Source organism: Bidens hawaiensis, unplaced genomic scaffold (assembly GCF_021521415.1).
Source record: "Bidens hawaiensis isolate Kalapana, Puna unplaced genomic scaffold, B.hawaiensis_p1.1 tig00002525_1, whole genome shotgun sequence".
In the NCBI taxonomy this organism is placed as follows: Eukaryota; Viridiplantae; Streptophyta; class Magnoliopsida; order Asterales; family Asteraceae; genus Bidens; species Bidens hawaiensis.
The window spans coordinates 3,087,290-3,158,965 of NW_027491138.1; the positions used below are offsets into that span (position 1 = coordinate 3,087,290).

Consider the following 71,676-nt stretch of genomic DNA (forward strand, 5'->3'; position numbering starts at 1 on the left):
TGGGATTTGCACATGAACTCAAAGTGAGTCATGCGCACAAGTCCAAACGGATGGACTTGGGATATATGAATCCCATAAAACTGAAGCAGTGCACCCACAAACCTTGTCATCGGGAGACGAAGGTTGCAGTGGGTGAAAAAATGGCTATATAGGGATATATAGCCGGTAGGCGGGTCCGCCGCCGTTTGCCCGGCTGCAGGCAACATGCAGCCAAACAGGGTGGGATAACCCTGAGAGGCGATAAGGCTGTCAAGATCAGCCTGCCTCAATTTGCAGGGGATTTCATTCCACCTCTTCACCGCCTTGGTCCTCCCTACCTCCTCCGATGAGCCCTCAGCAGCCTTCTTCCCCTTGCCGGTCTTCTTCAATGTAGACATTACTAACGATTTTCTACGGCAATGGATGGGGGAGATTGTATTGTCTGAACTATCAGACATACAACTGTAAAATCAAACAAGGGAAACTTCTGAAGAACAGATAGATGGAAGCAGAACAAGGGTAATCGGAATACAAGGAAAGAAAGAAAACAGCTATGAATATTAAACAAGAAGATGAAGGATAAAAAAAAATCAAAGGGCTGGCTTTTATAGGCCCAGGAGAGAGAAATTTTGGTCCTGAACGGACTTCACGCGCCCCCACTCGCATGTATAAGCCACTACGAGCGCGACACATGTCCCTGACACTGTGTGAGGGGACATGAAAAGAAACTATACGGCTGCTGCCAGAGTTCACGCGCCACCACTCGCAGGAACGGACCAACGCGAGCGCGACACGTGTCCCTGACAGCATGTGAGGGGACACGAAAGGCAACTGTAGCACCTCGAGCACACGAAAGGCCTGACACGTCTCCATCACTGGCACACGTCAGCAACAACCAACCACGTATACGGACGATTCGTTTTCAACTAGAAGGATAGAACTTCGCGCAACGGTGAATAATAAGAAGAAAAAGACAAAACACATATTAAAAGAGCAAACTATTTAGTCTAACATCTATCTTACCTCGATCGCGCGAGACAAGACACACATTAGACTGGGGGGGCTTGAAGAGGTATGTACCCGTCTCAACACGGAGCAAGGCGGGTCAACCCACAAAGATACAGACAAGTGACTTGAAATCAAGACATTATGAAGGCACAAAGCCAAAACCTATGCGCATGGCGCATATCACATATGCTCAGGCATCATATGCCCAGGCACCACACATGCTCAGGCATCATATGCCCAGGCACACATATGCTCGCGCATCACATATGCTCACGCATATTACATATGCGCGCGACGCATCAGCGCGCGGCGCATATCACATGCTCGTGCATATCACATCTGCGCATGAAACATCTGCGCGTGAGAATAAAGAGAAGACCTCGCGCATCCTCAGGATTGGCGCATATCACACATGCACATAATCAACCTCGTCCTTATCCAAATCAGGATTAGGGCAACCTTGATTGTGCACGTCAGACAACCTTCCAGAAGATATCTTTTTAAGGAATAAGAATATGCTGATGTTGACAGCTGCCAGATGAAAGGTGGACAACTCAGCATAACACATGTGCTACCACGTGATTACAACCAATGAGAAAGCACCAGGTGTCCCAGAAGACACGTGGCGCAGAGCAATTGGAGGAGGCCAACAAGGCTGAGTCCAATCAGTGGAAACCCTAGCACTATAAATACAGCATCAACTCCACAAGGAAAAGATCATCCAACAACTGACAGTTACAGCCAGTAACATACTCATTCATTCACATTCAATCATATTCAATCACATTCACTCACAGACAGTTATAGTCAGTTACACTCTCAATCACAGAAATCTACAGAGTATTCAGCTATTAAGCAATACTCTCCAGATTTCCTTACTCTCGTAACATTATCTTCTCCTACAGATACTTATTCTCACACCGGAGGGTTACCCCAAAGAGGACCCCTCTGTCCCTTTCTGAGGGGTAAGTTAACGGTGCTGTTCATTTTGTAGGTGGAAGAACACAGATCCAAGAAAACCATCGGTGAAAGAGTATAATCACACCCGAGGAAAGTAGATCGTCTACCAGTGAGTCGATCCACGTTTCTTCACCTCCCTTCCTCATATGTTAAGACATTCATCCTCATCCTAGGGTATGTTCTCTTTTTCTCGAGCTTCGTCGTTTTATCAAACGATGGCACTTCAGCACACCATGTAGAGATTGCCGTTGGCATCTTTCCTGTCTTATGTAGATGGTGATTCTGTTAACATCTTTTCTACCTTTTTAGACAAAGTATTAGTTACAAGAGAACGAGGAAAGTGTTTTTTATTAGTTCGGTTGAAGTTACAAGAGAATGAGCAAATTTATATAAAAGTTATATTTACTAGTTCGGTTGATATTTGTCCTTTAAAATATAAAGATATATGAAAATACATGACTTGATGAGACAACTAAAAACATAAATGTAAATAAAAAGACAAATGTAAGGACGTGAGATCTTGATTTTGATTACACTTTCTAGGGGTGTTCATGGTTCGGTTCGAAACTGTCCAAACCGATCATCGATTTGGTTTCGTGGTTGGTTTTTTTTCTTTACTCTCTGTCGGTTGGTTTGAAAATTTTCAAACCGTAGTGAACAGTTTGGTTTACAGTTTGAACCGAAAACCAACCGCATACAACCGGACCGGACCATATGATTTATTTATTTATATGTATTATATTTCATAATATATATGTGTATATAAATTTATAACTAGACACATAGTATTTTGTATTATATATATGTGTGTATATACACATATACACTACTAACTATTGACAAAGGATGGGAAGACACGGGGAGACCCGGGTTCGATCCTTGAAGCCGACCGGATTTTCCCTGATGCATAAAACCTGTCGTGCCTTCGGGCGGGGTGAGCGGGGGTTTTACCGGGAATGCCAAATGATCCTTAGGTTCCAGCGTGGGTCCCGATAATGTCAACATAGTTTGGACCAAGGGTGATGGGGCCGTGAATGCGGTCGCGTTATCACTTAACTGAGAAAGTCGCCGTTCAAAAAAAAATATTGATAATAAAAAAAAAGTGGGTTAAGCACAAATCGAAAATGCAAGAAACATTAATTGGCTTTTTATTTTGTTAAATGAGATCTTAAAAAGGTAAAAATTAATTGTTTGTTAAATTACATAAATCATTGTGAGTTGTGTAATATTTACATATTATGAATTATTTTGAACATATCGTATAAAGACCGAACAAGACCAAACCGCGAAACCAAACCGGAACCAAACCGTTATTAACGGTTCGGTTTGGTTCGGTTTAAGAGTTCAACGGCTTGGTTTTAGTTTACGAAAATCAAAACCGTTACTAATGGTTCGGTTCATGATTTGACTTAAAAACCACGAAAACCGGACCGTAAACACCCCTAACACTTTCTATATTTATTTGATGTCACGTGCCAATTTTTTCACCACAAGTTAAGGATAAATGGATAATGCTTGCAGTTTAAACAGCTTTTGCACCACAATAGTTATCAATATGGGCTAGCCCAATTTGGCCCAGTTAGAGTTGATAGTATACTAGTATGGGGTCATTTGGAGCCTTTGAAGGGATGATAATTGATTTGGCTATGAGACATTGATACCGATCGAGTGGAGCAGTAGGCAAGATTAGATTACTTGTCATCTGCTCAAAATTGAGTTAGTATTTATTAGTTTACACTTGTGTCAACATGGTGAAACCGACAAATATATAAAAACTTTTGATTTTAGAGAGAAAATAAAAAACCTTATAATTTGATCTCGAAAGTGTCCATATCCGGTACCCTGATCATCAAAGCGGTTATTTATCGATTTAATTGGATGAATCAAACTTCTCTGGATAAATTAAGGTGTGTACAGATCTAGCATATCTTAAAATAGGGTGGTTTAACAAATAAGCTGAAAGAAGCCACTTAAACGAGCTAGGTTGGCCAACTCATTTTCTCTTAACTAGCTGCAATTTGAGCTTGACCTCAGGCCTCGACTCCCAAAAAGTTCAAGTCAACTCATTTAAATTAAAACTGATACTTGATGATAGTTTTAATTAAGTTAAAAGTGATATGCTCATATTAGGGGGTATGCTTTTGAACCATTTTTGTGCTTACTCAAATAGAATTGACATTACAATTACAGCTTAACTTAAGCAAGTCAAACAAGCAATCGGACGAGCATATGGCACAATTCTAGGACTCCAACTCTGATTTTTCCGGCTTTTTTGTTATAGCTATTTATTTATCAATAATAATAATAGTAATCAATAATCAATTATATAAAGATATTTCATAGAAGGGGAACGATGTTAAAGGAACTCAGGTAACTGTAATCAAGTCCTAGCTATTCACTAGTAACTACTAACTATATAATATTCCGTTTATACAACCCATGTAACACACAAGTTTCTAATATAGTATATATAGATAAAAATAATTAGATAGTAGAAAATTAATAAACGGGCTGAAACTGAACGAATAAAAACAACATAAACACTTGTAAAGAGTCGTGATTAATTCATTCATATATACATCACACCTCATAAAAAAATGCTCTTAAATTCATACTTGAAAACAACATTACCTTAGACACAACAGCATCACTCACAGGCAAAGCTTTGTCCCAAAACTAGTAAGGCAAACCGCAAACGCGTGAAAAGCAGACAACGGCTGCCTATAATCCATGGTGAACACGTCATCACCGACTTTCCCAAACTGAAGTAAGACCGTCTCACCGTCACCTTTGCCACCGGGCTGGCTTTGATCCAATGTAGCCACCAACTGAAAGTTCTTAACCGATGCAACTGTAACCTGGCCATGAAAATTCAAGCACCAGCATTGCAAGTGTTCATGCCATCTTGGAGCTTTGTTTCTCAAAAGGGTTTGACTTTGACATGATGCAACCGACTTTGACCTGGTCAACACACACTCATCTTCAGGTTTATTGGGTTCTGGTGGAGATGGTGTGCATTTTAGTGAGCATATCATTCTTCTTGGACCCCTTGATTTTAAGAGGTTGAATTTGTATGATACTTCACCGATTTCAAAGTTGCCTGCGGGAACTTGCGGGCTTATTTGTTTGCTTGTGAACCGCCGCCCCGATCTGCTGCTTGACGGTTTTGCGCCGTTGTGTGGCGGTTGTGTGTCGTATATTGTGAATTTTGTTCCAAGAAAATCTGAGCTGTGTATTTATATTATGCAAATAAACTAGAATCATAAAAAAGAGATGCAGGAAGGGGTGGTGCCTGTAAACGAACCAAATGTTCAGTGAACCGTTCGGCGGGAAGTTCATTCATGTTCATTTATTTAATAAACAAACAAACATGAACAAAATTTTAATTTCATTTAGTTAAACAAATAGAAGATGAACACGTCTTGTTCGTTCATTTATATTCGTTTCCATTTATTTATGTTCAGTTTATGTTTGTTAAAATTTGTTCATATAAATTCGTTAATATGCTCATTTAGATTTTTTATGCCCTTTAAAATTTAGTCTAGTTTTAAAAACATTTCAGGCCCAACACATTTTTCACATTCACTTTTAACTAGCTCAGTTATGTTCGTTCATCTATGTTTAGTTATGATCACTCGATTACATTCGTGAACCGTTCGTTTATATTGTTAAAAAACGACATAAACGAGCACATTCATATTCTTAATGTACGAACACGAACAAGAAGATCCCATTTGTTCAATTGTTTGTGTTCGATCGTTTGTTCCCTTAAAGTTAACGAATACGCACATACTCCGTTCGTATTCGTTCGGTTCATTTACATGCCTGGGAGGGGCATGCATCTTTGCACCATAAGAGAGAATTATACATCATTATATCCCTCTAGATTTTATATTTACAGAAAACTGAAAAGTAATGACTACATCGAAAATGACTAACCGCAATTTACCAACATAGGCATTGCTTCCTTGAGCTGAATCATCAGGATCGAGTGACATTATGTACTATGTGTGAGCACCGTTTCTATATCTCCGTGCTGCCAACAAAAACTTACCCTTGTTTGTAAATGCTGCCAAAAATAGAATTCAAGTTAATAAGAGAGTTACTATAAATAGCACTATTCAACAGCATTTTAGAACAGGAACAAGAAAGTATAACCGACAATGGAAGCTCAAATTCCCAACTTTAAAAGTTAAACTTTCATAATATCATATTTAACCTCTCAAAATTATCATATTTACCCATGGTAAATAAAACAAATAACTTACTTTAACAACTTGTTTTACTGAATAAACAAAGAGGACCTTACGCATTGAGATGATTCTTGGTAACTACATTGTTTTACCACTTGTTTATTAAAAGAACCAGACTGCAACGACATGCATACTTACATGGGCTAGCGGCAAGATAAAGGTAAAACACTGAATTCTTCTTGTTTCTTTTAATTAAGCACTGAATTGGAGAATCACGAGGACCAGGCTGCAACGACATTAAAGTTATTCATCCATTGAAAACAAACTTCAAAAATGACACTCAATAACCTACTGTTCTGGAAACATAAAAGGTTAAGCGTTTGCTAAAAAAAACAATAGTCACAACATGCACAAACATTAACTAACCGCAAGTTTGACATCTTGTTTTGAAAGTAATTATGTGAAATGGAAGAATCAGAATAATCAGATAATCAACGTAACAAAATGAGATGCAAGTCATAGAATTTGGATGCACTTATGCTGTTTAAAGTTTCAAAATCATATAATCAGATGATTTCATGATTCAAAATAACCAGATTAACATAAGCATTCCATTCCAAAAATGGAAACCATATAAGCATATTATCTGCATCAGTTTTATTACAGCTACTATATATATTCAATGCTGTTTACAGTTTGGCTTTTTGGAATTTGACTTCTGTTTACAGCTGCCTTCCATTCTATAACCACTAACTAACCTTTAAAGTAATTAACAAATCTAAATCATTCTCACACTAATCCAATTAACCAATTCAAGTCAGACACATCAAATCAATCAGAAAACCTAGGCTAACCTAACCTAAGCTAACCTAATCATACCTACCTGCTTAAGACACGAAGGAAACGTGATCTTCCCGGCGTGAAGTGGAGGCTTAACGACCTCTCGACTAACCTCTCTCCACCGTTTACACACACATCCACACGCCACCACGTTTCGCCGTAGTGGCCACCGCTCATCGCTCGCTTCCACTCGCTTAATAATCTCTCCTAACAGCTCCGGCAACATATTCGCCCAATAACCTCCTCCGCCGTCCGGTTCGCAGCCACCGGCAATGCCACTTTCCGGCGAGTTTGAAACGGTTCGTGATTCGTTGACCGAATTGGACCGGCTGGTGGTTCGCCTTGATAGGAACAACCTTCGTAACGACATCGTTTAGAGAGAGAAAGAGAGACGGTGATGAGAGAGAAGAAATGGCGAATGAAATGAGGGGGTGTGGTGAAGCATGTGCTTACGTGTCCGTCAGTAGATGGAGTTTGACGGACGGATGGATTTGAATGGACTTTATTTTTACTTACTAATTATATCGTCACGTTACATTACAACGTGTCCAAAAAAGAAAGTGGAAAGAGTGGTGTGGATGGTTGCGTATCTTAAAAAGTACGACTGTTTAATAATTGATATCGTTGTATAAATAAATTATGGTCTTCTTTTAATAATGTTTATTACCTTTTGAGACGGGTGTCGATCATGCATACTTATTTTGACGTTTCAGGTTTGACGTATTCGGGAATATCATCAAGGATGAAACACACCAGACCACCACCATAAGAAATCCTTTTGAGTCAGGATTCAAATATGAGACCTTGAGATCTTAAATATTAACCATCACCCACGTGTCATATAGCAGAAGATGAGTGGCCTATGTTGTGGTTAGTTTTTGGAAATGAGTTGTTGATGAATAACAAATAATGTTAGTTACTTTAAGTTTTGTTTTAAAAAAGATTCGGTTTATAGTTTTTTGAACAAAGTCGAAATGAATGTTCGAAGAATGGTAGTTTGGAAAGGCATGTGCATATATGGCAAGGCTTATTGTGAGAGGTATGGTAGTACAGACAATTAACCGGTGTATACTGTATAGTTTTTTAGATGAGCACATGTAAGCATTGTTGGAGCCTCATGCTACATTGTAAAATCAAAATATCACCTAAGTAGCCGATTGAAAATTGAGGCTGTGAATATTGCTGGGTTTTCTTGCATTGTTTTAAAAAAAAATTTTAGGCAGCAAAGTGTATATATGAACCGATCTTGATCAGATCACTAGGAGTCTAGTTACAAGATAATGAAAACATAATGCAAATCACATTGTGTTCCAAAAGTTTACCTTAAACTTGGTGATTAAAGTGGATGCGATAATTGTAGGTGTGATCTACAACTTAGCAATGATTGGATGCTACCACTGGTTAGACCATATTTATTAACCGAATGATTTTATATAGATTCCGAAGTTAAAATAGACTTAACGAGCTATGTGCATATTTTACGTTTTATTTTTTTCGACGTCTATGTATTAAAATTATACCGCACAATCGAGCTTTTGCTTGTTTAAGTGTTTTCTTAAAATAAATAAAAATGTATCTATCTACATCTACCTATATTCTAATAAAGTAAAATAAATGTGGACACTTGTCATGTTTTGGTTAATTCTCATAATTTTTTCCCTCCAAAACTAATATGCCTTAATATATGTAATAAATCAATAATTATTCACTTTTCTTTTACACTATATTTATATAATATCTATATATTTTTATAAATATAATTATTAACATATTATTTTACTATATATTCAAAATACTTGGTGAATTCCAAAAATCAATAACAAATCATGTTTCTCAAATGAAAAATTATTTCTGGTTTTTTTTGTGGAACTTGAATTTGATTTTATGGGTCAAAAGTTGGTAAATAGATTGTTTGGTACAAGTTAACTACATAATGGTCAAAATTTGTTAGGGTCAAAAATAAAAATTTTGAGTATTTTGAAAAGTTTGAGAATGCAAAATAGATTTATCGTCAAATTTGTTATTGGTTCAAAGTGTTGACTTTAAAATGTCAAAAGTATGAAAGTTAAAATTTTAAACATGATTCGGGTTTCAAATTTATTTTTAAGGGCATTTTTTGAAATAATCAAAAGATTCGGGATTTGACAAACTGACTATTTTCCCCTCAACTATTAAAATTTAAGAAAACATTGCGAACACTTTCGACATGTCACCCCAATGCCTATCAATGCTTAACTTTTATCAAATTTGAAATATTTATGTCAAAATTAATTTTTCTTTCAATGGTGATCAGAACATCGTATGGGAAACATGACATGCTAAACTATGCTCAAATGAAACAAAATATTCACAAAATTGAATGGCTTAACATGTTGTTTTTTATGTTGTCATTATGACAACGTCGAGAAGCCCTCTTAAACTTATCAAAATATTTTTCATGGTGTAGCTCAGAAAAACATAGTGCTTAAAGAACATCCATTGTTACAATTTAATATTCTACTTTCCTTTGATGGGTGGTAAATTGATAAATATATCAATAAAGGTAACGCTCCTTTTGTATTTAGGCTAAATGGTTATAACTACTATCGTATGAGAAATCTTATTTCCGAAATTAGTTCATAACCAAAATTCTTTCATACATATATGACACCGATAATGAATTTTTCAATAGAAATAAGCATTAACGGGTACGTTTTTGCATGAGCATTTTTTTATTAAGTTCATTTAAAAATATCATTTTGTGATATAAAATCAATTTATGTACACATTTTATAGATACAAGCATAGATGTAATACATTTTTTTTCATATACGCTATGTAATTATTTGTTTTACTTTTAATTTTATAATTTGAATTATTCCGTGTGTGACACAGGCTCTAAAACTAGTATTCTAATAAAAGAAAATAAATATGACATATGTCACTTTAAGATTCATTCATAGCCTAACTTTCCTACTCAAACTATTTTCTATTTTTAATAAAAATGTATTTATGTCAGTGTAATCAAAACATATTAATCTATCATTTAATCAAATAATAATTACCTAAATTTAGTAATTAAGAATATTTGGGTGTTTAGTTCAATATAATCAAAATATTTATGTCTTTTATGAGATCAAATCTACCTTTTTTTTTACTAAATCACTTTAGATACACTTTTGAGTGTAGAAGACGAATGCGGTAAATTCAATTAACAATATTTATGGGTCTAAGATGATAAAAAAGAAATTATGAATGAATAATAATTTTATTCTCATGTCCTTCGTGAATCCATAGAGTTTTCATCTATTTTTATTAAACTGTAATACAAAATTGTGTTTTATTCCTACTAATTTTATATATTATGTTATTTTTTATATCATCATGTAACGTCCTCGTTTCTATAATAAGTGAATAACATATTGCGAGTTTATTTTAGTTATCGTGTCGTTCGACATCGTTTCAAATTAATTAAATAACATGTAGGACATGGATAAGATTAAAAGAAATTGAACTTAAGAGTGATTATAGGCTTGAAAGCCTTTGGACTTGCCCATTTAAACCTTAAAAACCCTAAACATCCTTATCATAATCATTCTTCCAATCATTGTCATACACACACAAACCTCCTGTGCACAATCAAATCCAAAAGGTAAACATTATATTCATTTCATTTTCTCGTTAAGAATGATAACAAAATGAACCGAGTCTAACCGACATAAACGAACTCGTTAGGGACGAGATTCAATTAAATCAAATGAATGAAAATGGTAATAAAAATTTGACAAAAACAATAATAATACAATTAATAATAGCAGCAAGGTGTTAAGAAAACTAAATCCGGTGACCGACTGAACCCGGATCCCCGAAAGCTTGGCCAAAATCATGAAACTTGAACCACCGGACCCGTAAATGTTCCTTGTTCTCCACACTGAACACCAACAGCCCAAGATGTGAACTAGATCTGAGTTACGATGAGAGTGAAACTCGTCTCTGGTGAACAGAAGACTTGCACGAAACCCGAGGTGGGGTAATCAAACCAGAAACAGCCCATTTAAACCCTATGCGATCCAAGTTAGGAATCCTGGTATGCGACTCATCTGTGAGGAACCCTTCGCACGAACTCTGACGCGAATAGATCATACCATTCGCGCGACCCGAACCCGTGCGAATCCTTTCCGATCACCCATCCGCGCGAATTGATTCATCATGCGAATCGTTTGTACAAATTGATTCGCATCCTGTGCGAATCGTTTTACGAGCGAATGGATTTGGTGCGAACCGAATTCATGCGAAATAAATTTGATGCGAGTTAACCCAGGCGAACTCAATTCCGTCCCCATGATTCTGTGCCGGCGAGGTGGTGGCCGGAATTACTAGGCGGCGGTGGCTAGGTTGGGTGAGAAGGAAGATGAAGAAATAGGAGGAGGGGTCACTGGTTTTTATATGTGGTTAGGGTGGGGGGCATTATAGTAAATTCTCTTGAAATAATAATAATAATAATAATAATAATAATAATAATAATAAGAGTTAGGTTCAAATAAGAAATTTAATTTTCCTAAACAGGATAGAAAGGAATGTGTTTTAGTTTAACGCTTTAATATCAAAACCCACTTACTTTAATCTTAAAATCCACTTCAATTAATTTCCAAAACCCACTTACATAAAACTCACTTACATCATCACTTATCTCCTACAACCACCACCAGTCCACCGCCCACCGCCACCACAGCTGTCACCCACCGCCACCATATCGCAGGAAAAGTCCGAAAAAACACAATGGAAAACGCTATAAAAAACACAATGTGAAAAACACAATGAAAAAAAAAACACTATGAAAAAAAAGACAATGATAAAAAAACCCAATAAAAAACACAATTGTATGGCATAATGTAAAAAACACAATGATAAATACAATTGTATAACACAATTTTGTAAAACACAATTTTGGTAAAACACAATACGTAAAAAACCCACTATTTTTTTTTAATTTTTATATAACAATATGGTACTCATATAAAAGATAAAAAGGCACTCGTTATTATGGTGAATTTTTTTTCAATAAAAACGTCGTAAAAAAAGTTATGGACGTTTTAAAATAATGGGGGAATTTGGCATATGTCTTGCATGTGGAGAGAGAACGTCAGCAAATGTGTTATTCCTTTTATGTCATTCCCCTTATTTTCACACATGATTTCCACCTAAACTAATCTCAACCCTCCATCTTAAAAATCAATGAACAAAATTACTTTCTATCATTCCTACAAAAATTATACTTCCTATTATAACCTAACCCATAATAATAATAATAATAATAATAATAATAATAATATGAATATGATGGCATGACAATAAAAGAGAATACATGGATGCTAGACTTGAATGAAACCCGAACCCCATACCCGACTTGTTTAGAGCCCGCAACCCGCCTTATGCTAAACCAATGGCTTATAGGACCCGTTTCGAAACACTTAAACATAAAAGCTCGTATATAAGTGGAGGAATTGTAAGGAATGTACAAACGAAAGATAACTTGTAAAATATATACATATATAATATAATAATAATAATGTGTGAAAGTGAGAACTTAAGACAAGTTAGGAATGTCAATAAATAACAGGGAAACAAGTATAATATATGTATATAAATACTAATAAATAAGGTTAAGTAGATTAAATTAATAAGATCGGTTTAAGAAGGTTCCATGTCGGATCAGTTAACTTAAAAGTTAACCCCGCTAACTTAAGAGAATAAATAACAAACAAATAAAGGGAATTAATACGTGTACGTTATTAACAGTTAGTCGGGCACAGTTGAAGAAATTCATTACTATTAATTCGGAGAAGAATCGTCTACCATGTAAGTTCTAGCCCCTTTCTCTGTGATGTTTTTCGGGGCTGTGTGCATATTCCTATGTGATAGTTAAAATACTTATCCTAAGTGATAAGTATAAGTTACGTGTATGATTGTGCATTGGATGTTATTATTATATGATGATTATATATATATATATATATATATATATATATATATATATTATATTCGTAAGACATGTAAAGTATGCACGTATGATAATGAAAGTATGAAATGGATGAGTATGGATAATTGACAGGACATGTATGGTTGTATGGTTAAACGAGACGAAGGGACCAGACCCTAATAATATATGAGATGACAGGGACCAGACCCTAATAATATCTGAGATGATAGGGACCAGACCCTAATAATATATGAGATTGAGGCAGGAGGGACTAGACCCTAATGATATCTGAGATAGTAGGGACCAGACCCTGATAAATCTGAGATAGAGGGACCAGACCCTAAGAATATCTGATATAGAAGAAGCATGATAGTTTACGGTATACCATAGGAAGAGCATGAAAGAAAGTATGTAAGTACGTACGCATGTACGTAATGAATGTATGAATGAGTAACAGTAAGTAATGTATGTAATACATACCTTCAGACACGTATAAGTATGACTATGAATGTATGTATGTTAATTGATTATCTAGAACTCACTTAGTGTAGCTGACTTTTAGTATGCATGCATGCAAATAGGATGAGACAGGTTGCATGAGGGAGACACGTGGCAAATAAAAGAAGACTGGCATCGAAGAAAAGAAGAGTCACGTGTTATTTATACTTAATGTTTAAGACTTATGCTATTTCCGTTTAAGACAAAGTATTTATGTTATGTAAGAATGGTTGACTTTTATTCCGCGTTTTGTTTAAATTAACTATGATTCTTCGAATTATGTGAATGAGTAAATCCAACCAGTGTGAAAGTAGGGCACCCGGGTCGGGGGCCTTACACATCATAATAAAATATCTTATCATCCGTTGTAGAATCATCATTCCATTAAACATATAATTACAACTTACAAAATCACTGTGTACATATTTTTCGTGATTACGAAGAAATTGCGTGAGGATACATCAGCAGTCGTATGTATATTCCATTAGAAAATATAATTTGAATTTATAAAACCATTTAATTTTTATAGCTTAACTGTAATAATTTTTTTAAATATCTCGTGCATCACATGGGTTATAAAACTAGTTTTTTTAATAAAGCAATAAACAACCCAAGAGTAAAAGTAATATGAAAAGGAAAAAAGCAGTTTTAATTAAAAAGTAATTAAAGTTTATGGGTTGCTAAGAAGGGAATGAATAATCACCAACAAGAGTAAAGCGTAAATCCACACCATTCTTGTATTTGCTAAGAGTAACAGTTACAGCAGCCATGGAGAAAAAAGACGGCCCCAAGAAGAACATCGCCATCATTCATCCTGATCTCGGAATCGGTATAATAATATTAATAATAATAATACTCTTTTTCTTTAATTCTTTCAATTTCAATTTCAACCTGTCATTCGATCCAATTGCTATTTGCAATTTCCATACGAATTGCTCAGTTCCTTTTGCATAATCGACTCAAAATCGTAGATTGATTTGCTCTAAAACTTTAATAACATCACTCCTGCTATAAATCAATGCACAAATTTCAGTTTACATGATCTACATCTGTTCAAACTTCAATTCAATTTAGGTTTTTTTTTTTTCATACTTTTCGGAGATTATCATCATATCTATAATGTGTTATTTATTAATAATATTATCTGTCAGGAGGAGCTGAGAGGTTAATAGTTGATGCAGCAGTAGAGCTTGCATCTCATGGTCATAATGTTCGCATCTTCACATCTCACCACAACACAAACCGTTGCTTCGAGGAGACACTTGCAGGTTACCAGACTGGTTTTCTCATATTTAAACACCTTCAGTAACTTACATTTGTGTGTTTATCTCAATATCCAGGTTCATTTGCAGTTACAGTATACGGATCTTTCCTTCCCAGACACGTATTTTACCGTTTTCACGCAGTATGCGCGTATATACGTTGCATATTCGTTGCTCTCTGTGTGTTGTTTTATCATCCCTCATTTGATGTTGTAATTGCTGATCAAGTCTCGGTTGTTATTCCAATTTTAAAGCTTAAAAAATCTTCTAAGGTATTTTGAATATAATGAAAACATTATAAGTCTTATTTAGGGTTTATTAATTGAATTTTTGTTTTTCTAATTTAGGTTATATTCTATTGTCATTTCCCTGATTTGTTACTTGCAAAACACACAACACTTCTTAGAAGAATTTACCGGGCGCCCATAAACTATTTGGAACAAATAACAACCGGGATGGCGGATTTAATACTTGTTAACAGCAAATTTACAGCATCCACTTTTGCTGCAACGTTTAAGCGTCTTGATTCTCGAGGGATTAAACCGGCTGTGTTGTACCCTGCGGTCAATGTTGACCAGTTCAGTCAACCGAATGGTTATACGTAAGCATGCACGCACTCTCTTTTATTCTCTTGATATCCTGTTAGTTTGAGGTTGACCATAAGGCTGGCTTTTTAAGGGTCTTAGTTTAGATTTTTGTTTTTGCAGGTTGAATTTTCTTTCAATCAACCGTTTTGAAAGGAAAAAGAATATTGACTTAGCAATATCAGCATTCGCAATGCTTGACTCTCGTGACATGACATTAACGATTGCAGGCAAGTTTATTTGAATCTTTAAGTTAAAAAGTTGCACCCGTTATATGTATAAATATAAATAATTCCACCTTGCAAAATATATGCTGTAGTGTTATGTGTTCCAATTTTCTTTAACATGAAGGTAAAAAATTAACATCAGTGACTGTATCTTCCTGGTGCTATTTATTTTAGTTATAGGCTGGCTATTCTTATGTATATATTTGAGTTAAATACATAAATTAGTTTCCCAAAGGTTAAAAAGACAAAATAACCTCATGTTCAGTGCATATGACTAGACTTAACAGTAACAGGAGAAATTAACGTATGTTGGTGGAAAGGACGTCAACTGTGACAAAATGTAAACATAAAGAATGATTGCTGTTATTTCCTTAGGTGGATTTGATCAGCGATTGAGGGAAAATGTTGATTATTTGGAGCAATTAAAATTATTGGCAGAAATTAAAGGCGTGTCTAAACAAGTTAATTTCATCACATCTTGTTCAACTGCTGAAAGAAACGCGCTTTTGTCTGAGTGCCTATGCGTTATATATACACCAAAGGTAGGTACCTTACAAAGTACAAACATCTATAATTTCAAATTTATGAAATGAATATTTTATTTTCTGTTCTAATTTTGTATGTAACTAAGGATTGGTGTGAATATAATTATCAGGATGAACATTTTGGGATAGTTCCACTTGAGGCAATGGCGGCCCATAAGCCTGTGATAGCATGCAATAGTGGTGGCCCGGTGGAGACTGTGAAAGATGGAGAGACTGGGTTTTTGTGTGAGCCGACCCCACAAAGCTTCTCAGTGGCTATGGCCAAGTTGTTGAAGGACCCCTCGCTGGCAGAAGAATTGGGCTCGAAAGCCCGAGCCCATGTTGCCACGTCATTTTCTACCAACACTTTTGGTAACCAATTGAATCAATATGTTTTGGATGTAGTGGGGCAACATAGTTGGTTGAAAGCGGAATGAAGAAAGGTGATATTATTAGGTTGTGGATTGAGTATACGGTTGACTGTTTTGAGTTTGGTTGTGACATAACTTTAGAAGCTTTCTGATCCATCTAATTTGTAACTTTTTAAAACATTACTCAAAGTAATTATCAGAAACTTTATTACAACATTTAGTTTTGCAGGTGCAATATTTTGTTGTGTGTAACTAGTTATTTGTGGGATTTTTGGTGGTTGTCAACTGGTTATGTGGTTTTTAGCTTCCTGGTTATGGCAACCCCATTATGATCACATTTGGAGGACAAGTATCACCCATTTTGTACCAACAATAAGTTCCAAACACAAATGCTTTAGAAATCAAAGAACTAGCAATCTAAACATTATTTTGAATAATGATTATCAGGATTGCTTTGACAACAGTGAAAACAAGTCTGGTATTGTGAGACAATTTTTGTTTCTTTTTAACAATTTAATAAATAAATGACTACAATACACATTCCTCTAAATATATAAATAACTTAACATCAAATACCTTGGCGACCTTCATCCTCAAGGGCCAATGTCAACATTTCTGTGCAGAACTGGTCATCCGGATTAATCCATAACGCCTGCTCATACAAAACCAGTTAGTTGTAATTGCAAATACTAAACTAACAATACGATTACACGTGTTCTTACTAATTAAGTAATTAAGTTGGGCCAAATTACCTTGTGATAGTATGTGATCGCATCGGTATAATTATCCTGTTAAAAAAATGAAAACCATAAACAAAATGGAACATCAATATCTTATTGCATTTCGGTTATCAAAACTGATAATATTTTCAAAATTGATATTAATCAATTTTATACATCCAAATGATCAATTTAAAATGTTTAAAACTCTTAAAAGTATTATATTTTTAAAATTTTGGAAGGGCACAATGTAGAAAAGCAATGTTACCTGCAGGTGATATGTGTAAGCTAAACCAGCATATGTGCTTAAGCTTCTTGTTGAAAGTGCAAGGGCCTTTTCATAATATATAATTGCTTCGCTGTACCTCCTGATACAGAGATACAAAAATTGAAACAATAGTAGGTGTTATAACAGTCATAAACCATCAAATCCTGAGTTTAGAAAAAATAAAAGAGTAGACATACTTCAACTTTCTTAACGCATGAGCAAGATTAACCACTGTTGATTCCCACATCTCACTTAATGGTGACGGTATGTGAACCAAAGTCTTTTCAAACCACCATACTGCTTTACTATACCTAAATTTCTTACACGTTACTTTATTAAAAGTTCCATACCAGACTTACCAGTATTATATATTAAAACAAGAAAATAAAAAAACAACACTTACTCTTTCATGTTATAAGCAACAACTCCAAGTTCATTGTATACAAGTGGATCTGAAGGGCATATGGCCTTCGCCTGCATGAAAAACTGTAACAGATACAACATAAAAAATGAAATCAGCCTCAAAATATCAAGGTAAAGCCGTTGAAGAAGACAAAATAGCCATTAAGCACCTGATCAGCAAGTTTGAAGCTGTGGGTCCTCATGTACTCCATCCCAATATATAGAGTAGGTAAGTGACACCTGTCTCCAAAAAACATCAAGATTAAGTCTTTAACATAAAGTGCATCATTTACACGTGATAACACAATCTAAAATTTAGGGTTTCACATTAACGCTTTCTTCAACACATGATATCGCTTGAAACCTAACAAAGTTCCCTGTGTCGCATGGCTTTAAAGTTAACAAAAACACAAACAAATATATTAAAAAAGAAAGTAGCATTACCCAGAAAATAAACGAGCGGCAGTACGGTAAGCTGACATAGCTTGATCACCTTCTTCTTTGGCTGCATAAGCATTACCGAACCCTATCCAACCAGGAGCAAATGTTCCATCTAAACTAGTTGCCTTGCTGTCAAATAAAAAGATAACATGTGTCAGTAACTCTATAAAATATAACAAATAATACAACAGCTGTATAGTGTATATTACCTGAAATAACGACGTGACTGATCATACTTCTTGATAGAATAGTAGTAGCAACCAACAGCAAACCATGATATCGCCCTTAAAGAAAGCATATAATAAAATTAACAGCATTTAAGACAAAAAAGCAAAAAAATGTCAACTTTTATAAAAATATTTCTTACTTTTGAGGATAGTCCTTGACTAAGTTGCAAGCCATAAGATAAAGCTCATTTGAGTGTCCAAGTTCCATAGCTGATGCTATGTGAACTATGGTACTTTTAAGATGGAATGGATCCTTCTCGAGCAATCTGAATATTAATAAACAGTTTTATTAAAATATCAAGTAAAACTGATTCTACACTTTTATGTCAGATGGTGATTGACTTACAGTGAAGTCAATTCAAAGCATTTTTGATATTCACCACATTGATGGTAGTATTCAGCTTTGCAAGCCAAAAGATCTGTGTTGTTTTTCAGTGTACAAATCATAGACTCGCTTGATGGTTTTGAGCTGATATCTTCATTCTCAAGTTTATTAAATTTCTCTTCTACAACATTTGCTTTTTCGTACTGAACAGAAATAAAAACAAGTGAAATAGCGAAAGAAGATGTCGCTAGAATATGACACAAGTGTTCTGATATGTCTTTACCTTTTTTATTAAACACGAATAGAATGAAGAAAGCCAGCTATCTTCTTGTGCAAACTGCAGAGATGAAAGAAGACTTTTCTCTGAAATTGAATAACAAATCAAACAATGACATGGTGATCTCTGTGGTATAAGCAAAATATTAATGCAAAACAATATAATGAATGTACATATAAAACAATATCTTTTATACTTGAGTGAAGATGAGCTACCTTCTTCGCATGTTAGCATGTGGTTCTCAATAAGACATTCTAGGGCCTGAAACAAAAGAAGATGTTAAATTATTAGTGATGATGAGGAATTCAAATTGTAAAACAAGAAAGATGATGCAGAACAGGTGCAAACAGTTACACATGGTTGCAACTGCACATGATTGTGTTTACCTCATAGCATAACGGGTCAGCTCTAATTGCAGCTGTATACCTAAGAAATCATAAGTAGAGAATTATATTCTAGATGAGACTGTTACAATCCAACAAGATAAAGGGCACCATATGGAGACAAGATGCTGATACGCCATTGGTTTAAAAATGCACGCAGCAGGAGCGCATAATGCGCAATGCACTGATGAGACTGCATCAGGTGTAGCGATGCGATTCCCTGATGTGGGAATGCTGCGCTCTAAATTTCACAATGTGTGATCGCCCAATGCAGCCTGATGCGCGCATTTTCCGAGTTAAAGTGAGTTCCTGCATAGATTGCATGTACCTTATGCATAGACTACTTGTACCTTATATAATGCTTTTTTGGGGGTGCCACAGCTTTCTTTTGAATTTATTTATTTTAGTCTTTTATTTTTTATTGCTTAAAAGTTAAGAAACTAGCATTGCTATCTATAAATATTTTTTGAGTAGCACGCATCGACTTTTTGGATCTAAATGCATCGTAGAGTATCGGGCGTTTTAAAACCAATGGTACACCAAAACTTTGAATTTCAGCATTTTGCAACTTTATGTATGGCTGTGGTGCAAAATCCAGTCCTCTCAGATATTATGTAGGGTTAGAAATATAAGAAAATCTTATAATCATAGAAGGCGTTAAAGTGGAACTAATAAAGAGAAGCAAGCGCATGAATTTCTCTACATTTAATTCTCATGAAGTGAATTATTGAACTATAACTAAATCCATGTCAAAATAGAATTGTTATATTTTGTACTAAACACGCATCCACATCGCTAAATCTTTTAAGACTAACCACTTTCGCGCCTGAGAACGATTCTCTAGAGCTTCATATGCCTTGCCTCTAAGAAAACATATTGCTGATGATATCTGTAATAGATAAAAGGATTTGTAAGTACCAGATATTTAAACTTTAGAGTTTGTTTTGTTGATAGAAAGATTGTAAAAAGGAAATACAACCAATTTGCGCTAAAAAGGAATTAGAATACAAAAAATCACTCTCACGCCACAAATCATCGACTGTGTCCCCTTTACACTCTCATACCAACAAAAGCATGTAAAATGTAATACATATCCTTCATCGTGTATCAGCAACAAATCACTTACCAAAACAGAATAATATGACCTTACAAACTAAGTAAACAGCAAAAGGGAAACTCACATTAATTTCACGATCTTCCGTATCTTTATCCAAGTACATGACATCAGAATCCTTAGTATCCCTAAAATTCCCATGTTCGTCCGCATTCGCTTCTCCAAGCATTTGCAAACACTGATCCCACTCCTTTAATTCTTCCTAAACAGCCAGAGTACAAGTTACCATCAACTCTCACTCAAACACTATCTCATCACAAACATCTAAATAATTAAAACACTAGCATCCAATTTAACAACTTAACAATAAAAAACACATCACACCTTCAAATTTTAACTCCAAAAACAACAAATAAAGCAAAACAAATAGATATTATCCAAAAATAATTAGAAACTACTCCTAATCATAAAATATTGGCATAAAATTTTGCAACCTAGCAACTAACTAGATAATAATAATAATAATAATAAATTACAGCTTCAATTTAAAGTTCCAAAAACAACAACTAAAGCAAAACAACTTGATATCAACTAATTGTAGTGAAGTGCAGAAAACATAATTATAATTAGTAACTGAATATCAAATTAGGGCAGGAAAAGGAGACTAACGAGGCATTTAGCGGCGAGATAACGAAAGCGAAGGTCACGGAGGACAATCTGAGAAGCATTAAGGAGGTGGAAAGCACGGCGGTAATGGCGGCCGAGAAATAGGGCTTGTGCTTGCATGTAGATATCGGCGGGATCGGAAGTGAAGGCGGCAACCTTATCGGCGAAGAAGATTGCGGACGAGTACAGGTGCTTGCTCACGCAGTCTCTAACGACTCCTCTCAGCTTCTCGATCTCTTCTTCCATCATTTTCATTTGAATGCTTGAGCGGGAGCTGTGTGATGTGATTGATGATTTTTTTTCAGGTGATGATGGAGTTGGTATGTAGGTCTTTTATGTAATTGGGCCTCTTGGGAGAAAAATTAGCTATTGGGCTTTTGGGTCCAACAAATAGCTATTGGGCTTTTAACTAGTTGGCATTAAAGGTGCCCAAATCAGGGTATTAAAAAAACCCAGGTTCGGGAATGGAATTAGGGTATGATCGGGTATTGGTAATACCTGGGTCGAGTTTGAGTCCGGGTGTTGGCTTGAAAAATCATACCCTATATACCGGGTCCGGGTCAGGTATTTGAATACCATATTTCCAGGTATTGAAAAAACCCGTTTTCCGGGTATTTGAATACCTTATTTCCGGTTATTAAAAAAACCATTTTTCTGCAGCGTTCTTCTGTTAATGAGCCTGCTTCATTTTTTTTTATTCTAACTCCATTTTTTTGCATACAAACTTCAAAGTTCATTCAAACATATGCAATCTACTAAACAATGATATAAAAAACATATATTTTTGTGTTTTAAATTGTTTTTTGGTATATCAAAAGGAGCTGCACTAAATAAGTATTTACATCAAATATGTGCTTCAAAAAAGATCCGTTGGAGAACGGCTATAGATCTATGGGTAGCCACACAACCACTGCCAAGTGCCACACAGACACATTGCACAAACAATAATATCCGGGTATGTAAAAAATCCAGTTCGGGTATGCAAAAAACCCGGTTCGGGTATGCAAAAAACCCGGGTTTCAGGTATAACTATAACCGGGTTTTGGGTATTATCGGGTTTATATCGAGTGCGGGTTCAGGTTCGGGTTTCAGCATTGAAAGTCATACCCTATCCGTACCCTACGGGTAGGGTCGGGTATTAAAAATCCGGGTTTAAAAAAACCGGTTCTGGGTTTTTTTCGGGTCCGGTTCCGGGTTCGGGCTTTTTGTGCACCTCCAGTTGGCATCCAGCTTACTTATTTGTATAGTTGTATAAGTAGTGTGAGTTAGAGGTATAAAAAAAATCGGTTTGGGACCGGTTTTAGGCAACCGAATCGAACCGGTTTGGGTTTAAAACCGGTTTCTCCCAAACCGATTCCCAACCCGACCCAAATCGCCAGTTTTAGGACCGGTTCCTCTTAAGATCTACAAAACCGGTTTTAAAACCGAACCGAATTGAGGAAAACTGGTTTATAAACCGGACCGAACCGGCGTGACCAGGCCAGCCTATCTTACTTCTAAACCGGTTTATAAACCGAACCGGTTTGAGTCAAACCGGTTTTGACCAGCCATTGACCAAACCAGTTCGGTTTGGATTTAAAACTGGTTTTGTACACCTCTAGTGTGAGTAGTTTATCAAAGATACCATGATTAGTTGTTGTGTGTTGTGATTTTGATGAATGTGATAAAAGAAGATTGGAGATTGAACTCCCAACCTACATTGATAATTTAAAGAAGGATACAAGATTTTGATGGTTGAAATAAATAAACGCCTTTTATTTACATTGGTGTGCACTTTTTTGAAGTTAGGTATCGTTTTATCCCTCAAGAGAGAGTGTTTTACTGAGTTTTTCATAAGTGAAACATATTATGTCCAATTTTTACGTTTGACTTAAAACTAATTTCAATTAATATATATAATAACATGGGGTGAAATAAAATGTGACCAACTTTGATGTGATATTGTGATAGTAAAGTGGTTAAGATGTCAAATAGGAGGTTATAGGTTCAAACGTTATAGAGTTAAAAAAAGAAAATTAGTTCAAAAAAAAAAAGAAAATCTCCTTGCAACGAAGAAGTGCAAGTTTATGTGTTATTTAAATAAAAGAAATTAGAAGAAGAGTTTTCCGGATATGTAATTTGATTTCATACAACCTATAAACAGAATTAATTTACAATTTAATAAATAGTAATAATAATAACAATTCAAAGAAACTATCCATGACTCAATATAAAAAATCTCCGGCATAAACAGCATTGCATTTGTTTATATTTATGATGAATATATAAAAAAAAGTTAGTACGTACTTTTACTTAAATATTCGTGAAGGACTGGAGTCCTGAGGTTATCTCAAATTAATACAAGCCGACCATTATAAATTTCTTATAACAAATTAACAAGTAACTAAACTTATTTAAATGGTTGACTAATATTATCTCCTTGCCTACTTTTGTCTACTTAGTTTGTCGTGTATCATTAAACCTCTATAACACTACAAAAAGATTATTCCTTTTAATAGCCTCCAATTCCATCAGCATTAGTGAGGTCAACTTTTATATTATTCTTATTTATCCTCATCACACTAATTATCATATATATTCAAATTTCTATATACCCTAATCCGGCTACGAACTCAATAATTATTTATCGGTTTCACATTGTTAAGTGTCCAGTTAGCATCACTTGACCGTAGAATATGTACGTAAATAGAGATCAATATCTTGGCCACTCTTTAAAAATCCAAACTCATATTAATTAGGTTATTATGAGCAAAAATAATAAAAGAGTTTGGTAATATTCAATCTTGTTACAGAAAAGAAAAGAGTTCATATCACCAAGACATAACCTTTTTAGGTTGCATTTCATCATAATTGGTGCCACTTAAAGACTTCCACAATCCCCACCTCATGTAGTGTTCGACATTACCTAAACACTAACAATTAAGTCTACATTGTTTTTCGTATACAACAAGTCAACTACTTAAGTAACCACTGTAGATGATTTAACTTTGGCAGTTTGTTTCGTCCATTCATCTTAATTTACCCATGCATTGGCATCCAACACTTGTACGCCATGCATGTATTTACTTTTATGGCACTAGTTCCTGAAGTGTTGGAAACAAAAGTAGGAAGAAAGAGTAAACTATTTCTATTTACAAATTACAACCACCCACTTTGTATATACATAGTATATATATCTAAGCATGCAATGTATTTATAACTCCATTCAAACAAGCCAATAACTCATAAGCCAAGTTCTTTAAATTTATCATTTTAGTCGATTATAATTCCGTCATTACATGGCTCGTTTAACGCTTGTTATAGTCTTGATCTTGGTATGTGGTGCTCAGTGTTTAGATGCAAGGAAGGCGTTGACTGAGAAGAAGGGAACCGTAGTGGAGGTCAGTAGTGCCCTTAAGGAGGGCACCACTGCGCCCCCGTATGCACATGCTTTAAGCGAAAAGCTCTTTGTTCTTCATCTTGCTCATCTTGATCGGATATTAATGCAGTCTACACCTAGTCCTGGTGTTGGCCATTAATTAGAGACTCGTACCTCTATTATATGATTATTAGTTTATTACATATATGTTTATTAAGTTACTAGCTTTTATCCTCCGTATTACGGGATTGCTTTACATTATGCGTTTCTAATATATATATATATATATATATATATATATATATATATATATATATATATATTGGATTTTAATTTTATTTATTGTAAGAAAGTTAATTATATACTTATGGTTATGATTTGATGATGAATAAGTTTCGAAAATAAACGAGATGTTATAACTCGGTTTAAAATCTATCTGGGTTTGGTGAGACCCGTGACCCACTTATCTTTTTAACTATAAGCATGTTTCTTAATTATAAACAATATTTTTTTAAAAAACAATACCCAACATTCTTGTGATCAATTGTTTGAAATAAACACCACTTTTAAAATATATTCCGCAATTTTTAAATGTTTCTTATAGTTATGGTCTACACTAATGCTTGTTGATGTTGATACACCGGTTTGTATGAAATAAGTAACGGATAAACTTCAAATGTTGTATACAAAGAGTTCTTAGATATTTATGAATTGTACATGTATAATTTCTTTTATTTGATTAAAGGTAATACATGTTTTTTCAAATGTAATATGTATATAAATATATAAGAACTGCATTTAGACGTATTTTGATGGTGGGGATCCAATTCTTAAGAATGGACAGCTATATATTACACTAGGTTAGTGACCCGTGTAATACACGGGTAAGAAAAAATAAATTTGAATAATAGTTAAGAAAATGAGATAAAATGATAAAAACATTACATAAATAGTATAGATTTATAATAGGTGAGATTGCTGATATAATAAAAAGAAAAGTTTTAAATTTCCTAACAATAAATTAATAGTTATCATACAAGATAAACATCACGAATAAAAAAAACATTAGCATAACTTCTATAATATTTTAAATCGAAATAAAAAATAAATTGCTTTACGGCTGTGAGGATGAGGACGGATACTTGGTGGAAACCCGATAACTATAGTTTGACTTCTTGGTTGGTGTGTTATTATAAGGGCAAATATGTTTGAAAAAACCTTTGGATGCGTTTGAACAAATGGATGGATACGGTTGGGTTGACTCGTATGTTTTTGACGATATTGATCGTCTCCATTGACTAAAGCGAATGAGATGAGTGAAGCAGTCGTGTGGATCGACAAAATGGGCACGTTGAAAAGTTTAATTGAGAAAAATTTTTATGGTTTGATTCATTGATACACATTTTACTAATTAGTCACTTTGTTACATGTGTAGGCTACAACACAATTATCATTTACATATTTATTTAATGCGACCCCAACACTTATAAGCATTTTTTCCCATGTTCATTTAGCAATTGAAAAGTGAGCCGTTACGATATGCAACTGAACTCCAATTTTATGCATACATTTGGCAATTAAACCTAGGCCTTTTAATATTATTCAGCAAGGGCATTCTGGTCATTTTAATGTTTAAAGCCCAAGTACTTGTATATGTAGAATTAAGGCCCGGGCCATTTTGATTCATAATAGCCCAAGCCAATTTGGTCATTCGAATCATCAAATGTAAGGGATGCACTAATTTGACTTTTAGAGCTCAAACCAAATTATTATGATTTAGTTTCTGAATACAAAAGGAGCTACTATTCAGAATATAATTTTTTATGTAATGAAAATTAAAATTGAAAATCTCTAAATTTGACATCCAAATTGCATTAAAACTGATTTCAGCCATGTGCTTGAAAAAGTGCCCAATTATGCAGCCAAACGCTTTTGGCACTTTGTCATCTGAACCGTAAGCAGCTGCGATTTAGGCTTACTCTTTGGATAGCGCACTTCACAAAACAGATGGTTTGACTTGCTGAACAACTGCAAACAAAAGTAGATTAAAAAGGTTTAGAGTTGTACTCCCATTTAAAACTGTTGTTTGGGAGTTGATAGAATCTAACCACACCCTGTGGTTGTCTCAATGCATGATACCGGTGTTATATTATCACTGGTGAATGACATAGAATTCTTGGATAAAAAAACAGTAAAGGAAATTGTTAATTCTAAGCAATTAACAGATTAGAAATTATTAAAGCTCGCTGGTATACTGAGCATGAGTAAGTGTTTCTGTCATTTTCTATCCCGCAAAATGCAAACACATCAAAAACATCAAATCATATGATAAAATCTAAATTAAAACAGCATACATCAAACAAATTAACAGCAAAAGCATGTATCCTATAAATAACCATTAAAGGTTTAATAATTTGGTCGAGGCATTAAAGTGGTGCAACATGCAATATTTTGTCTTGGTTGAAACTATAGATTTGACTTTTTTTTTTCATATTGTTTGACTCTAATTAACAATACTGTATAAAATTTAAACCTATCCAAAATGTAAAAAAATGGAAACCAAAACTAACCTCACTTCCCCAGTCTGTTTTATCTTCATACCCACAACCTGTAGCACCAATGACTCTTTAAATGTTAAAGTAAAATGGAAGCCATAACTACACAACAATAACCTGTATATGAAAAATAAACAGCGAAATCAAAGTTAATATATATACAAATGAACATGAACCGATTAAAACCTTACCGAATGTATGGATGAAAAACCTGTTGTTTTTAAAATGAATTCTTTCAATTTCGTGTTAAGCACCTCCCTTAGTGTGTTACCATTATCCAAGTGAATGTACTCAGGTGGTCCATCTTTGATGAAGGTCAGGGATTGCGGGAATCACCAGTTCATAAACACCAAGAGCCTTAATAAAAAAAAGTATAGATCATTAGTTTTCACAAAATGTATTTTATATCTTGTTGCTCGTTCAACTATTAGAATTGGAACGTAAAAAAGACAATGTGAATGCTTTTAAGACCACCTCCCTGTTGAGTTTAAAAAATCACTAAAATATACATAGAAACTATTTCAAGCTAAGACAGAAAGCAATCTTAATATGGCAACCTACTATACAATATAAAACGCATCATAGGTAATGATAACATTGAGTAATTTGTTTAAAATTAATGTTGATAGAAGCATGTTCTGAAATATTACCTACCTGGTAGAAAGGGGAATTTTTGCTGTGACATCTTACTACTGCTGGTGATCCTGAAAAACAAAATGAAGCGAAGAAAAATCATATTATATTACCAAGAGGTGTTCTAGGTCAACACCTCTTGGACCAAAACGCCCACGTTAACGGGCACATGAAGGCAATTTTAACGCCCACGCTATATACACAATATTTAAATGTGTAAGCTTAAATATGATACCATTATAACAACCGCAGTGTTCCATAAAATAAATTGCAAACCATAGTCAATACTGGAATCAAATTACATTAAGCAAAAGCAATTTTAACTTTATTCACAACTCTCGAAATACCTCCTTGTATACCACATTTTTAGTTGTATTGGTAACATTACCGTCCTTGTCAAAGATTAATAGTTTAAGTCCATCTCTACTTTTCACTCGAGATAATACTACGTATAGCTGCCCATGTGAAAAAACTGGCTCCTTCAAAAACAAACCCACTCTGGATAGTGACTGTCCTTGACTCTTATTTATAGTCATTGCAAAACATAAGGCCAGTGGAAATTGTATTCGTTGAAACTTAAAAGGAATTTTTTTGTCAGTAGGTGTGAGTGACGTCCTATGTATAAAAACTGGCTCCCCAATGTTAGTTCCAGATATAATTTGAGCTTTTATAACAAGATTTCCTAGTGACGTTACTTGAAGTCTAGTTCCATTGCATAACCCACCTTTCTGATCAAGATTTCTTAAAAGCATAACCGGAACCCCAACCTTTAACACCAATTTATGATTCAACAAACCGGATATTTTTAGGCCGTTTAGAATATCTGGTGAGTACAATGATTCATCAAAATTTTCATTAAGATACTCCTCCTGGCATATACTATCTGAACTTAAATATTCCTTTTTATCACCTGGAAACATTGATAGCAACCGAACATTGATCTCTTGAACAAGTTCATTAGTAGGTGCAAGTAGTGCTCTCTCTTCAAAGAAATTTGGTTGCATATAGTTTGATAGAATAGAAGGGTAAACAAAGTTAATTAGTTCAGAAACAGGATCCAACGAATCATTAATGAGAAGATCATCAGGTATTTCAATAATTGCTTCCCCATCATTGGTTCCACCAACTTTTCCTTCACCTAAATCCAGCAACCATTGAGCAAACAACTTGGTTTGTTCCATATTAGTGGAATCACCAACTACATTCAACCTCATATTTTTTGTTAGTCTTAAAACTTTGCATTCTGACCATAAGTAAGATGAACTTATGGAAGAATTAACTATGTCTTGTCTACTTCCGTTTTGAACAACTGGTAAAATTTGCCTGAAATCACCTCCAAAAACAAAATTCGGTATGTCTTTCAAAGTCCTATCTAGTGCTTCAAATGCATGTTTATGAATCATTGGTGCCTCATCCCATATTATTAATCTGGCTTCACTTACAAGTTGGGCATCATCGGTGCCTGGCTTTATAGTACAAGTGGAGTCTTCATTCGAAATTTGAAATCTGGAGTGTGCCGTCCTACCTCCTGTCAATAACAAAGATGCAATTCCGCTAGAAGCAACATTTAACACAATCTGATCTTTGGATCTTATGCTTGCAGATAAGGTCTTCCATAGAAATGTTTTACCAGTTCCACCATAACCATAAACAAAAAAAACACCTCCTTTATTTATCTCAACTGCTTTCGTGATTTCAAGGAAAATACATCTTTGTTCTTCAGTCAATGAAACAAAAAGATTATCATACTCGTTTTGAAGATCTTGCGGTTCATAATTAAGCTCTTCATTGATCAAAAGATTGTTAGATGTAGATACGGAATGCTCATCAGGGAAAGGCATGGTTTCTAAGTTTCGTAGCGTTGAAGCATTTCGTAGTAATAACTTTTCAATCTCATACAATGTCAAGTTCTTTATTTGTTCTTCGGTAAGTGATAAATCTGTAGAAGAAAACCACAAAATTCTATCTTTAGTATTAAATATATCTATAAATTCTATTATATAAAAATGCAAATAAATTATTTTGTTTAACAAACTAACTAACCTGTAGACTTTAAAGCACGTTGCTGATTGTAAAGAATACCATCAGACAAAATTTCCCAACTTTTTTCCCAAACAAAATCGGGTCTGGATAGACAGTGAGACGTTAACATCGTGGCAAACAAATTTCTTAGAACCACCGGAACCGGAATTACTTGCTTCTTTAATTGCTTCAGTATACTCCATGTCATCATCTAATAGGCCACATTCATAGCAAGCATCTCTAAACGTAGGGAATACCACGCCATTTACCGTGCGGATGTCCTTAAATGAGGTTGGACCTTTGACTTTGTTTAGTAGAATTCTTAGAAAATATGCTTCACCGAGTGCTGGAGACACTGAATGAATTCTGCCAATGGAAAACCCAAGTTTTCTTCGTTCCCAGCATTTGCCTTCTTTCTTCCATACAAATTTTGAAGGAAATTTAATATAATTAAGTTCTTTTGACTCATCATAAATTTGATTACACTCCATCTAAGATGTGAACATTGTGGAAGCCACAGTATCTTTATCAAGGACATCTTCAACATCATCATCTGGACCATAAAAAACTTGTTGCTTATCAGGAAGATGGAAAGGGAGTCTCATAACGGGGGGGTATCTGTAATGAATATCATATGAAAAAATCCTCCATGCCGCTTCACATGCTGAAAGATATCTACAATCATAGTACTCTTTTATTTCATCCACTCCTTCATCTTGATCATCTTCGCTACTATTTTTTACAACGACAACTGTTGTTCGGTCCGGACCCTTGTTAATATATTTAAACAAATACTTAATTGATCCACTCTGATTGCACCATTCCACATTAATATATCCCTGATATTTTCTTAAAAGCTTTTGGTTGTAATGAACAACACTTCGGTTATCCAACTTTACATCAGACTTGACAACAAAATTTCCAGAATCTCTTCTTCTGTATTGTGGAAAACCCTTTGTATCAACACAAGTTTCATTATGAAACTTCTTTGGAAACTTTTTTGAGCACCTTTTATTGACCATACAGGAACATTTCATATTATTAGCATCACATGGACCATGGATCATAAAATCGCTTACAAGTATATACAATTCAGGGTCTTCATTTTTGTCCGGAATCTCAGCACAAATAAGTGGGTCAATATGTTCAACTGTCGGAAACTTATTATCTAGATGCATAAATAAGCATATATGCGCATGAGGCAACCCTCTTTTTTGAAACTCCACCGTATAAACAACTACATATAAATTAGGAGAAAATAAGTATGTTTATTGTTAAATAAATATATAAATATAATATAACATTAACACACGCGCGTGCACACACACACCAAGGCCGGTCCAACAATTTTGGGGGCCTAAAGCGGTAGGAAATTTTGGGGCCTTATCTTTTTTTAATCTAATGGGTATAAAAGATTAAAATGTACTGATTTATTTGGGTTTGGAGACCGGTAACAATAAACATTTTAAGGGTTATTAGCTAGTAATGCTATTGGGTTGGCCCTGACACACACATACGCATATATATATATATATATATATATATATATATATATATCTGTGTGTGTGTGACAATGAAAATATTGTAATAAAAAATGTAACGGACCTGCTTGAACTTTTCCGAGCAATTCCTTTTCTTTCAAGTCTTTAATCAGTGCATCTTACTTGATTTTAAACAATCTACATAATATATCAGGCCTGTCTTCGGACTTCAGCGTCGTGTCTTTAAGAAACCTTTTCACTTCTGGCCAATTTGGATTACATGTAAAAGTTATGAAAAAATCAGGGTATCCAAACCACTTACAGAGAGACATTGCGTCTAAATAGTTCTGCATCATGTATCGACTACCACCGGTAAAAGATGATGGTAATATAACACGTTTTCCAACATTTGAAACATCTTTATTTCCTCTGTTTTTAATATTTCTTAGTTTCTCAAATGTCTCACATCTTAGAACCTTCTGCGCTCTTCGAATGTAATAGAGCCGCTCACTTTCTATCATTGTATAACCATCAACTAATTGTTGTTGAAACAACCTCCTTCCATTTAGAGCAGTAGAAAATTCATTATCCCTGTCTTGAATTCGGTAAGCAAAATATTGTCTCATCGTTGTTTTCCGCTTTGCATCAGAATCTTCATCAACACCCCGGTGAAGAATGTTAACTGTATAATTATCTTCGCCATATATATGTATCAATGGATATTGAAGCCCAAGGTATGAAGGATGAAGTTCGCTTATCGTTTGTAGATAACCTTCTTGAGTTTGTACAATTATGTCACGATTATCTATACAATCACCAATGTCTCCAACAATCAAAGCAGCAACTTCTGAAGCACTTAGTAAGTTATAAGTCCTTGCATCGTTTCCCCTTTTACCAATAAGTCGTAGCTTCAAGTCAACAGTTGGATTTTCAGAAAAACAATCTCTTGCCATTCGATAGCATTTAACCAACTCATTATGCGTATCTAGCATGTGCTTTAATTGCTTTATAATTTGAACATCAAGCACATTTGAAGTTGATGAGTTGTCATTAGCAGATTGACTGTAACAATTAAGAATAATAATGATTAAACATGATATGTAATATCAAATTGTGAAAACTGATAATGTATTATAAATTTTGATAAATAAATGAAAGTGTTGTTCGAATACATACTCAAAAATGCTTTGTCGATTAGAGACTTCATTATACGTATCATATATGTATAGTTGAGCAAACTTTGGTTTGGAACCGGTTGCTGGTAGAAGACTTCCAATGCTATGATAATTTTGACCGCTCGGTCTGAAAATAAACGGAGCGTTACCTTTATTAATTGACTTGTCAATTTTACCACCCATAGATGTAAAGGAGAACATTGAATTGTAGCGACGAATATTCTTCAAGAAGAATCTGCTCTTAGCATCAGATCCACTAAAAAAACTAATATAATCTGGTGGTGGTTTCTTTAATTTTGGAAGTTGGACCTTCCCGTAGGAACAACAAATGAAAAAAACATTGTTACCACTTGGTCTACGTCCCCTTCTGGCTTCGTCTTTCCACAGTTTTGCATGACACATCTCACAAATAACATTTTGATCACCATGATCCAAGTAATCTGTTTAAATCATAAAAATGTTATATATAATATTTTTATACAATTAGTATTAAGTGATGACTTGAATATAATGAAATAGATTGGGTATTTGAATTCATATAAAACCTTTTGAGATTCCCTTGAAAATATCTTTAACAAATTCTTGATCAACAAACTCTTCTTCTGTCAAATCAAAGCTAGGTATGTCGGTGTGCTTATTGTATTCCTTGTTACCTTTCGTTTTCCGGTAGGTATTTTCGTAAAAAAGCAGTTTGTAGTGAATACGGATGTACTCGATGATGTCTCGACATTAGAAAACAATGAAGCTATTGGTATTCTTGCTGTTGCGATTGGTGGTGTAATGTTGTTATTATGAGTAACTACAAATAATATTAGCTGAATTAGGAATCTAATAAGAAAAGTGAAATATATCAATCAGTCAAAATTTGTTTAATTATGTAAAATATTTAAGAAATTAATAGAATCTTACCATTGGTGATGTTACTTAGTGGACTTGAAATTTTTATAATGGGATGAGCTGAAGTGCAATTTTTTTGAAGTTGTGTTAAACATTCATGTGAGTTGGCATTTTCTTTATGAAACGGAACATGCATCTTTGAATTTGATGATATTAAACTGCATTGATTTGCTCGATCATCTGAAATATAAACACAAGTATACAGCATTATTGCTATTATATATTATAAGGCAATACTATGAAAGTCAATGAATATTGTAAGGCAATACTTTCAAAGTAAAAGAAATGGAATTCTAAACTCTCATTAGTTATTAAAAACTTACAGCTAATTGTTTGTTGTGTTGTATGCAAAGTTGAATGAGAAGCATTTTCTGGTGTAGTGACCCTGTTCCTTTTTTTATCGTTAAGAAATTTTCTTCTTTTTCGCATTTCTTTACAATAACTTCTGTCCATTGATATCTAAAAGGAAAACATGTAAACAATGTTGTAATGATTTAAATATGTATTTAGCAAGTAAATGTTATGCAACATAATTGAAAAGAAACATAATCAAACCTGATTGAGAAACCTCTTGCACACAGAATAGCAATTAATACAACGAATATCAACACCTTAAAAGGAGTAAATTGGAATATCTAGCAAACAGAATATGGTAATTCAACACAACCGATCACTTAATTGGCTGCAAACACTTTTGATATAAGATTTGTTTCTAAAAGCCATCAAAGAGAAAATTATTAGGGTTTAAATTATGATCAGCGGGTTACTCAAAATTTGAAAAACAGAGCGTATATTGTGAAGGTATTATTTCTTTTTGTTTTATTTATATTTTTTGAAAAACATATAGGAAGCATAAATTGTTCCTTATGTTGCTGTAACAAACTTTGATACGATTGTTTATTGTATTATATAAATTCTGAATTTTTTAATGTTTATCATAATTGTAAATGATAAGATTTAACCTATCTTAATTATGTAACTTGTTCAAACATATATTTTAATTTTTTAAAATAGGCCGGTTCGGTGTACTGTAGAGGTGCAAAAAATGGCATTTTCAGGAATCGGAAGCGGTTAGGAACCGGTTCAGGTTTAGTCAACAAAAGTCAAAACCAATCGGATACGAATTGTGTCCGCGTATAGTTAGGTATTCGATCGGATTTTTTGCGGGTTTCGGGTAGTTTTGGGTCGGGTTTTGAACAGGTAAAGGTGGAACCGATTCCGGCGGGTCATAGTCTGGTCAGATCCGGGTACAGGTCTAGGGAGAAACCCAATACCGTGTCGTACATGCGGGTTGGGTACGGGTACGAACCGGGTACAAAAAAAATTAAATTAAAAGTTTACGAATAAAACAATGAATAATAAACTTGCATAATATATATAAGTTTTTATGGTTCATAGTCCAACGTTTCTTAATGATGATGCAGTCTTTTAATGAATAATAAACTTACATAACATATATAAGTATTTATGTTGCAGGACAAGTAAAAGGTTCTTAATGATATTAATATTATGTTTTCATATAGAATTTATTTATTATGGCAATATATTAATACATTTTTAATTGTTGATATTATGTTGCAGGCTTCTAAGCCCGTCACAGCTCACTCCGCCCTAGACCAGTCATTTGGTATATCACTGTTCATCCCGAAAAAATAGACATAGTACCAAACTCAGTTTAATAATTGAATAAGACGGGACCAATTCATATATCTCAGCTCAATTTTGACTGTAAGAAATTCAACATAGCCTTTATGGTAAAAAAATGACCATCTTCGTCCGAATAACATACTTTCCATATTGTTTAGTCATAACATTTTGCAGATTCTTTTGTTAACTTCAATTTATACTTAAACTTTGACTTGTGTACCAAATGACTAAATTACCCTTGCATATATCAATATTACATCTATTGTAACAATCAACAATACAACTGATCCGCTAGATTCTTCAATTATTGTCAGAATAAATCCAAATCTTTTGAATGGAAACAATGTCATGTTTGACCAGCAAAAAGTCAACATGATCTGAAAATCATGATTAACCAAAATGTTGGTATTAAGATAAAATTCATCCACTTCTGAATCCAACTAAATACTCTTATCCTTAAAGTTTGTCTTCTCAAAACAAAAATTTATCATAGAGCCCAATGACCAAAATGGCCTTGCTATGAAAAATTACAAAAGCGGATATACCAACAGTTTGCTAAATTACCCTTGCATATATCAATATTACATCTATTGCAACAATGAACAAATGAGAATCAGTAATCACAGATGTTAATTCACCGAATTTAAACGTTGGAAGCTGGAAACAACAACATAGGAATAGTGCAGAAGGGTTGAATTCGTAGTTAAAAAAAATAAAAAATAAAAATAAAAAAAACCTAAGTTGAAACTAAAATTAATAGAGCAACCTAGAAGGACAAAACATCAAATAAAACTGAAACTACTTAAGATTCTTTAAACTATCATTAAGAAAACAGAAAAGAAAAATGAATAAACAACATAAAAACTTAGTTGAAACTAAAATTAAAAGAGCAGCCTAGAAGGACAAAACATCAAATAAAACTGAAACTACTTAAGATTTTTTAAACTGTCATTAAGAAAACAGGAAAGAAAAATAAAAAAAATCATTTGCACCGTTACAGATAGTTAAATTGTTTCATGGGTGACACAGGTTAAACATGTTTGCGGATGCAGATGGTTAAATGGTATGAAAAGAAGACTTAACAGCAAAATATAGTCAAAGCATGCTTATCACAAGTATAACAGACCAAGTGGCAAAAGAAAAAGCATCTTTAGATGCATAAACTATAATCATATGAAATTTTAAAAACAGGAAATCGATAAACATCACAAAACCAAATTGTAATTGTCTTAAAAACCATCATACCAAACATCCAAAATCAAAAACGAAATGATAATTGTCTTACAAAAACCATAATACCAAACATCCAAAGCAACATAACTATCTTAACAGCATAACCCACCAGTTATTTTTCAATTTTTGGAATCAATGGAATTCCAAGCTTACCATAATCTTTATCGCCTTTCAAAGACTTTGATAGTAGTTTTGTTCCTAAATTGCTTGGTTCCACCTAATCATCGTCATACACATCAACCAAATTACGCTTTAGATTACTTAAGGGCACAACAGCATTGTTGCCACCTGACACGGGTGTTGTATTATCACCGGTGACCGATAGAGAGTCCTTAGATAAGAAAACAATTCAGGGAAGTTGTTAATGAAAATTGTTAAGGAATAAATATTCAAATAATTTGTCCAAACATTGAAAGGGCACCTTCATATTAACGGTATCTTGAGAAATGGTATCTCCTGTCGTCAGTTGCATGGAGTCTGACAAGTCATTCTGTTTAGAAAAAAAGAACTGGTTATTTAATTAGAAATATTAAATTAAATTATTGACATAAGAATGAAATTTACCTGGTCTAGGTTGAACTTATTCTCTAGAGCGGAAATTATATTCTCATCATCAGTATATTTGGCTATACCAAAACACTTATCTTGTCTATCCAAGTTATATTTCTTGATATCAATCTTGAAAGCGTACTTCTTCCCCAATAAAGTGTTCAAAACACCAGGAAATGGTTCTGATTCAACACCCTTCAACAAAAACAATTAATAAGTAAAAAGATAAGACACTTATTTTTTGAAGAATGAGTGTTTTTGTTATTTTAATTATACCTTTATAAATCTGTCGACCAAATCATCAACAGTAACTTTCAAAATTTTAACTGCTTCTTTATCCCATAATGTCAAATCAATGATGCCAGTAGGATCTTGTATTCGTATAAGTATTCTAAACCTTCAAAATTAAAAAATTAAAATGTAATGTCAAAATCTTGATGTTTATTAATGATCAAGACTTGTGGGTATAATAAATGTTTGCGAATGATGATACCTATTGATTGGAGAGAAGTCTTTATCTTTGCATCTATCATTGCTGCATTTTGTATCGCCCTTTTTAACCCCTTTTGGACATGTGTTGCACGTAAGTAGTACCATTGTTGAGCTGGTGGTACATACTTAATGGTACCAAGAATGACAAGTGATCTAACCTGTAATAATAAAAAAAAATAATATTGTAGTTTTTAAAAGTAAACACTAAAGTAATAGTAATAATAATAATAATAATAATAGACATAATAATAATAATAATACTAAACCGTTTTAATGTGGACTTGTGCAATGTTATTGAATTCAGTCTTGATAAGGAAATCATCTTGAACAGAGCAATTGACAGATGAGGAAATCGACATCTGACTTGAACCCTTTTGTCCATTTGTTTTGTGATTAAGCCTAAACATATTATAAAGAACAATTAGACAGATTTAGTACTAAGCAAACACTTAAAATATAATATGTATTAAAAACATTAAATTTATATACTAACAAACCTTTGCTTAAATGAAATTATATCTTCAATGTCTTCATCGATTAAAAGTTTGGAATAAACATAGTTGTTTGAAGCCCATGTTTTATCTACAAACGTTAAAATGTTTACGTTAGAAAAAAAATAACGAAAATAAATGAAATGAAATGATATTAATAAACAGCATACCTTGCCAGAATTTGAATCTACCAAATTGCAAGATAATGGCAACATTTGTTTTGTCTGGATTAGTTAAAATATAATCTTTCATCTGATTAGCATAATCCCCAAAGAATGTGACACTGATTTCATTAGCGCTGCCCATCATTTAGATTATAACATATAAATAAATAAAGTTATTTAAATAAATAAGAAATTTTTTTTTAAAAAAAAGGAACTAACTTCAAATCTTCAAGATGGACGGTAATTTTAGTTGTAGGATTCCCTCCTTTACCGGGAAAAGTCGTGGGTTTATCCCAGCTGGTGATGAGACCAATGATATCTGTATAGATAGCAGATATTAAAGTACATATTTTGACTGTAAAAAATGTGTTTATAAATAATAAACAAATTTGACTAACCAACAGTATGAAATTATGGAAACAAATTGTTGTTCATGTCTTCAAAACTTGCAAAAGTAAAACCATATGGTTCTCCCACGAAATCGTTAACTTCAATGATGTTAGTGTCATGATTAAAAGACACTTTGTTAGGATTCCCCATAAACTTGTTGCTAGCACGATTTTCAGCAAGAAACACATTAGTAATTAAAATAGTAGAGTTAAGTTCAACCAAACTTTTAAAGTTTTGCCAATGTCCGTTTATGATGCTTCCCAGCATCTTGTTTCCCTATAATTTTAAACATAAAAAATTGATGTTAATATTAAATATAAACAGCAAGTATCCAAAATGTGTCTTTAAACAATACATATTAAATTACCTCTTCGTCCATTAAAATCATCTCAACAGAGTAAACTTCACCTTGTTGGTTATAGTTCATATACTTCCACAGCTGTATAATACGCACCTTCACATTGAAAACATCTGTTGACACGTCAAGTTTGTTGAGCATGGTAATATGAACTTCATCATCCATTCTATCCATTCTGTTGGTGTTGATATGAAGGGGGGAAAAAAAAAGAAAACATTTTACTGAAAATATTAAGTATCTAAAACCAATTAGAATTGGTAAAGTAATAAGCAAATTACCCCTAAAAAGTTACCTGGTATTTGTCGATGGATGAAAGAAATGATAAGCAGATTGTGTAAATGCAATGTGGAATGGATCCGGTATTTATTCTACAATTTGTTCAAGATAAATTGTATTCCATGAAAAAAGGAACTGTAACTTCCAGAGAAAAAAGATAGGAAATTTGAATTTAAATTCAATTATCTTTAAATATGTTAAATTAAAATACCTTATCCTAAAAAGTTTTAAACAAATAACATTATTCAGAAATATAATATCAATTTACATGATAGTTTGTTTTTCAACATGTTTTTTTTTCCTAGATTTTTTAAGCCCATAAAGAATCATTAAACATAAGTTAATGTGCTATCTGAATGGCAACATAAAACATAAAGTAATTAATAAAGTAACGTAAAAATGGCAACTAACCTTCTTTGCATCTCGCATGAAATCATATTCAACTCGTTTTAGTTGGAGCTGAGGGGAAATCAATGAACAAAACACCCTTCTTTGCATCCTAAAAGTTCATAATTTACATGATTAAACTGTAATCATAGAATTGTGTGATGAGTTTGTCATGAATCAGTATAGTCCCCTTAAGTTTTTATTAGGTAAATCATCAATCTATATAAAATATATAATAGAATCGATGTTCGGTTTAAGTAGGGATGAATACGAATCGTGATAGTGATTATCCTCGAGATGAAATCGAAGTCGGATTTAGGGTTCATACTATTGATAAACACAAATCATTTTATTGTTTATACTTAATATGAAAGACAAATAACTAACCTTACAGATAAAGCAATCAAGATTGGGTAGATAGTGATTCGAATCGTTTATTGAATGGTGATGTCCCTGACTAATCAATCCGATTATATGTTGACAGAAATGCTAGGCTAATGAGATTATATGTATAGATGCATTACATTTTTTTATGTACTTATTGTTAAAATGTATTTGTATTTTTATTATTTGGATTATCCCATATATTGCATAGGTTCTAAAGCTAGGTCTAATAATATAACAAGCTTATAAAAATGAGACTTCCAATAATATAACAAGGCTTATAAAATGAGATGTATGTAAAACCATGATGCTCCCCGAAAGTATTTTATAACACATTGGCTAAGTTTTTATAAATGTTTTACAAAATTCAAATAAGATTTTTATGTCAAGTATTAAGTACGCGGATTGTGGAACTTTCCTTGTAATGATGCCTTCAAACATGTTTTACCAGTGGAAGGCATAAAAACTTGAAATAGATAACCGTTAAGTAGGCCTGTCCATTTAACCGCAACCTGAAACTCGACCCAAGTAATTGTTAACCTAAACCCGAAAGTACTCATACTCATGAAACCTGTACCCGAGTTTAACAAACCATAATCCAACCCGTGCTATTTTGGGTCTAGCATGGGGTAAACCAGAATAATCCATTTAACCAAATATACCCTAATTAACAGTTTAAAATATGTGCTCAACTCCAGTTAATCCTATACATTAATATTCCATCGATTACTATTTCACTATCGCCTTAATTCCACTGATGAAAGATTGTGTTCTAGTAGAGATGTACACATTGTAACACTGTGTACAACTGTGACTCTGTATCTCAAGGCGTGTGCCTCATACATACCTAAAGAAGATAAGGGGCAACACAAATTGTATTTGGGTTGAAGAAAAAAATCATTGAGTGAAGATTTGATTAAAAAAAACAATTAGAAATGCTATGTCCCATATAATATAGCATTTTATTTATTTGAACTTTTTTTTTTTTTTTTTTGGTTTTACACGCCAAGTACTTGAAACTCTATAAAACAATTAGAAATGCTATGTCCCATATAATATAGCATTTTATTTATTTAAACTTAGTTTTTGGAACTCCCCAACTTGATAAAACCCAAACCCAAATAAACCGACAGAGAGAGATCAGGGGCCGGGTTTCGGTTACATAGTTAAATTTCATAAACCCGAGGAACACCCCTGCTGTCATGACAAAGAGGCAAAGCATCAAATAAATTTTACAAAATACAAAAGAAAACTATATCATTTTCATATAAACACATACATTTTTGTAGTCAAGACACTATGATTCATGAACAGCTCAAGTGTTTGGTTCGTTTGCAGGCCTAATTTTCGTGTTTACTTTAGAAAAATATTTTGGTGTCATCAGAATCCATAATGTAAATTGCAGGATAAGGTGGAGAGTGATACCAAGCAACCAAACAAGGAAAAGTTGACCAAAAGTCAATTCGTGGAAACGGTTAAAAAAGAACAAGAAGCAGTATGGCCGCCTTTCGGTCAACTCGTTTCAGATCTATCAAAACTTGCTTTTGAAAGTTTTGGTAACGTTTTCATTCCTTTCAACCCGTTTAAAAATTCTAAAGCAGGCCTCACGCCATTAAAAGATCATCTCATAATGCTTGAAGACGGGCCCGTTAATCAGCCCGCGCTAGTTCAAAAGCATAGAACTCCAATCCCACTTTCAGAAGCCCGTCAGGCCCACAACCTGAATGAAAAACACCCGGAAAAAATAAAGCCCGTTAAGGTTAGATCATCTTCTAGTGTAAAAGATCCAAACAAGCAGCGAGTTTCAAAAAGAGAAGAGTATGCTGAGATTTATGGGGTGAATGGTCAATGGTGATGTTAAACGTGCATCGGGTTAAAGATAAAGGAGGTGAAGTTGTGTTTGGAGAACAAAAGCCTGTTGACTTAAAACGCGTCAACTATGATGAGCCTAAGTTTAGTTATATGAGAAACAAGTTTGATGATTCAATTTAATAGTTAAAACAATGTTTAGAGGTTTGTACTGATTAATATTTGGATGCATGGTAAGGTCCTTGTCTAAAAGAGTGTATTAGGGACGAAAATTTTCTGGCACTATCTGAAACACAACGTAAAAATAATCTGGTTTTGAATTGACTAATATAATGTGTTTATATTGCGCAGCTTGTTGCCCGTTTGCCTGCCACTTTATTGTAATCGTTTTATAGTAAATTATATAAAACTTCGATTATTTAAAAATGTGTTTATTAATTGGGATAATTCTAAAGTGACATCTTTAATAAACAAGTTAGCTTGTTAGATAAAGTTGGTTGTTTAAATTGTTACCAAGTCATATTCGTAAATGAACGGCTCAAGCCGAAACACGACGCAATTATAAGTGTCTCCGGGTTAAGGTTGATATATTTAACACGCATAACTTTATAGGTCATGTTGGGTTCGTCTGAGAACAGCACGAAATCAATAAACCTATCAACCCGGCATGATTGACAATGACACCCTGGTTTTGATGCATGTAAAGTCAAACTTAAAAGAGTGTTTGGATCCAAGGTAAACTCGTAGCTTGGGTTATGGACAGAGTTTGTTTGGCTATAATTTTCATGTGATAGATTTTATCCAAGACAAGTATCTAATCACATGAATCTGAAGGTGAAACTTTTTATCAAGAGAAAGAGTAATGTAGCTGCACAACTACTCTCTATTATATCTTTTCTGGAAATTATTTTATTTGCTTTGAATATAACAAAATAGCCTGTTAACTGTGAACTTATGGGTTGTTTTACATCTTCACTAAATAAACAAGACTGTAAGCCTTTGTTCTTTTTCCTGATTCATGGTGTTGATAAACCTTCACCATAGGATATATTATTGTCTATATGGCAGGTACGGTGAAGATTATCAGGAAGCCAAAGCCGTTGGAGTTCCCACGACCCGTTACGTGGAGTCGGTTGGTGCAGATGCGCGATGAGTTCTGGGATACGGCTCCTCGTCACGGTGGCAAGAAAGGTAAAACTATAAATAATGAAATAGTATAAAGGTGTTTCGACTTGACGGACGTTATATTGAATCGGGTATGTATCCAATAAAGAAAGAAGTCACACAAGTTGAAAGTTATAGTAATTCTATTAAAAGTATAAGCATGTAAAACTTTTTACTGTAAAAAACAAGTTTAGATTGCTATTTTAGTATTATAATTTCTTAATCATGTTGTAGTAAGTTAATTACATGTTAATTTTCAAGCAGAATAGAAAGGTGCCTAGGGCTATGTTTTTGTAAGTGATAATGTGATATAGAGTTATTAGACCTAGATAATTAGTTGCTACTAAGAGTGGGTTAAATGGTTTACCTTTTTGACGAAACATGTGATATTGAGGATTCTAAGACTTGTGGTAGACAAAGGTGTATAGCTGTTAAAAAGAGGAACCTAAACATATTGACGGGGCAACATGTTTAAGTTAATCAGGTCAATCTAACACAATTGATTTATCAAACGGGTTAGCTATGGCAAATCAAAACCTATGTAAATTGCATTGTCTTGCCTCATAATTTTTTTCTGATAAATATGCCTGAATTATGCAAAAAGAAATCTGGGACGCAATACATGCATCAGCTGAGTCTGATACCGAGCTCGCTCAAACAATTCTAGACAGTGCAGGAGTAATTGTTCATAAACCTGACAGACAGTTTGTTATGATCAAACAGGTAATAAAATGTGTACCACAAATCCCGCCTGATTTACTTAAATTCATGAGATTATAAACTTTTTTACATATTTTCAGGTACCAAATACGAAATACCAAGATATGTGTTGAGCGATCCAACAAACTTGATACAACTAAGTTGAAAGAACATGAACACAAAATAGTGAAATACGTCAGTTTCGTAAAGATAGTTCACTTTTATTGATTCCCTTTTTCAGGGTTATTCTGATTAATTATTAGCCATATTTTTGTAATGTTTTCCTAAAATTCTAATTACAACTTTCAAAGTTTACCCTCTTGTGTATTTATGCAACCATGAAAGCCCCAATTACTAGCTCCAACAAAATGTACAACATGAAAATAAAAAGCAGCCTGGATCTAGACTTTAATAATTTAATCAGCATAAAACACGAGACACATATAATCAAAATGTAGTTTTGATAAAAAAAACGTTAAACCTTTTTTTTTGAAAAACGACATGATATTCCCCTGTTTAGGATCCTTAGCATTGGTTTTCTTGTTTCCTGCTTTGCCTGTAGCATGTGATATCGCAGGTGACTTCTTAGGAGCTGCTACTGCAACAGGCCTGAACTTAAAAAAATCCAACTATAAGAATACCAGACGAAAAAAAATCAGTTAAAGAGCAAAAAAAACAAATGTATTTATTACCTGTTGACAACAGCATTGTTTGTGGTATTACTGTCACCTTTATCTTTTCTTGTATTGTCATCATGTTTTGTTTCTTTCTCATCATCCTCCCAAACCACCTCGGTTACTAATAAACAATTGATAAATTGAAATATACACATTGTCAAAATAAAAGCAGACATCTGTTAAATAAATTAAAATGTTAAAATCATATTATATAGATGACTTTTTATATTTTCTTCAAGGGTAGCTTACGGCTTTTCTATAGGCTTGTATACCGTGAACCGTTTAGTGGGAAGGTCGTTTACTTAATTAATGAACATGAACAATTTTTTTTGTTTCATTTGGTTAAACGAACAAATATAAACACCCGTCTCATTCGTTTATGTTTGAGAACATTCGTTTGCGTTCATTTATGTTCGTTAGTTTACGTTTAAAGTTAGTTCGTTTACGTTCGTCCGCTTACGCTCCTTTATAAATTAATTAAGATATACAGGCCCACTACCATTTAGTTTAGTTTTATGAAAGTAAAATACCATCTAACAATTTAGTTTGTTTCATTTAAGTTTTAGGCACAATATGTAACATATTGAAGTTGTCACGTTTACTTTTTATTGATGTTCGCTTGGTTATATATGTTCATTCATCCATGATCAATTATACTTGTTCTTTATGTTCATCTACGTTCGTGAACAATTCGCTTATACTATTAACTAACTAAGATAAACACGAAAATGGCAATTTTTTAAATGAACGAACATCAAAAGAAAACGCTGTTCGTTTAACTGTTGATGTTCAATCATTTGTTCGGTTAAAGTTAAACAGACAAACACGAATATGCCATGTTCGTGTTCGTTCGGTTTGTTTACAAGCCTACTTTTCAAGTAACGCCAACCAAAAAACCTTCAAAATAATTTTTAGTTATCTAATAAAAACATAACTTAAAATTTTAGAGAAGTCGTACCTTCTCTCCCATGATCATCGATTCGTGTCTTCAAAACTTTTCTCTTTTTACTCCCACTTTTAACCTCATCGCTTGCTTTATCTTCCTGTTTTACTTCATTTTCGCGAGGACGTTTATTCTCATTTACAGACTTCGGGTCAATCTTGCTCACCTTTTCATTCTTAACTTCTTTTTCTTCATCAAAATCCAAATTTTTTGTTTCAAGACCTGAAATGGTAGAACTTTTCTTGGAATCAATAACCGAAACTTGCTTTTTTGGTGGATCTGGTAATGCAAGATTCACTGCATCTTCAACATTATCATCTTCATCAGAGTAATCCATCACAACCCGTCTTTTTCTATTATTACTATTATTTCCTTCACCATTAAACGCTCGTTTGAAGTTCATTTGTTGATCATCATCACCATCATCACTGCTTTCATCCTCTACAGACTCATTAGCACGCACCTGCGCATCTGCCAAATTTAACTTCATTAAATAAAACAAACTTCACATACTTTAAGGTTCAACTAAAATTAAACAAACCATTAGAAATAGGAGCGACGGTTTCGGTTTTCACTGAAGCAGACTCGGGTTTTGGTTTCGCAGATGCACGGCCCCACATGCTAGCTAATGAGCTTGAAGTCCCAGAGGAGGTTTTATCATTTTGTAATTTCTTTTTGTTTTGCGGAACTTGTTCTTTATGAGTTCCACGTTGGACATTTATGGCTTGATTAGGTTTTGGGATTAATTGCTCAATCTTTTTTTCTTTTCCAAGTGAAGTGTCGAGAGTTCGATTGACAGAACTAGTTTTTGGCTGCCCATGGACTCCTAGACTTTTTAACTGTGGACCTGCGCTGTCTATAACAGGTGCCCCCTCTGCGTTGCGTTTTACAAATGAATTTGAAACGCCACAAAACCTGAAAAAACAGTCAAAAAGTAAATATAGAGTAACAGTGTACAAATAAATAAATAAATAAAAACTCACCAATTATCACGCAAGCAGTTAGCAACATTTGAAGGCTCCTTGAATAGCTCTTCTGATTGTACAAATTCAGCATTCCAAATAACTGCTGGGTCTTTAGGAACACTAGACTGGACACTGTAGACTTGAACTGAACAACCATCACCAAATTCTTGTTTGATTTCTGCATAGAAAGATATAAAATTTGAACATCCATAACGCAACCTAGACAAATTACTTTTTGCACCACTATTAAGATCAATTCAAGTCATATATAAATCGAGCATACGCATAAAACTGCACAATCCAAATCTATAGTATGACATACTTCCAGTATAGAATCTGACCAGAAAGTTTAGAGCCCAAAACAAGCTTAACATGGTAAGCTTCCGGATTATTTTTCAACCAACCAGATAAAGATATATAACCTCCAGTTGACTTCCATTCTTTTCCACAAACTCTTGAAGCAGTCTATGCATAATAAATCCATAATAAAGATTATAAGTATAGCCTTAAGATGAAATAAGTTTTCTTCAATAAGGTAATATAATGATTCTGCAATTATTTTATAAACATACAGTATAACTCACCTCTTAGCAGTATCTGATCAATCAATCAATCAATCAATCATGCCCAGTAAAATCCCACCGACAGCAAAGCTATAAGTAGGGTCTGGGGAGGGTGGGATGTAGGCACACCGTACCTCTATCCAAAGGAATAAAGAGGTGGCTTCCAGAGAGACCCTCGGCTCTAAGTACATGTGTATGAAGCAAAATAAAGGAAAATAAAGCAAAATAAAGGAAATCAAAGTTTAACAGTTATATAAAAACTTGTAAATGAATGACTATTTTAATGACTATATAAAAACTTGAATAATCTGATGACACCAAAAAATTCCTACTCAACCACTTGTAAGAAACCTACACATAAACAACTTAGTTTAAACATCCAAACCATATTAATTAATTAATACCAATATCGAGTGGTTTTAGGGTTTCATAGTGTAAACAATCGAAAAAACCTAAATAAATAATTTTATATACTCTACAACGCATATTAACAGCGAATAATATTGCTGAATCAGCAATAAGCAAACCGGTGCATCAGATTGACGAACAAATCAATTGCTATAATATAAAAGACGTACCACTTCAAGCTTATCGGAGACGAGTGCTTGAATCTCGTCGAGAATACCTAGGGTTTCGAGGTCGGCCATGGCTCCTGAACAACCACCTAATCTAGAAATTGGTGGCAATTAATTGTCTAGGGTTCTTCATTTCCCGCCAATTCCTTTTAACGCCTTTGATTATTTTCCCTCGTCCGGGATTAGATCGTATGTATTTATGCCGTCCACATGGACTGGACTGGACTGGACTGGACTGGACTGGACACGCTTGAGTCATTGGCACGTGCCGGTAAAATAGTCATTCATTTATCTAAAGATAGTAGAGGTCAATGCAACGGGAAACATAGACCTTCCTGTGGTAATCACGCAATAGATTTATAGGTGTATATTGTTTTGTTTGAAATCATAAAACCGTTTGTTCGTATAGACAAATTAATAATTCTTATTTTTAAGCTAAATTTATTATTAAAGTGCAAATCAAATTGAAACCTAACCATTGGTAATGATTAAGTTTGGTTGGGTTTCAATTTTCTAAAGTCTGGTTTCAGTTTTCGACAACGAAAAACTATTACTAACTGTTTGGCTCACGGTCTATATAACATGTTAATTATTTCAACAACAAAAAAAAAACTATTCCAATACCATACTCAAATTAAAATGAATAAAATGCTCGTTTTTATGATGTAATTTTTTTCAAAAAGTATTAACATACGGGTTATGACCGTTTAAAATCATGGAGAAAGTTTGGTTAAAGTGAAATTAAAAAGAATAGATTGGTGAAATAAAAAGGGCTAAAGACGTAACCATTGTCTACATTTACAAAAATTAATTAACTATAAAATACGATAAAAATCTTACAATACTAATAAAAGAAGATGTTGAAACTTAGGTGTCAAAACTACATTTCTCCTGATTTCTAATCTTGCATCTCATTCATTCTAGCTATCCATGAGTCATGGGTCAAAATCATTTTGTCAAGCGGGTTGCCGGGTTATAACATAGTGTGGATTTTATAACATAGTGTCATTTTCATACCTGAAGTTTGACCAACTACGCAACTTTAGCACATTTTTTAAATTTCTTGCAAATCGACACCCGACGTTTCCAAAACCATGCTATTTTAATAATTGTCGTTAACCCATTTATTTTTCCTTTAAGTCTACATTAAATTAATTCATAAGTATTTCGAGAATCACAATTGAAATAAATGACCTTTTTTATTTTTATCGTTTGATAAATCCCGTGTAATACACGGGCTCAAAAGCTAGTAGAACATATAAGATGACACAACATATCTAATCTCGTTCATCTTACCATAAAGGTACATGAAACACAAAAGAAGAGGCATTCAAGCGATCATACTTACCGCAATGAAACTATATTCAAGAAAACAAAGGTATGTTTTACGTTCCTCGATTGGGAAGAATAGAGGAAAGATTGTTGAACTAGATTGGGAAAAAATGGTGGTCGTTTTCATTTTGAGTATTCATTGTAAATTGGGTGACTAGATAGCATCCGGCTGTGTTCTTTGGTGTATTTGTGGTTGACTAGCTACTTGTTAGTCCACTCCACTTTTATTAATATAGTGAAATTGACGTCCATAAAAAAATCTAATTTGGTGGACTATTTATACCGATCACTGTTATGGAACTTATAATTATTTAATGTGGCATATTCATCATTTCATAAACTTTTAAAACCACAGATCTTTTACCATTAATGTACGAACTTCATACTTTCATAAGATACACAAAATGTTACACATCAAAATGGTAAAAAGATATACTATTAGCGATAAAAACATATACACATTATTTTTGGTTTTTGAAGTTTGGTGACCAGGATCGATAAACACAAAAAAGAATTTAGATCATAAGCTCGATCTCGTAATTCTCATTAGCTCGAAAATTACAATACACAATCTCTTTTTCTTCTTTTGATGGGTATATATACTAATTTAAATTTGAAAACCCAACTAGACTAGAATACAAATACCATAATCATATTTAAATACTAATTGGTAAAAACAAATCTAAATAATAATTAATAAATAAATTCCTTGTTGTCCAAGTCATTTGCTCGACTTTTTCACCAAGTTATTTATTCCATGTATACCAAGTCACGTGCTCAACTTGATAAACAAGACATCAATCCATCATAGGCTCGATGGGTCGGCCCAACCCGCCTCATTGGCTCGAGGACGGGAATTAATTCCAACAGTTCTAACATAAGTAAAACGGTATTAACATTTCTTTACAATGATAGCGTGCAAACATATGTACAATTTACTTGACACACCAATACAATACACAAATTGCAAACTTGAAATAACCAATTGCATTCCCCATAATACAATATCACATCAAATCAAAGTCTTGCGACTTTTTCACTCTCTGAGAAGATGTAAACCTCATCATATCCTTTCCTACACCCATAAAAAAAATATAACAAAAAAATAACGCCACTATAAAATCACCCAAAACTTCTATAGCACTTTCAGATATGATGTCCAATTTTATATACATCCACATTTAGCTTACATATATTGTAGGGTTGTACTCAACACCACATTACACATTATGCGTGTTTTAAATAAAGCAGAAAACTTACCCCGCAGTCCCACAATAAGTCGGGCTATAATTGTAAATAAGGTTAGCAAGCACTTCTTCTGTAGGCGGTCTGTTCAATGATTTTCTAGCCTCACTGTATATACAGAAACAATCTCTCATTACATATATAATATAAACGAATCAAACATTTGAATTATCAAGAACATACCTTACGAAAAAGTTGGCCACATGTTGAGTTACTTGGATTGCATCATCTGAATGTGGAATCATCGACGAGCCCCACTCAAAAGCATTTTTCTGCATTGTGACATTTTTATCAAAACCAGCCCGTTAATTGTGGTGCATAATTAATAATAGATATTATTATTATTATCATATTACTTAATACCTCTGGGTGCCACTGGAGAGCAGTTACGGGATAGCTTTCTGATTGAACCGTTGACACATATACCTAATCAGTTCATTTTCCTTATTAAATCCAAATCTTCGAGCCTTAAAAAATAATAATAAGTGAGAACGATATGCACCTTGTTGTTTTGGTCGGTACTAGTAGTTAAGATCTTGAAGAAGCTGCGCAGTTCTGTGTTACCTTGAAATGTTTCTGGTGATATGCCATACTGTTACAGTTCCAAATCCATAGGTTCATTAGCTCGTATTCTTATGCAAATATGTTAATTGGGATTAAGCTCATTTTAGTATATGTTTAACATAATACAAAACATAATGTTTGTACTCACTTTATGGTTTTGCATGACAAGGCATTCTGTACTCAACTTTGATATCAACCGAGGAGGAAATCTGTAGAAAAACAAAAAACCTTAACTTATAAATTTATAAAATTCTTTTTGGTGACATGATAAGTTTTGTTTGTTAACATTAATACTTTTGAAACAATGTTTCTTGAATATTAATGCTGTTCATGAATTGAAGTGTAGAAGCTTGATCTGATGCACTAAAGGCTTCAAGGATGTTATTGTTCTAGTGACATAAAAGAACAAAATAAAAAGTTATACCCAAAACAAGGAAAAACTGAATGAACAGAAAAAGGATATTATTACTTTAATCCAATACATTCTAAATTATCAAATGTTGAATAATGCTCTTGTATCAAACAAGTATAGACATCAAGTACTCTATATGAAAAAGAAGTAAAAATTGCATATGAATAAACTATGTCCAAAACGATAAAGATTACTAACGACTGGTGCTTATATGCCTTTAAAATAAGTAATGATGGCAGTAAGCTGCTTACTTTGCTAATAATCATCGTTAGGAGTTCAAATCCTAAGCATATTGCAAGCAATGGGAAATGTTCACCTGCATCATTCTTCTTCAAGACTTGCTGCAAAAAGTAGAGTGAGTATAAAAGAACGCAATAATGTTAGACGTGCATGATATGTTAAATGTATTTGTGTATGAAATTGCATTTACCTTAAAAATTCCCTCAATGACATCAAAGTAGAGGCCAGTTTTAGACCAGCCACCTGTGAAAAGCACTCCATTCACCAAATTGAGCTTCTGCAATGCAATTGCACAAGTTAACTAACTCAAAACACATTTGAAGCAAGATAAAGTGTAAAAATGGAATAAAATTTGTGCAAACATGAATCACAATTATTATTTGATTCAATTGAATGAGCATATACTTCTTGTGTTGATCTTTAATAAGAGCCATCAATATTTGTGGTAACATTCAAAATTTACAACTTCAGATGATTTTGTAAGGCAGCCATAGCCATAAAAGCAGTGCATCGAGAAATTGTCCATAGATTACACTAACAGATAGGGGTGAGCAAAAACCAAACCGAAAAAATGAACCAGATAGCGGTGAGCAAAAACCAAACCGATAACCGAAAAAATTAACCATAACCAACAAAACCGCTCGGTTATGGTTCAGGGAATCAAATTAACCGACCATTCGGTTATGGCTATCATTAATGTGTCTTTGTTAACCGAAACCGAACCGAACCTTGTATGTTTGTGCTTTTCCAAATTTTATACCTCTATTTTATAGATTCAAACATTTTAATCTATTCTGCAACAGTCTGTAACCAAGCTTGGAACCGGCATATTTAAGCTTCTAACACTATAGCCGAACCATTTTCAACTAAACAAAGGTAAAAAATAATTAAAAAAAAATACATTTAGACAATTAACCGAACTTAACCAAAACCGATGGTTAACACCGTACGGTTATGATTAAGCAATCCTCAATGGCCAAAGCTAGGTTATGACTTATGGTTATCATATGCTCAAACTAATGAAACCAAATAATTTGGAAGAATCAATTTCAGATCTATTCGGTTAAAACGTATAAATAAGAAATATTGAAATAAAATATAAGGATTTAAGAATTACAGTTTGAAGATTACTAAGCGGTTCGTTGTATATTAGCGGAATCACCCCAGCACCAGCAGATTCAACGAACTTCACATACGAAGCAGCAATATACGAAGCATTAGTCGCATTACTAAGTCGGCCGGATGCACCATCGCCGGGATGGCTAACGATTCCGATGATCGGACGGTAGTTGAGACTAGCGTCCGGTGCCGGACACGTGGAAGTCATTACAGATACAGAATCAGTAGGCGAGTAGATCGTTGACTCGGCTTTAGTGAAGATAGTTTGTAGAGATATCAACATATGGATCCATATGTATTTCCACATAATTCAATACGACGCCGGTGATTTGATCCGCGGCGGAGGAGGTAACCGCCGGTGACGGATACTACACCGGGAGAATAGCGACTTTGTTTATGGTAAGATATTTTATTCTAATTTTAGAAAAGATAATTATTTGCGAATCTCCTTATATATATTATTAAGTTTTTGTTTTTACGATTTCCATTTATAAATGATAAAATAAAAAATTTGTTGTCGGAGGAATCGAACTCATTAATTTGTTTTTAAAATGTTTTTGACTTCATAACTCAACTAAAATGAATTGATGTTAATCTTATCTTTTTCTTAATTGATAAAAATTCATAACCTTTTATTTTTATTTTCAAATACAAATACAAATCATCCTTACTAGTCCATGTATTTTATAAAATTATTTATATCTTATTAAGTCATAAGATATGTTATTATACGTATTATTCATTTTAAATTTTTTATTGTATTTTTTTAACAACCCGTGTATCATACAAGCTATATTCAAGTTAAAAAAATAATTATTTGCGAATTAAAAATTATGTCCGTACGAAGTATGAGTAGACCAATTGTAAGAAGTCACGTGTGGCTTGTTTATGGCCCAATTTTGGTGTGCCTTGTTTTAGTGAAAGCCGAATCATTTTTATTTTTTAATAATAAGTGGAGTGTTCAACCCGTGCCTTGTGATGGTGACTCGGGGCCGGAATTTGTTCGGTTACTGTTCGGATGCTACGGTTCAATACGATATCAAAATGGGAAATTCTTAAAATAAGCTTTTATGAAAATAAATAATAAATTTCAATTGTTAGATATCGTTTATAAGAAATTTCAAAAAAAAAGTATTATAAACTAGTCGTGACGAGTATATTATGATGACACATAAGTAGTTTGTAAAGACAATTAAAACATGTCATTTGGCCATAAATAACCATAACGAGCATGTTCAGTAATCATTTACTCGTTACAAACAAAGAAGTTGTATGTCTCGTGGTCAACGCCCAAACTAACCATGATGAGGTGTTTGTTTACCAAATGCATCGAACCGGTTACAAAAACTATCCGGTTCGATGTATTTGGTAAACAAACACTTCATCATGGTTAGTTTGGGCGTTGATTAAGAGGCATGCAACTTTTTATTCGTGGCGAGTAAATTATTAATGAACATGCTTGTTATGGTTAGTTTATGGCCACGTGACATATTTTAATTGGCTTCACAAACTACTTGTGTGTTATCATAATATACTCGTCACGACTAGTTTACAATATCTATTTTTGAAATTTCTTGCAAAAGTTACCTAAAACTTGAAATTTGTTTTGTTATTTTATGAATTTTTACCAAAATTTGCTATGGCAACTAAAAGATAGACTCCTAGAAAGTATAAAGTCCATGCTTTTTCTGTTGTTTTTTCATTATTTGACTAAAAAATTATTGAGGTTGTCTTTTATTATATTATTATTTAGAATTTGGAACTTAATTTGAAACTCTTAAAACAAAATTAAAAAAAATTGAACAAAACCAAAAAAAATGAAAAATTAATTTTAATGATTCAAATTATACTTAGTGGCCAGGAATAATCTATACTTGCACTTTGAACAATGATAATCGTAACTTTCACTTTCGTTATCAAATACAATCTCGTTAGCGAAAGTCAGCATTATCACTCAACAAAGTGTAATATGGATTATCATTGACTAACTGGTAATCCAATTTCTCAAAAACAAAAAAGAAAAGAAGTATATGAAATAATGTAGACATACTTTTAACCAATATTGGTATGTATTATAATTATTTTTATGCATTTTAAGTTATAATATATATTCCCTTACTAAAAACCTTTATTACAAATATACTTAATCCTTAAAATCAATTACACGTTTACCATCTTTGTAATTTAAATGGTCAACCATGCATTATACCACTATCAAACAGTAATGAACGTCACGAAGACCAGCCGAATTTGCATAGCGTCACCGTCTCAACGCCCGAGATCAACAACGAATGCGTGTCGACTTGTCGTCGCAATACACGCTCATGTTTTACATATCACAAGCTATACGAGTGTTTCTACCGTTTTTTTGTTTTTGTTTTTTTATTTTAAATATGTTAGTTTGAAGAATTTATTTTTTAGGTTTAGTTCTGGTATTGTAATGATTGTAGGCAATTAATATCAGCTGAATTCATGTTAACTCGCCGCTACAACACCCATAATTTACCAACCGAATACTCCGTGCAACGCGAAGGTAAATCGCTGGTTTTATTTGTATGTGTATGATAATACATTCTATATTATCAATATCCTGTTAGTATTCTTATTATTTTAAATTTTCCAATTTGTTTAAAAAAACATAAATTTTTGGTTATTTCAATACCAAGGTGTTTAAATTGTGTGTCCCTTATCGTTAGCGAGTGATTTAACGAGTGTTTAAATCAGTGTTTTTCAGTAAATCATCAATACAAAGAATAAGAATGGGTTGAACCTCATCAAACACTTGGTATAAATATGAACTCACTTTCATTCTTGTTGGGTTATGGAGGCACGATTGGTGTTGGGCCGGTTCATATTAGAAGACTAAATCGGTGGCGGTTAATTAAAGAGGCGGATGACCCAGTTTTAATTTATATGCACATTATTAGTTTTATTGGTGAACAAGTAGAAAACCCTAATCTTGTATCTATATATATTTAGACTTGTACTTGTAATTCCTTATCACGAGTGAGGCAGAGAGCAATAATAAAATATCCTTGTTGCAGCCCGTGGACGTAGGTCAGCCGACCGAACCACGTAAATCTCGTGTGTCATCTTCGTTTATAATTTTCTCTTGCATATTATTTGTGTTTGTGTGTGTTTTGCAATACTCGAATCCCTAACAAGTGGTATCAAGAGCCGAGATTACAGTTACACACCGGAGAAACACGATAGCGAGAGGATAGTTTAGGTCGAACGAGGGTTTTTTATTTGGCAGCCGGCCATATTAAAACCTAAGTTATTCTATCGTCGTTCATCAAACCCCATGTGTTTTGAATTATCATCAGCAAAAGACAAGAAAAAAGGAACAGAGATCTTGAAATAAGTTTTCTATCATTTGTCTTACGTGAACACATTCAAAGCCGCTGCCAAGTGAATTAGAAAAGGAGTCAACCAAATTTTATTGAATGTGTTGACTAATCATTCAAAAAACAAAATCAATTGGATCTTTTTGTTGAGCATCGATCAGCAGGAACGTGAGCAATTGTATTGCTTTGTTTTTTTAACCATCTCTTGATCAGAAAGAAATCTTGGAACGGGTTTGCGTTTCTTGTTTGTTTCAGTTTCTGATTATTAATTAGGTTTGTGGTTAGTTCGTTTGCTTCGGGTTTTTTCGATCATCGGGTTTTTTTGGCGTTTATTGGGCAGTTTAGCCGAGTGGTTTTATTGTGGTTGCGGGGGTTATTTTGTTTGTCCGAGTTTTTCTTGATATTGTTACCTAGATCCAAAGTTGGGAATTCTTAGTTTGAGTAATGGCTGAGAACGGGAAACTTCAGATTGAGAAGTTTGATGGTAAAGACTTTGGTTTGTGGAAAATGCAAATGGAGGATTTGCAAGTTCAGAAGGATTTGGACATGGTATTGGTGTGAAATGTCACACCCGGCCCTGAGCGGCGGAAACAGCCGGGCGCGCGCGAGTGGGGATTGATAATTAAGCACGGGCCATTGCAAACATTCAAAGTAAGATTTTCATTGCGCATGAAATGTTTAATACAAATACATTACATTGTTTAAAAATTACATAAAAACATCCAAGTATAAAAACTGTTGAAGATTTCCACGCCATATCCCCTTGCGCGGCGGGAACAACCACGCGCATCGAAGGGATAGAACTAAAATCTTCCAAAAAGCTAGTTTTAGATGTTCAGCGTGAGGTGCTCTAAGTGTGACTCCATGCGCTACTTAGTTATCTCCTGAAAGACACGTAAAACATTTGAATCAGTATAAACTGAGTGAGTTCACAAGTTTTAGTAACTTGATAAATCGTATTGCATCATAATCCTGATAAAAATCATTCTGAAACATAATTCTGATAGCATCATTAAAACACATGCTTGGTAAAACGTAGTTCTATCAACATATTCTGATAAAATCGTTCCGCGGGTTACGCGCGAACATTTCTGGGAACTGTGCTCGTCTGTGTAAGTGGCACTGCCACTACGAGCGAAATAAGTAATACTGTCCCGCGGGTTACGCGCGGACACTTCTGAAAAATCGTGCTCGTCTGTGTAAGTGGCGCTGCCACTACGAGCGAAATAATACCGTCCCGCGGGTTACGCGCTGACGTTGTGCCGGAAAACAAGGCGCTCGTCTGCGTAAGAGGAGCGACCTCTACGAGCGGGCTCAAACCCATAGTACTGCCCCATGACCATACTAGGCACTCGTCTGTGTAAGAGGTGCGACCCCTACGGGTGGGCGGATCAAACCAGCAGTCCCTACCCTTAGAGTTCCAATGGTAAAGTGATCACTTACTCGAATTCTGGCGCACATACATCGTAAACCAAAGATAACCGTTTGCATTGCTCATCATGAAACATAATTTAAACATAATCGTTTACATAACTTGTAAGTATACCATGATAAATCGTAATTTAAGTACGTGTCCCTCGCCCCGAAAACAGTTTAAAAATAGTGAAAACAGTGAGAATAGGGGCTGTGAGACTCACCTGTGGTTCTTGTTAAGGGATTAATCGAGATTCGGGTTTTCTTGGTGTTGGCCTCGGAATCGAAGGTCTAGAATACGATTAAATAACAAGTATATATATTAAGATCAAGAATTAGGAGAATATAAGGGTTGGAAAGCAGGTCTCAAGGTTATATTCTAGGCTTACCTGGTAACAGGATCGGAAACGAAAACAACGGATGCTTGGGAGATGATTAGTGCAGGTTGCAGTTCTTAAGAGAGAAGTTTGAAGTGTGTTTTGGGTGATAATTTAGGTTACATATTTATAGGCAAATTCAAGGGAACACAATCCCTTGCTTTAGGGGATTGTAATCTCTTCATATCTAGGTGTAGTGATGATAAAGTATGGAAATTATTATTATTTATTTAAAAGTGGAGTAGTGGATAAAAGATTTTGATTTGATTTGGTCAGGACATGCAGGTCTGGGGTTGGTGAGAATAGGGTGGCTGACAGTTGACTTTTCATGTTACAGTGTGCTTTTTCAGGAACTTTTGTCAGTGTACAGTAAAAAGTGGAAAATTTCTGAAACACGCTACTGTTTCCTTTTGGGCGGGAGTAATCTCCTTACGTCTGGAGAATAGACTAAGTGTTCTGTGCGTATCGCTTTGTGCGCATAGCTTTCTGCGTGAAGGACATTTCTTTGCTGCGGGTAGGCACGTAACCTTCTCGCAGTTAGGGACATTGAGTTTCATTTGTAGATTCTCCAGGTGGCCTTGGTATTTCAACATAGTGATCAGTTATGTTGAAGTCAATTCCATCTTGGAGCTTCAGACAAACTAGCTCTCAATGTTCCCGCCATGCGGGGAGGTTAGTTCCCTTCCGCACGCGCATAAACGATTTAGGATGCACCCGCCTTAGCATCATGCGGGATGGTCAACCCATTAGACAACATAACGTTAAGGTACATGAAAACATAAAGCCAAATCATTCGCGCATGGCGCATATAACATATGCCCACGCTGGTTCTTAACATGGCGCGCTCGCGCAGGGCGCACATAACAAATGCACGCGCTGATTCTAACATGGCGCGCTTGCGCAGGGCGCACATAACAAATGCACGCGCTGTTTCTAATATGGTGCGCTCGCGCAAGGCGCATATAACATAATTACCTAATATTTAGGTTGATTACTTGGTTTAAGGGATTGGGAATTTACCGGGTGTCACATGAAAGACCGGAGAAGATACAACCATACGAGTGGGAAACTTTGGATAAGAAAGCCAAGGCAGTTATCAGATTGTCGTTATCGAAGGATGTTGCGTTCAACATCTTGAAGGAAACCACAGCGCGTGGGATAATGAGTGCATTGTCTAATATGTATGAGAAGTCTTCGGTAGCTAATAAGGTTTTCCTGATTCGTGAACTGGTGAACACGAAGATGAAAGAAAGAAGTTCAGTTACGGTGCACATCAACAACTTTTACTCGATTTTGTCAAGACTTGGGTTAGTTAGTATAAAATTCGAGGATGAGGTTCAGGCTTTACTACTGTTATCATCATTGCCAGATAGCTGGTCGGGAACTGTTACAGCGATTACTAGTTCTACCAGCGAGTTCACTTTTGATGGGATTCGGGATCTTATTCTAGGCGAAGACGTCAGACGAAGAAATTCAGGTGAATCATCGAGTGATTTAATGCATGTTGGCAGAGGAAGAAGAAATAACAGAGGTAGTGGGAGTGGGAACAGAAAAAGGAGTCAGTCTAGGACTCGGAAGGATGTGGTATGTTGGAACTGTAATGAGACGGGACACTTTAGGAATCAGTATCTGAATGAAAAGAAAGAAGTCAACACATCGGAAGTATACTCAGAGGATGAGGTTTTAGTTCTTAGTGTTGAGGGTAATGTTGATTCCTGGGTCATGGATTCTGGTGCTTCATTTCATGCTACCCACAACAGTGAAGCATTGCAGAATTTGAAGGAAGATGATTTTGGTACGGTTAGATTGACGAACAATGATGTTCTTGATGTTACGGGCATGGGTAACATGAATTTAGTTACTTCAGCCGATTCATGGACCTTGAAGGATGTCAGAGTGATTCCAAGCTTAAATAAAAAGTTGATTTATGTTGGGTAGTTGGATGAACAGGGACATGAGGTTAAATTTGGGAACGGGGGGTGGAAAGTTGTTAAGGGAAATCTTGTCATAGCTCGAGGAAGAAAGAGGGGTTCGTTGTATATGGTCAGTTTATCGTCTGAGGGAGTGACCGACCCAGTTCAAAGGAAGACCAAAGTCCGGTTCACAGAGTCTAGTGGGCAGAAGAAGGTTTGTTTTGTAGGAGATAAACCCAGAGCCACAGGTCAGATTCAGGTTGAACGTGCTAGAAAAGGTTCAGATAAACCAGTCAGGGGTTTTTGTGGCAGTGGGAGCACTGGCAGTCGATCAGTCAAAGCTTTAGCTAGAGTTACTAGACAATGGGTTAAGAGAACCGGTTTTTCAGCGGTTAAAGTCTCTCCAGAAGATTACCTGCTTAATATGGAGAGTGTTGTTTGTTCTCAAGGTATTCCAGAATTCGGCAGTTCGTGTAAGTGGGAGCCAGTAGGGATAGAGAACGAGTCAGTGGCAGTTATAGCCACGACTGATGTGTTGGAGCTCGGGGGAACTTCAACGGGCCTTCAGGTCAACTGTTGAGAAGGCAGATGCAACCAGGAAGACGAGGAAGATTACAAGAGGTACAGACAATCATCGATAGACAGTTTGAAGATTATCAAGCCTCCAAGTGGGAAATTGTTGGGTTATGGAGGCTCGATTGGTGTTGGGCCAGTTCATATTAGAAGACTAAATCGGTGGCAGTTAATTAAAGAGACGGATGGCCCAGTTTTAATTTATAGGCACATTATTAGTTTTCTTGGTGAACAAGTAGAAAACCCTAATCTTGTATCTATATATATTTAGACTTGTACTTGTAATTCCTCATCACGAGTGAGGCAGAGAGCAATAATAAAATATCCTTGTTGCAGCCCGTGGACGTAGGTCAGCCGACCGAATCACGTAAATCTCGTGTGTCGTCTTCGTTTATTATTTTCTCTTGCAGATTATTTGTGTTTGTGTGTGTTTTGCAATACCCGAATCCCTAATAATTCTAACCTAGCCGGGTTAACTTTTAGTGTAAATCCCATAAACATTTGCCCAACTTACGTATTGTAATTATTTACAACTTGTTTTAAATTACTTTTTGTAATTAACCAAGTTACATATTGTAAAATGATGCTTCTGTATGTGCTTTTAAAAATGAAAATTTTGGGAACGATTTTCACCGATGATATGGTAAAAGAGTCGACTAAAAACTTCATATTGATTTTTTTAAAGCCTAACTTTACACCAAAATTATTAAACCCTTTGGTTTATATTGAATTGCCGCGACAAATTAATTTTTTTGGAGAACTTGTAATAACATTAAACATACATATAACCATTATTCATAGCAATTCAATTATTTTTCACTATTCAGTGTTTAATAAAATGTTTAACCCCTATATTTCTAGAAAAGACCACCATGAGCTTCACAACATAAACAACTTACAACATTCAACAAAACGTCAGAACTTTTAATTAATTAGTTATAGGATTTCATGTGTATGAGAAGAAAGTTTATTATATATATTATTGAAACTTGAAGCATTTATGCATGGAATCATAAGCTACTGACTACCCATGCAACATCTATTACACTTTTGAAAGATGCAGAATATATTAAGTACGCATCACTTTCTTTTTATTCATATAACACTTGCAATTCAAACATAATGGATGCTTCGAGTAACCAACATGCGATCACACCTTTTTCGCTCAGATCCAGTACCTAGCGACCAAAAGGACGAAAGGGTGGTGAGGGGACGCGAGGCAGGAGCACTGGGACACGTGGTAAGGGGCTAAGGGCCGGGACACGCGGTAAGGGGCCGAGGGGCGGGACACCTGGCAAGGGATTGAGGGGCGGGAGTACGGGGACGCGCGGTAAAGGGCTAAGGGGCGGGACACCTGGCAAGGGAGTGAGGGGCGGGAGTACGGGGATGCGTGGTAAGGGGCTGAGGGGCGGGACGCCGGGCAAGGGGATGAGGGGCGGGAGCGGGACACTTGGTAACGGGCTTAGGGCCGGGACACGAGGTAAGGGGCTGAGGGGCGGGACACCTGGCAAGGGAGTGAGGGGCGGGAGCGGGACACGCGGTAAGGGGCTGAGGGGCGGGACACGCGGTAAGGGGCTGAGGGGCGGGAGCGGGACACCTGGCAAGGGGCTGAGGGGGGGACACGTGGTAAGGGGCTTACGGGCGGGAGTACGGGACGTGTGGTAAGGGGCTGAAGGGAGTGAGGGGCGGGAGCGGGACACATGTTAACGGGCTGAGGGGTGGGACACGCGGTAAGGGGCTAGGGGGCGGAACACGTGGTAGCCTACCGGCCTCTATTTATGCATGCGAATTTAATCGAAACAAATTATAAAAGTTAGATAGTATTCTTTAATGACTAATTATTAATGATAACCATATGATATGGGTTATATATATATAAGTGTGATTAAGCACCTGAGACAGCAAAAACAAAAAGGAGCAGGAGTATACACAAAACAAATGTGCCTTTGGCCATTTTCAAAAGGCGCTCGTTATGCGTTGAGTGGGAGGCCATATACGGAAGTATTTATAGGACAAATAATAATAATAATAATAATAATAATAATAATAATAATAATAATAATAATAATAATAATAATAATAACAATAATAATATACGGATTTAAAGCATAAAGAAAATAACTCACCTTATATGGATGTCACCACGCGTGCCCTTACCTGTCACGCCCCTTTTTCAACTTCATAAATAAGTACCCAGTATTTCTCTTTTTCATATTATAGAGACAAAAGGAAAAAATGAAAACAACCTACCATTACATGTTTTGAGAGAAAAAGATACGATGAAAATTGAAAGAAGAGCAACCCATGATTGCCTATGACAAGAACCATAACCGGGTGACAAATTCAAAACGTCTACAATGGGTATTAGACGAATAGAAACCTGGTATGAAATTTGTTCTGAAAATTTAAACGGGTATGATCTTAATTGATACTTGGTTCAGTTCACCAAAGCATGCATCTAACTATACTATTCAAACAAAATATATTGTCCATATGACACTATACTAGCTTGTTCACATAAGATGCCACACAATCTATTACTATTTTATAATACTTCCACCTAGTTCATTATTAATTAAATTCAATAATCATTTAATTGACTTTTATTATTCAATTTTCTACAATTGTATTTCTTTTTGCAATTTTAAACTCTTTTGTTACTCGAATTTAAAGTTAAAATATGTAACTGGCATTCTTAATTATGATAATTAACTAACGTTTTATTTTGGAACAACAATAAAACAAAAAGAATATTTCAAATATATAATATTACAATTATTGCAAAAATTTCCGAAGTCAATCTTTTTATATTATAACAAGATTTCTGATAGTGTATGGTAATTATTAAAACAAAGATATAATATTCCACATTTTTAGATGATTCCTTATTTTATTTTTGTATATATCATTCATGATCTTGCTGACTTGTTTTTTGAATCAAGTATAAATTTTTATTATATTTCAAATAAAGTTTGTTACCAGTTAATTATTAAGTTTTGTTAAATACAGAGGAATCGAATGCAAGCTAACGTTTTCAAGGAGTGGATTTTCCGATTTCAAAGGTTACTTTAGTTTTTAAGCTTTGCAAACGTTGTATGATGTTTTAAGTAATATAGATATTTGGGGATGTAATTTTATTACAAAAAAGTTATTAACTTGGATGGTTTTTAATAAATATGCACACTAAATGTTCTTTTCAATATTATTTTATGGTTTAAAGTTATCAATAGTAGATTTTTAGTGTTAATGACAATAAAATAGCTGTTTCATGAATATTTATTTTGTAATACTTATAATTTAAAAAAATTCATTACTTACAAGTTACAAATTGTTAGGTTTTTAACTTATAAAATTTATGTTTTTTTCAAGGTTAACCTTATAATTATAAGTTTAAAAATTATTAATTTCAAGGTTACACTTTTAAGTTTAAATTTTAAATTTACCTAACAAATTTATTATTTTCCGCTCGTGTGTTACACGGGCCATTATGCTAGTACAAGTAATAGAGTAACCTACTAATATACTATTTTTTAGGTTTTGTATATTTGTTTTTTTTATGTATTAAAACTATATAAAAACTAAATAGTAAGCTTCTCTACAAAATGAATCTATATAATAACATTAAAAATGTATTAGTGGATATAAATAGGCACAATTAAAGTATCTATTGCGGTGAAATTGGAAAATTGACTTTCTAAGTTATTAGAGTCGAATTGTGCATTTTAAATAATTAGCTTTAATGTGCATAGTTATGAAGATTAAAAGGTTCAGGAGACGTATGCTTTCTTTTTTTTGTTTTCTTTAGGATTAGGTTATAATAAAAACCCATTTGATTTGTGAAAACTCTAGAAACTTATTCTCAATCACATGTTTTTAATTAAAGATTAAATCTTATGGTCCACAATTAAAGTTAATAAAAAATATAAAATTTTATTTACATTTTCTCTCTTCTGAAAACATATATAAAAATTACTAAAAAATATAAAAAAATAGCAAAACATTTTTTTAATTTTTTGATGTTTTGTATTAAATGTTACAACATATATTACATGTAACAAAAAAAAACTATATTACATAGGGTTTTCTTAACTTAAGAGAGTTTTCAAAATATACTTTTCCTTACATATATATCTATTATCTATTAGTATATATAATAGAGATAAGAGAGAGAAGATAGAGATGTTGAAATTTAAAAGTTTTACAAGTCTTATAGCATGTTGTACAACCCTTGATAGCTATAGAAATTAAAACCGGTTAAATGAGCGGCAATAAAAGAAATTCAGATGGAGATTCAAATGCTTCTTCTCAAACCTAAGAGTCACATCTTACTACTCAGCCACCACGGCACTTCATTCCACGTTTTCACTGAACCCTAAATCTACGGCGGTGAAGACCGAAGAAGGAGCATCTTAGCAGCAACTCAGCTGGTGTTCAACTATAGCGGTGGCTGTAGGTGTTAATCGGCTGTGGCTCTGTTAAAACAGAAGGGGGCGTATGGTAAGTGGTTTTTCTGGTAACCTATAAATTTACCTGGAAAAGTCGGTTGATGGCTCTCGTGGTGACGGCAAGGGTTTCGTTTGAACTCGATTCCTTGGTTGGTTTGGTGGTTTTTAAACGCACGAGGATATGCTATGGATTCGTTGCGATGGGTTTGTTTAATTTATTTTTTGTTGTAGATTCTATGCTTCAACAATTGTTACATATTTTCAGGTTAATAAATGATAACTTTTTGGATTTGAATTAATTTCTTGTTTATAAAATTGACACCCACGTCAAAAGAGCTGGTGGAGTCACATATGCAATCTGAACACCATTTGGTATGATGGATTGTTCATTTCCTGTTTTGTATGTTATTCTTCAGCCAAAAGCTCAATCTTTTTTTGCTGATCGAATACATATTAATATCAGTGAAACGTCTTTCATGCATTTTTGAACGGGTTAGTTTTCAAAAGGATTGGCTTTTTCCTTTTCCAAGTTAACTAAAAAACATAATTTGGATCTAACCCAACATATATTCTTACTAAACTGTCTTTGTTGTCTTGCCAAGCAAGTGATGGCTCCAGCAAAGGAAAATCTTTATTCTCACAAAACTGAGTACAAAAAATTGAGGTAGCTGTTAACTCTAAACTCTTGATATCAGTTTGCTTTTGGTGTTTCAACTTTGTAGACCGGTATTTTGAGTTTACTTGGTTTATTAGTAATGAGTACATTTGTTTATTTTTTCCTCTTTTTGTAGATGGGGATGGTGTATTCGAGTATTTGCATATGTTGTCTGAAATGCCTGGAGGTGCTCGTCTACTGCCCAATGAAATGCTTCAACCAAAATTGTTGAGAAACTTGTAATTAAAGGTAATTTCAGTTTTTAAACCAAAACGGTTTTGATTTTGTGAAGTCAAAAATATAATTTGGGCAGATCAGATATAACTTTAAAGTGAATTGTTTGCTCATTCTGAATTCTGATTTTTCCTGAGCATCATCTGAAATTTGAATCCGTTTGTATCAATTGATCTATGGAATCTGTAACTTCATAGATAGAAAATATAGTTAACTTCAGAATTTGGTTTTGTTTTAACTATATTTTCTATCACTTCCTTTTTGTTGTTTACAGCCATCAGTTTGGAAAGTTATTCCTCTGACCGCAAAGGTACACACTTTTTATTCTATAATTTTCTGCATTTCAACAGATTATTTTGTAAGTTTTGAACTTTTATGAACAATCTGCCAGAAAAATGATTTTAAAGATCTTTGCTGCCGCATTTACATTCCAAAGGTAGTGATGCCTTTTGGTGAAAGGTCAGTTAACAATTTTTTGTATGGTTAATCAATTAGTTAAAAGCTTTTTTTACATTCTATTAAGAATAAATTACAGTAGGGACCCCATTATCTTCATGGCTTTGGTCAAACTGTTATGCTTAAATTTTATGTGGTTTGTGATTATAATATTATAGGGGTGTAAACGAGTTCAGTTAGTCAAGCCTAAAAATAATCGGTTCGCTAAAAGCTACCTGAAATTCATAATTAAAGTATATAAAAAAATAAATATATTATACTTATTTATTATAAACTCATTAATGAATAATAAACGAACAGAGCCCAAACCAAACTCAAGCTTGAAAACAGGGGTGTAAATGAGCCAAGCCTTACAGAATCGTAGAGAAGAATGGCTGAATTTGTTAAAAAAATGTGTCATATTACTTGAAATAGGACCTAATTTTAAGTACCAAAAAGAATACTTTGTAAGTCGGTTTTTACACTTTTTTTTAATAAAGTTTATATTTTTTTGTATTTTTTATAGTTGTGAATATATGTATGTATACAGGTTGATGAAAAACTGAATGAGATTCGAAGTGATATGGAAACTGAACAAAATGCTATGGAGAGACCACCAAACCGTAAGTCAAAATGAATTTTGACCGGGATGCTGGTCAACTGCCTTAACTTGTTCTTATTTGTAAGTATCTAAATATAGTCATTAAATATAGGCAGTATTTTTATTTTGATCAATTGTTAAATAATGAAATTTTTGTGGACTATGGCTGCAGAAGATATATCAACAGTTGTTTGTGATGATATATCGGACTGTTTGGATATGTCCTGCCTATAATACAAGGTAATTGATAGTTTATGGTTTTTAATATATGGTGAAATGAATTTGCATATGTGATTCTTTTGTTTTGTCATCATGCTGAAGTGACTGCTAGACATTCAAAGAGGAAATGCATGTTGACTTCTTTAACTCAAAAAGTCTTTTTTTCCCCATTATTTTGATTTAATCTGTTACGAAAATTTAGTTATATTACTTTTCTGACCTGTCATATTTATGTGTCAGGTAAACGAAATGTTGGTTCGAGCTGCAGATGAGTTACAAGCACTTCAAGAAGAAATAAAGGTGTCGGTTAAGCCTAATAGGTTTGTCGTGTCCGTCTTTGTTCATTAAACGCTAACCGAGACCTATTAAACGAAAGTATTTTCCTGTTCAAGAAAATGAACATGTTTTTGTTCGTTTATGTTTGCCCGCTAACATTCTAAATGGAAAACTCATGGACACAAACAAACATAAACCAACAAATTAAAATGAACACAAATAAGCGAACATAAATGGACAAATAAAAATGAATATAAACTAACATTAATGGGTTTACTAACGTGTTTAATGTTTAGTTATTTTTAAAAATTATAAAAATATTTAGTTAAGTTGGTTAAACTTAGGAGATGACCATTTTTGTAATTTTGGTTATACTTAGGAGATGCTTGGTGATGCTTTGCAATAGACTTTTGAAGTTTATTTCATCTATCAGTACCAACACGTTAGTAAATTTGATTTTTAAAAACCATGACCGAACCTTTAATATTTAAAACCAAACTGAACTAAATTGAAACCAACTAAAACACTGGAAGTTTGGTTTTACTTCTATAAAAAAGTCGATTTTTTAGTTCGGTTCCGGTTTTGAAATTAAAAAACTGGAAGTTTGGTTTTACCAAATATGTTTAAACCGAACTGAAGCGAAACAACCAAATTGGAAACCATAAAAACAGAAACCAAAAACCTGTGATTAACCGAAGAGAAACAAAAAACATAATAAAAAATCAAAACTGAACCGAAATGAAACTAAAACATGGAACCGAATTGAATCCGAAAACTGAATTTATTGAAACGTAACTGAAACGAAACAACCAAAACTGAACACCGATAAATGGTGATGATTTTCTCCAAGGTCAAAAACCTTTTTTTGATTCCTTTCATTGGTGCAAAGTTCTGGCAATATGCTAAGTTGCTTACTTGGGGAGTGTTCACTCTTTAGGGGTAAATGGGTCAATTTGGTATACTTTCCTCATAACAGTTGAATGTGTAAGCTTTAACTCTTTTACTTAAAAAAGAAACACGTTGAACTTGGAAGGTATCCAAAAGTGTATAAGAATGCCTAGGCCTCTTAAATCTTTTTATTAAAACAAAATTCATTATCATAACATATAGCATTTTATGTTATGGTTTATGTTTATTTATTTGCGGTACAAAAATGGGAGGTCGGATTACTTGAAGAACACATTGAAGGTGATTAACTGAAAATACACAAGAGAAATATACGAGAAAGAGTGCGCTTATTACTTCTTTTTCTTTTTCTTAGTTCATTTATTATGGATTTCATGCCTGATTTAATGACGGATCTTAGAAAGCTTGCAGGTGGAAGTGATGGTGTTAAAATGCATCTGATAGAAAGGTGCATAACTTTGCTTGAGCTCATTTAAGTTCAGTTCGAATGGGGGTTTCAGCAATTCGATCTCGAATGGGGGGTTTAAGTTTATTAAATAAGCTTTGCTCGAGCTCATTTTTGCTTGTGTATTACAGGAGCTAACTTCGGAATCAATTGGAAAGGTGCAAAGCCACACAATTACAAATGAAATGACAACTTGAAAAGAATGAAGATTTAGTTAGTATAGTATATGCAGTTTTGAATTAGGTCATGAACTTGTGGTCATTTCCTTAGTAAAGTGTTTGCTTCAAATTGGTTATGGAATTGGATCATGAGCCATTCGTATGTTGCAAAAATGGTTTTCGATGAATTTGGTTCTCGGTTCTAGGCGTGATGGACGTGTTTATTCTCTCCTAAGATGTGTTTGAATTTTATTTATTTTAATGATTTGTTGTTTTTTGAATTTGATGTTTCATGTAGTTATTGGTAACACGTTTATTAAAGCATGCATACATCTCAATGTCTCAAGTCTTATTACAATTTGACCATTTATTTTTTTACCCTAGCCCGATTCTGAATAACTACAAAATAATAGTTTGATAGTTAAACTTTTACAAAGAATTTATTAGATCTAACTCTTCTTTTTAGATAGACATGTAAATGAGATAATTGATGTATATGGCTTATAACTAAAATTGGTCTCATCACATTGAGGGTAGTTGATATGCAAATTTTTATTTTCAAATTACTATGATAATGAATGCTATTTTCTTTCGTGTGTTCAAAATTTTGTTTTTAAATTGCTATGTTTAGGACTAATATTATTTCATTTGTTTATGTGTTATTATTTGATTGAGATATTTAAGACACGTGACATAAATAGACGACACCGATGGTAAGAATAAGAAAATAAATAGACGTACCATACAAAATGTCACAAAGAAGTGGATAAACTAACTATAAAATGACTATTGCATTGTAAATTGTTGTCACTGCCGTATCGCGCGGGTTTTCAACCAGTATGTGTGTATATATATATATATATATATATATGGTAAGGTTAAAATAAAAACCCATTTGAGTTGTGAAAACCCGCAAAAACCCTATGTAACATCGTTTTTTTTTGTCACATGTAATATATGTTGTAATATTTAATACAAAACATCGAAACATCAAAAAAAAAATGTTTTGCTATTTTTTAACATTTTTTTACTAATTTTTATATATGTTTTCAGGAGAAAGAAAAAGTTATATTTATATTTATATTTTTTATTCACTTTAATTGTGGACAACAAGATTTAAACATTAATTAAAAACATGTGGTTGAGAATGTGTTTCTAGAGTTTTCACAACTCAAGTGAGTTTTCATTTTATACTTAGCCTATATATATATATATATATATATATATATATATATATATATAGGGGAAGTATAGAATGAAAACTCATTTAAGTTATGAAAACCCTATGTAATATCGTTTTTTTTGTTTTTTTTTTTTGCACACGTAATATATATTATAACATTTAATTCAAAACATCGAAACATAAAAAAAAATTGTTTTGCTATTTTTTAACATTTTTTACTAATTTTTTTATATGTTTTTAGGAGAGAAAATAAGTTATATTTATGTTTACATTTTTTATTAACTTTAATTATGGACTACATGATTCAAACTTTAATTAAAATCATGTGGTTGAGAATGAGTTTATATAATTTTCACAACTCAAATGAGTTTTTATTTTAATCTAACCCTATATATATATATATATATATATATATATATATATATATATATAACGATCTCGTTTTATATTGGCTTTCGTTTATGTTTTCTTTTAAAATTTTATTTGATAAATCACCATTTTAGTAAATGAATAAATTTGAGTGTTAATGATAAATTATGAAATGCATGATTCTTGATTTGTAATTATTTTTAAAATAGTCTTGTTTTCGACTGGAAAATAATCATCAAAATAAGTAAATTAGAAAACGCCTAACTCTAAAAAATAATCAACAATCATTTTAATTTTGAAAATAATAATAAACCAATACCTGGGATTTTTTTCATTTAACGTAAATTCAAGAGCATGTCAAAATTAGTTCATTTCCAATATATTTAAAAGTGTAAATCCAGTTAATCAAATCAAAGTCGGTTAGTAAAAGCGGTTTGTGACCGCCCGTGGTGTTGGTGCTTCCTTAAGTGTAGTGAACTACCCGTGGTGATGATATTACCAGCAATGTCAAAAGGTCAAAAGGTACTGAAAGGGCTTGATACAATAATTGTCAGGCGTTTGTCAAAGTCACGTCCAACTGCATTTTGAGAGCTCGTTCGACAAAACAATGCAAGACGATGAATAGAATACTAAATTGGCTTATGATCAAGCACAAATGTGAACCAAATTCCCCCCGAAACCCATGAATAAACACAACAAAGATGATGGAGATTATGCTTTGTTTCACAATTACATTTTGTTATGTATACACTTTTGGAATAAATAAAAGGAGAACTTTATTGAGTTATCTTTAGTATTTAATTGATTTTTATTTTTTTTTAAACCAGTTATTTCGGTTAACCAGCTCCGTTATTAACCCAATCAGTCTCATAGGTTAAATTTTAAAGCGTGTTAAAACTGGTTCCAGTTGTTAACCCATGTTGCTAAAACTTGTTAACTAATTGGAATTTGCATCTCTAAATATAATTTAACCTTTTGTTACTATCAAAGTATATAGAAAGTATTTGCACTAAACTTAAGTTGGTACTGAACTTAAAAATTGAAGTAAAAGTTGATAACAACTAATGTTAAGTTTCTTTACACAAGATACCAACATTTGGAGATCATGGCAGAAATTTTTGTATTTTACATATATCTTTTAATAAATTCATTGTATAAATAGATGTTCTAGGGTTAAAACAAACGAGACAGCATTGATATTTTGTAATATAACTTGATAACTACAAAGATGTTTTGTTGCAATTATGTATTGTTCTTGTTATGATTTTGCTATACACAGAGAACAATTTGACAAAATCATATTAATCAATCCTGCCAAGCAGTAGCAGAACTAGTTCTTATATTTATTGATCTCACAATTGATTAGAAAAATGTTTTAAGCATGCATCAGTGAGAAATCAGCAGAATATAAGGCAATTGGATTGAAACTAGAGAAAATCACAACTTTAAATGGTATGGAACAAAACTTATGTGAATAAAACAAAGCGATTCCATCATCATCATCATCATCATCATCGTCATCGTACTCAGTATATCCCACCAATAGCAAAGCTATAGTAGGGTCTGAGGAGGGTAAGATGTAGACAGCCTTACCTCTACCCCATAGGGATAGAGAGGCTGCTTCCGGTGAGACCCTCGGCTCGATAGTAGTTTTGCATCAAGCCTTGGACATAAGACACATAACACTCAACCATCGGGACACCGACCGATTGGTGCGTGTACCCTTGTCTTTCGGCTATCAACGCCACCACATGATGCCTGATTAACCTTCCGCCACTTTTAACGTTATTTTCACGATATTGGTAAAATAACGTCAAAATTAGTGCAATTTCGCTTTTGCCCACCCGAGGGTTCACACATATATACATTATATGCGTGCACCGCAAGCAGGGCGTAAAACAAAGCGATTCCAATCTCTAGAATTTAGAGAGTATGTGAACGACAAACAGGCATTGAAAACACAAAATTATGGTTTAATTTAAGGTTTTACATGTTCATGTACCGACGGCAGTTGACCTTTCGTCAAACTATTGACTTCTTAGTCAAATTCTCTTCTTGCATTGGCATTAGTCAAGTTTCGGGTACTCGTTTGTCATCATGCGTATGGATGCCGATTCTTGGTCCCCCAATTAACTGCAATAAAAAAGAAACAAATATTAAG

The 71,676-nt window shown here is 33.8% G+C and overlaps 6 protein-coding genes, 1 long non-coding RNA gene and 2 pseudogenes across 9 annotated transcripts; 2 read left to right on the plus strand and 7 right to left on the minus strand.

Annotated features, from left to right (window-relative positions):
* Nucleotides 1-4,388: 4,388 nt before the first annotated feature.
* Nucleotides 4,389-7,358, minus strand: LOC143620024 (tubby-like F-box protein 7; annotated as a pseudogene). Its single transcript, XR_013151276.1, has 4 exons — nt 7,024-7,358; nt 6,339-6,426; nt 5,887-6,016; nt 4,389-5,175 (listed from the first exon to the last, which is right to left on the minus strand). The product of XR_013151276.1 is annotated as a tubby-like F-box protein 7 (transcript).
* Nucleotides 7,359-14,189: 6,831 nt separating this feature from the next.
* Nucleotides 14,190-16,575, plus strand: LOC143619961 (uncharacterized). Its single transcript, XM_077091776.1, has 7 exons — nt 14,190-14,266; nt 14,589-14,705; nt 14,778-14,971; nt 15,047-15,300; nt 15,407-15,513; nt 15,886-16,052; nt 16,166-16,575. Exons 1-7 carry the CDS (start codon nt 14,206-14,208, stop codon nt 16,469-16,471), a joined length of 1,206 nt encoding a protein of 401 aa, XP_076947891.1. The 5' UTR covers nt 14,190-14,205; the 3' UTR covers nt 16,472-16,575.
* Nucleotides 16,576-16,930: 355 nt separating this feature from the next.
* On the minus strand, nt 16,931-21,428 carry LOC143620023 (anaphase-promoting complex subunit 6-like). Its single transcript, XM_077091822.1, has 16 exons — nt 21,171-21,428; nt 20,629-20,763; nt 20,263-20,336; nt 19,451-19,490; nt 19,280-19,325; nt 19,071-19,150; nt 18,809-18,990; nt 18,603-18,728; nt 18,445-18,519; nt 18,239-18,364; nt 17,965-18,034; nt 17,796-17,878; nt 17,590-17,703; nt 17,393-17,492; nt 17,158-17,193; nt 16,931-17,057 (listed from the first exon to the last, which is right to left on the minus strand). The coding sequence occupies exons 1-16, from the start codon at nt 21,420-21,422 to the stop codon at nt 16,974-16,976; spliced, it is 1,623 nt and encodes a 540-aa protein (XP_076947937.1). The 5' UTR covers nt 21,423-21,428; the 3' UTR covers nt 16,931-16,973.
* Nucleotides 21,429-26,439: 5,011 nt separating this feature from the next.
* On the minus strand, nt 26,440-30,226 carry LOC143620122 (uncharacterized). Its single transcript, XM_077091885.1, has 5 exons — nt 29,876-30,226; nt 29,757-29,778; nt 28,438-29,652; nt 27,096-27,133; nt 26,440-26,553 (listed from the first exon to the last, which is right to left on the minus strand). Exons 1-5 carry the CDS (start codon nt 30,224-30,226, stop codon nt 26,440-26,442), a joined length of 1,740 nt encoding a protein of 579 aa, XP_076948000.1.
* On the minus strand, nt 30,227-32,574 carry LOC143620123 (uncharacterized). Its single transcript, XM_077091886.1, has 4 exons — nt 32,393-32,574; nt 31,539-32,278; nt 30,825-30,972; nt 30,227-30,743 (listed from the first exon to the last, which is right to left on the minus strand). Exons 1-4 carry the CDS (start codon nt 32,572-32,574, stop codon nt 30,227-30,229), a joined length of 1,587 nt encoding a protein of 528 aa, XP_076948001.1.
* Nucleotides 32,575-37,469: 4,895 nt separating this feature from the next.
* On the minus strand, nt 37,470-38,786 carry LOC143620124 (replication protein A 70 kDa DNA-binding subunit A-like). The gene is made up of 6 exons (XM_077091887.1): nt 38,622-38,786; nt 38,326-38,530; nt 38,084-38,183; nt 37,871-37,998; nt 37,707-37,791; nt 37,470-37,608 (listed from the first exon to the last, which is right to left on the minus strand). Exons 1-6 carry the CDS (start codon nt 38,784-38,786, stop codon nt 37,470-37,472), a joined length of 822 nt encoding a protein of 273 aa, XP_076948002.1.
* A 3,619-nt stretch (nt 38,787-42,405) lies between these two features.
* LOC143619962 (uncharacterized) lies at nt 42,406-43,330 on the plus strand. The gene is made up of 3 exons (XR_013151260.1): nt 42,406-42,459; nt 42,537-42,659; nt 43,237-43,330. It is a non-coding gene; the product is annotated as an uncharacterized LOC143619962 (long non-coding RNA).
* Nucleotides 43,331-43,682: 352 nt separating this feature from the next.
* LOC143619963 (uncharacterized) lies at nt 43,683-47,172 on the minus strand (annotated as a pseudogene). Its single transcript, XR_013151261.1, has 9 exons — nt 47,058-47,172; nt 46,779-46,830; nt 46,501-46,513; nt 46,258-46,381; nt 45,935-46,094; nt 45,493-45,866; nt 44,967-45,422; nt 44,032-44,129; nt 43,683-43,945 (listed from the first exon to the last, which is right to left on the minus strand). The product of XR_013151261.1 is annotated as an uncharacterized LOC143619963 (transcript).
* A 2,164-nt stretch (nt 47,173-49,336) lies between these two features.
* LOC143619964 (gamma-glutamyl hydrolase 2-like) lies at nt 49,337-52,405 on the minus strand. Its single transcript, XM_077091777.1, has 10 exons — nt 51,965-52,405; nt 51,038-51,124; nt 50,859-50,948; nt 50,490-50,584; nt 50,344-50,404; nt 50,134-50,223; nt 49,995-50,057; nt 49,815-49,903; nt 49,647-49,739; nt 49,337-49,461 (listed from the first exon to the last, which is right to left on the minus strand). Exons 1-10 carry the CDS (start codon nt 52,271-52,273, stop codon nt 49,404-49,406), a joined length of 1,035 nt encoding a protein of 344 aa, XP_076947892.1. The 5' UTR covers nt 52,274-52,405; the 3' UTR covers nt 49,337-49,403.
* Between the last annotated feature and the right edge of the window lie 19,271 nt (nt 52,406-71,676).

Coding starts and splice junctions, on each gene's coding strand:
- LOC143619961 (XM_077091776.1), top strand. CDS start 14,206: ATGGAGAAAAAAGACGGCCCCAAGAAGAACATCGCCATCATTCATCCT. Junction 14,267..14,588: donor TCATCCTGATCTCGGAATCG/GTATAATAATAT, acceptor ATTATCTGTCAG/GAGGAGCTGAGAGGTTAATA. Junction 16,053..16,165: donor GCGTTATATATACACCAAAG/GTAGGTACCTTA, acceptor TATAATTATCAG/GATGAACATTTTGGGATAGT.
- LOC143620023 (XM_077091822.1), bottom strand. CDS start 21,422: ATGAAAATGATGGAAGAAGAGATCGAGAAGCTGAGAGGAGTCGTTAGA. Junction 20,764..21,170: donor ATCTCGCCGCTAAATGCCTC/GTTAGTCTCCTT, acceptor CTGGCTGTTTAG/GAAGAATTAAAGGAGTGGGA. Junction 17,493..17,589: donor CATGCGTTAAGAAAGTTGAA/GTATGTCTACTC, acceptor TCTCTGTATCAG/GAGGTACAGCGAAGCAATTA.
- LOC143620122 (XM_077091885.1), bottom strand. CDS start 30,226: ATGGAGTGTAATCAAATTTATGATGAGTCAAAAGAACTTAATTATATT. Junction 29,653..29,756: donor ACGTGCTTTAAAGTCTACAG/GTTAGTTAGTTT, acceptor TTTCTTCTACAG/ATTTATCACTTACCGAAGAA. Junction 26,554..27,095: donor AAACAGACTGGGGAAGTGAG/GTTAGTTTTGGT, acceptor TTTTGTTTGCAG/TTGTTCAGCAAGTCAAACCA.
- LOC143620123 (XM_077091886.1), bottom strand. CDS start 32,574: ATGGGTGGTAAAATTGACAAGTCAATTAATAAAGGTAACGCTCCGTTT. Junction 30,973..31,538: donor TTTAGACGCAATGTCTCTCT/GTAAGTGGTTTG, acceptor ATTTATATGTAG/TTGTTTATACGGTGGAGTTT. Junction 30,744..30,824: donor AAAAATGAAGACCCTGAATT/GTATATACTTGT, acceptor GGTCAATAAAAG/GTGCTCAAAAAAGTTTCCAA.
- LOC143620124 (XM_077091887.1), bottom strand. CDS start 38,786: ATGGATAGAATGGATGATGAAGTTCATATTACCATGCTCAACAAACTT. Junction 38,184..38,325: donor TTTCGTGGGAGAACCATATG/GTTTTACTTTTG, acceptor CTATCTATACAG/ATATCATTGGTCTCATCACC. Junction 37,609..37,706: donor ATAATTTCATTTAAGCAAAG/GTTTGTTAGTAT, acceptor TAATATGTTTAG/GCTTAATCACAAAACAAATG.
- LOC143619964 (XM_077091777.1), bottom strand. CDS start 52,273: ATGTGGAAATACATATGGATCCATATGTTGATATCTCTACAAACTATC. Junction 50,405..50,489: donor CAAGAAACATTGTTTCAAAA/GTATTAATGTTA, acceptor GTTTTTCTACAG/ATTTCCTCCTCGGTTGATAT. Junction 49,740..49,814: donor GTGGCCAACTTTTTCGTAAG/GTATGTTCTTGA, acceptor CTGTATATACAG/TGAGGCTAGAAAATCATTGA.